The sequence below is a fragment of the Haliotis asinina genome, chromosome 6, assembly GCF_037392515.1.
Source record: "Haliotis asinina isolate JCU_RB_2024 chromosome 6, JCU_Hal_asi_v2, whole genome shotgun sequence".
Lineage (NCBI taxonomy): Eukaryota > Metazoa > Mollusca > Gastropoda > Lepetellida > Haliotidae > Haliotis > Haliotis asinina.
Window position 1 is genome coordinate 66477281 of NC_090285.1, and position 72089 is coordinate 66549369.

At 40.0% G+C, this 72089-nt stretch overlaps 5 protein-coding genes across 5 annotated transcripts in view; all 5 read right to left on the reverse strand.

Annotated features, from left to right (window-relative positions):
- Positions 1-1393: 1393 nt before the first annotated feature.
- Positions 1394-16627, reverse strand: LOC137287039 (uncharacterized). The gene is made up of 12 exons (XM_067819149.1): positions 16218-16627; positions 15897-16056; positions 7789-7959; positions 7114-7205; positions 6659-6885; positions 6000-6253; positions 4982-5204; positions 3789-3884; positions 3383-3588; positions 2502-2702; positions 2006-2180; positions 1394-1529 (listed from the first exon to the last, which is right to left on the reverse strand). The coding sequence occupies exons 1-12, from the start codon at positions 16526-16528 to the stop codon at positions 1414-1416; spliced, it is 2232 nt and encodes a 743-aa protein (XP_067675250.1). The 5' UTR covers positions 16529-16627; the 3' UTR covers positions 1394-1413.
- A 16376-nt stretch (positions 16628-33003) lies between these two features.
- Positions 33004-42038, reverse strand: LOC137287041 (uncharacterized). Its single transcript, XM_067819151.1, has 12 exons — positions 41650-42038; positions 40952-41111; positions 39497-39667; positions 37569-37660; positions 37100-37326; positions 36101-36354; positions 35755-35977; positions 35379-35474; positions 34992-35197; positions 33944-34144; positions 33464-33638; positions 33004-33142 (listed from the first exon to the last, which is right to left on the reverse strand). Exons 1-12 carry the CDS (start codon positions 41937-41939, stop codon positions 33027-33029), a joined length of 2211 nt encoding a protein of 736 aa, XP_067675252.1. The 5' UTR covers positions 41940-42038; the 3' UTR covers positions 33004-33026.
- A 1923-nt stretch (positions 42039-43961) lies between these two features.
- On the reverse strand, positions 43962-54414 carry LOC137286956 (uncharacterized). Its single transcript, XM_067819005.1, has 12 exons — positions 54070-54414; positions 53377-53536; positions 51895-52065; positions 50294-50385; positions 49827-50053; positions 48804-49057; positions 48458-48680; positions 48264-48359; positions 47876-48081; positions 44797-44997; positions 44395-44569; positions 43962-44101 (listed from the first exon to the last, which is right to left on the reverse strand). The coding sequence occupies exons 1-12, from the start codon at positions 54357-54359 to the stop codon at positions 43986-43988; spliced, it is 2211 nt and encodes a 736-aa protein (XP_067675106.1). The 5' UTR covers positions 54360-54414; the 3' UTR covers positions 43962-43985.
- Positions 54415-56356: 1942 nt separating this feature from the next.
- Positions 56357-65288, reverse strand: LOC137287044 (uncharacterized). Its single transcript, XM_067819154.1, has 12 exons — positions 64996-65288; positions 64280-64439; positions 61082-61252; positions 60753-60844; positions 60342-60568; positions 59319-59572; positions 58963-59185; positions 58491-58586; positions 58105-58310; positions 57173-57373; positions 56771-56945; positions 56357-56472 (listed from the first exon to the last, which is right to left on the reverse strand). Exons 1-12 carry the CDS (start codon positions 65286-65288, stop codon positions 56357-56359), a joined length of 2214 nt encoding a protein of 737 aa, XP_067675255.1.
- A 2098-nt stretch (positions 65289-67386) lies between these two features.
- The window catches only part of LOC137286905 (uncharacterized), a 13321-nt gene continuing 8618 nt past the window's right edge, over positions 67387-72089 (reverse strand). The window contains exons 6-12 of the mRNA XM_067818927.1: positions 71444-71697; positions 71089-71311; positions 70101-70196; positions 69735-69946; positions 68937-69137; positions 68590-68764; positions 67387-67860 (exon numbers count right to left, since the gene is read on the reverse strand). Coding sequence (XP_067675028.1) covers positions 67745-67860; positions 68590-68764; positions 68937-69137; positions 69735-69946; positions 70101-70196; positions 71089-71311; positions 71444-71697 — 1277 coding nt within the window. The 3' untranslated portion in view covers positions 67387-67744. The remainder of the gene's footprint in view (positions 67861-68589; positions 68765-68936; positions 69138-69734; positions 69947-70100; positions 70197-71088; positions 71312-71443; positions 71698-72089) is intronic.

Here is a 72089-nt window from a genome sequence, read left to right on the forward strand (position 1 = left end):
ACCAGAAGATTCTACGTTGATGGTGATGGTCGTATGTGCTTTGTATACAAAGGCTGGTTGTGTTGACGACACAGACACACGGATTAACTGGAGTAACTTCAAACTGCCTTGTCAACGCTTGACCTACACATAACCGCTCCATGACTGCTCACCGTGTTACTTTCAGCATAACTGTTTCTCACTCTCAAACCAAGACTTCGGTGAGTTGAGTGACCCATTACTTTAGACTTGACTCAGTTGCATTGTACATGAAACCTCTCTTGTGATTTTTTGTATCATGGTCTTTTTTGTTGAATAAAAAATATTGAAAATATCAGAGTTGTCAGTGTTATATTTTGCTGGTTCTGTGGGGATGCCTTACACCTTTTGTCACGGCAAATTATTCACCGTAACAATAGCTCAAAATGGGGGTTGGAGAGGAGGGACGATTCAAAAGCCATCACACATGGCACAGAATCATATCGATACCTAGGATCTGGCTCTTGCTGAGACTTGGATGAGCCTCGGGTGTATGTGCACGTGGTTTTCTCTGTTGTTGGACACACACACTTTGTTCGGGAGATCGAATCCCACATTTACAGTTATGTAACGTGCATGGTCCCCCCAAAAAGCGACCGGTAGCAATGAAGCAGGATCATCTTCCAAGTCTATGTTCCCCAGAGACCCCAGAAATGAGGGAGATCTCTTTTTTCTTGTAAATGTATTTCTTCCACTCTCCATTCATCACTGCCAAGAAATACATCTTACTCTAGATTGAGCAATTATGTATACAGTAAGCAAAACGTTTCATTGTTTCACGAATGTCCAAGATGATTAGACGTCAGCACGTGCCAAATATACTCCTTCACTGTTCTTAAGACAAACGAAATTCAAATTGAGTAGGCTGCTTAAACAGATCTTACGCCATTGTTTTTACAACGGCGAAACATGGGAGGGACGATGCTGTGTTCTTGTGCCCAGACAACATGCTGCTCTGATGTTAACTATCATGCTTAACATTATACTTTACCGACTATGTTACAATACTGAACGCCAGTTCAACAGGATGTACCAAATGGTCGGTACACTCCATAACATCATGGTCATATATAGCTCATATTCCAATGCTGATGTTATTGGTGACCCGAACGACTTGCTATATGTCACTTCATCCGTCGAACGTAGCCACATTGATAGCCAATAAATCGAGTGTATTTGAAGTAATTTAATAATTGTAGCATGACCTTTTTACTAATATCCACCATGCTGGACTGCAGATCCACACGCTGTGGTTGTTGTCGTTTTATTCCCTCACGGGGCAATGGTGATTTTATTGGTCAGTTAATCTGCCTCTTGAACATCCAAGTCAGTTGTAGAATTTAGCCAGCGAAATTGTGTGTACAAAGAAAAAGAAAGCATAGTTCTTGTATTTTATTAATATCGACCAAGCACCTTTTTCCCTACGACTTTGAACTGGCCAGCAAGGACATTGGATTCTACAGCTGGACTCACGTTAGGCTGCTGACCTCCTGCCCATAATGAAATGACACCTGAAAAACAATTACATTGATTCTGTACGTGACAATAAGTTCATAATTACTGACGACATAATTTAACAACACCAAGAACTGTTGATAACCTAAGGACATTTCTGACGACTTCATATCTACGATTAAACAACATGTATTCCTTTTTATTGTTAATAAAGAAGTTGACACAGCTAATTCCTTGAAACACTTATGAGTGTCGCTGTTATATTGACGTTTCTCTTAGGAGGAGGCAACTACAGGCATTAAAGAGGGTAGTCTGATATTTGACAATGGGTGAAGTAGTCTTCTTTGGCAAAGTTATGGGGTTTCAAAGGTTCATCTACTGCTCCTCGTGATATAAAAGGATCAGATAATATCAGGATAAAGAGATCTGTTCACTATAGCTGTGTGTTTATAACATCAACCACTGGAGTTCCGTCCCAGTCTCGATACACTCGGCCATCACCAAGTGTTCTGTACCTGCACATTCAACATACCTGGTTCAACAACCCATCCATCCTGTTCAGTCCACACTGCCATGGTTTCAGCCGAAATAGTAAAGTCCCAACGTGTTTGTTCACCCCGTGGTACAAACACTCTATCGAAGGCCACCAGCTGACGCTGTGGAACTGTGACAGTGGCATTAGACCAGGATATATACACCTGGATAACCTAAAAATAAGAAACGATGCGTCATTCTGATATTCGTCATTAACATCCTTCCCGCACTGTGTGCAATAGATCGAAGGACCGTCAACTAGTCTTTACATTCTATCGTTATTATCCCATGTTTGCCTGAAGGGATTTGGTCCCTCCATGCGCTTGATTCATGACATGATAACCCATGTACGTAGACTGGAGCTCATGAAATCAGTCACTGGATTGTTTGGTCCATATTCGATTATTCATAAATATGCATCTAAACAATACAATGTGTAATACACTCCGACATCTAACAATATAATTACAATGCATATTTTCAGTGTTACAAACCTCTTCGGCATCGAAGGATCCTCGATTGGTAAGAGACACAGAACCAGTCAAGTCGGTCCCGGCTGTCACCTGATCGGGATACTCCAAGATGTCGTAGAAGAAACTGGTGTAGGACAGGCCGTAGCCGAAGGGGAAGAGAACTGGATACGTGGCGTACCGGTATGTGCGTTCAACCATTGAGTAGTTTGTCATGTCAGGTACCTTGTGAGAGGATGTAAGTGAACAGTCAAAACATACGCGCCAAGGGTAACACTGTTGAGAAGGTATCAAACCTCCTTGAAGGTCAACATTCCAGATACTTTCCTGGTAGATCCATATACTACACTTCTCAGATGAGCCTGGTACGCTGTGGTGTGCATGAAATACTGTTTTAAGTAGCGTTAAACCAAACCCACTACCTGATGTTCCATGGCCAAGGAACGATTCTTTTATGGATAATGTCCTTGTTAAATTCTGAACCGTTGCATCATAGAAGGAAACTATTTCGACTTCCTCAAGGACAAACAAACAATTCCAAGACACAAGGGTGATAGTAAAGGTCATATTTGCAACAAATATGTATATACATAAGAATTCATAACATTCTGCATTATTTATGGTATAACTGATTGTGGCACGATAGCAACATGACACCTATACATTAAGGCACGAAAATGCTCTATCGGTACTGTTATTCAGAGTTTTCTGTATAAACATCAAAGTTATATTATTTGAACCAAATCACCGAGCGGATGTAGATGCTGAACAAACTTTCTCCATCGTGGCGTTTTACATCCATCAGGATGTAAACTAATCCAATGACTTTTGAGAAAAACTCGAGTGATTCTCAAAATTGGTAAGCAATAACCAGGAAAGGTGTGGAGTCAAAAACATATACACACCGTATCTATATACCTTGGCCACGTAACCGGAAGTCTGGCACCAGGAACGGAGTTGGGTCCTTCAGCTAAAAGTACTCTTCGCAATGCCTCGCCTGTTGCTTGCGCTGGGAAAAATAGTTCCATGATGGCATGAACTTGTGGACTCTCAACAGCCCATGTAACGTTGAGTGGCCCAGCATTGAAGAGAAGAAGGATGACCTTCGCACCTTCAGAAAGAAAAGACGAAGCATGAAGATTCATTGGAAATGATAGTGGTAGTTGGTGTTACAGATGCTGTTGGAATAATTGTTCTTGCAGGACTTGTAGACAACAATACCATGGTAATGGTAATAGGTGACTGATAAATGACCATTCACGACATGCAGAAGAAATCCAAGAGTTGAGTATACACTGTATCCCCACGTACCCTGTCCGTATGTGACAGCATCCTGCAGCAGCTGCAGCTGTTGTCCAGGCAGATCCAGGTTGGGCTTATCGTTGGCTTCAGACTCTATTTCCGTACCTGCAAAAAGGTGATCCCAACGTCAACACCATCGTGTTCACGTACAAAACATCATTGGATTCCGTTTAGCTCTTTTTCCTCATTTGATCTTAAGGCCATGTTCTAATTATTTTGAAAAAATGTAATACTTAAGGGCCATAGGACCACTAGACCCTCAACATCCCCTCCATCAGTCACACACTGTTGAGAAGCACAAGACATAGAAAACTATTTATGTAACTAGGTAGAGAGAAGAAACTGCAAAGTCCCCAAAACATTTAGTAAAGAGACTGACATTGCCTCTGCTTTTCAATGGTCCATTTAAAAAATACGCATATATATTTTGCCCTTTATACCGCATGAATGAATATGCTTCTCACGGTAGTCAAATGAGTGAGTGAGCTTAGTTTTACGCCGCACTCACCAATATTCCAGCTATCTGGCAGCGGTCTGTAAATAATCGAGTCTGAACCAGACAATCCATCCATTGATCAACAGCATGAGCATCGAGCTGCGCAAATGGGAACCGATGAGATGTGTCAACCAAGTCAGCAAACCTGACCACCCGATTCCTTTAGTCGCCTCTTACGACAAGCATAGTCGCCTTTTATCGCATGGGTTGCTGAAGGCCTATTCTAACTCAGACCTTCATGGGTCCATGACAGTCATATATTTATTTATTATCCCAAAACTGTTCCACAGGAGATGTTGCTTTTGTGCGAGATATCGTAATGACACTAGATGTTGTACACTGTCTAGACAATGCTATGATGTCATAAACTTGATAACGTCACGATGCTATGACATCACTACACCACAAGATAGTAGTACCTGTTTACAGATGTACACTTTTAACTGACAACTAATGAAGTGTGATCTTGATGAAAATAGAACCCCATGCTCGTGTCTTCTGGTATCAAACACAAACGCTCGTTGATAGGAGTAAAATACATTTGCAAGTTTATCAACTCGTATATGTATGTGTAAAGGCCATGTTCATGTGTTATATTCTCATGCAAAGACTTTCGTTTAAAACCTTGTGTGCAGTAACATCAAAGATTAATGCCCCAAACAAGTTACTTTTAGAATAATATCCAACTAAAATAGATTAGACTCACCTGTCCCAAGACACACAAACACAAGATCACTGCCATTTGCCGCTGTTTGGACTTCTTGACGGGCATACTGCGTGCATTTGGTGTCCGTGCAGCCAGCTCCATACCTCGCTGTAGTCCAGACAGACTGTACGCCTTGTAGAGGGGTGGTGGTGTATTTAGGGTCCATATTAGCAGTGTAATCTCCAAACAGTGCTTCAGGATTGTTGGCCATTGGTCCCACAACCTGTTTTGCAACAATTCACATTATTCATGTTAGTGATGGAGCGAGTTAAAATTTAACGTCATACCGGCAATATTTCGTGACGAGAACAAATTTGACAGTGAAATGGAATATGAGTATAATATAAAAACCTGTCCTCAAAGGGGAGTAAAACAACTAGAATATCACAATTACAACTAAAACACATATGGAAGGTTTCAGCTAATAACACTATTTGGACAATACAATATAAAAACTGGCTATAGATCGCCAACAACTAAAGACAGATCACCAATCTTGGGACAAGGCTAGCTATTCTCGAAACGTTCGTAGCGCTACGAACATCTTAAGCCCATTCTTAACACATTGGCTACGATCAAAGTTAGGAATTCTTAGGGCCACGAACGCTTCGAAAATACGGACACAGGGGACTTACAGTACTTTTGCTACTTGCTTTGACCTTAACTGGATTTCTATCAACTCTTCACCCACTGGTGATTGTGTTCAAATTTAGCCCACAATGCTACATCTAAAACAGCTGGTAAATTTAAATTTACTTTTTGGGATGTTTCGGGACTTACGCCCCTGGCAGGAGGACAATAATTTTACGATATTTCTACTCCCGTTGAGGGTACAGCCATTAAAAATGTCAGTTACTAAACTACCAATAATAAAATACTTTGCTATTTACAAATCAATGAACAAATTTAAATGTTAAATTTGTTTGATCCCAACCCGTATCAGTATTTCTGGGAATGACGCAGAATTACATCCACCCTGTGGAAATATATGATACCCTTTTGAATTACATACACTTACCGCCACATCTCTGTAGTCCGATGGTTTTATGGGAAGGACGTTGTTTTCGTTTTTCAACAATACAAACGTCTTCAACGCTGCTTCCACCGACAGGTTTCTGTGAGCCTCACCCTGAACTATTGACATGTTTAGTTTGGTGTATTGATTCATTTCAGGTGGATCAAACTCTCCTAGTCTCATTCTGACGCTGAACAAAGCCTTCACCCTTGTCTTGACCACGTCCTCAGTTAGCTTGCCTTTTTTAACGGCTTCAACTGTAAGGAAACACAAGACCTTACCTTATCTCGTACATTTCACATAGTCCTCTAAAGTCGTCGGACATTTCCCGACTATGGTAGGATATACCAAAATATGCCATACGAAAGCTTAGAATATGTAAATATGACGAAACAAGAAAGACATTTTGAATGATATGTTTTCCTTTATGCCGGCATGGTAATTCATCAGTGATGCGATGCGATAAAAAGGAAAAGTACAGTTTCTTTCCCCAGCCAACATGTGAACAATGCGAGTTACAGATTCATGAGTCATAAATACTTTAACTATGTAATTTGGCATGGAAGACTGTCAAACAGGCTTCAGATCTCACCATCCCACAGCCAGGTTTACAATGAAAGCATCACTGCAAAGGAACTCTAACACGAATAATATATTCGTACCAAGCGACATAAACACAGACTGAGATATGTTTGGTGAGTATTCAAGGTTGCACCCAGCATTCACAGCCGCTGCAACAGTGTCGACGCTGTTGTTGAGGTAGTGGTGATGGTAGATGATGGTCTCAATGGCACCTTCGTCGCTGATCACATAACCCTTGAAACCCCATTCCGTTCTCAGAATATCCGTCAAAAGCTTCTTGTTGGCACATGCTGGAACGCCGTTGATTCTTGGAGATAAGGTATACACATCAGAGGGAATTACAAAGACGCACCGCTGTTACCAATATCAAGATACTATTTGTCCTCCATGAATCTGGGTCATTTCTTGTTGGTTTTGTTGCTAAGAAGAGTCTCTCACTCTATCGATTTGGTACGTTCGTTCTGTAGCTGCCCATTTTGGCATGACTAATAATCATGGAGTAATGATTCCCTAATAAAACAGACTATGACACTACCTATTGCCGCTGCACATAAGGCTGTAGGTCCCGGCCTTGACACAGGCGTGGAACGCTGGGAGAAAGGTCGTGCGCCAGTCTCTTTCAGACACCTGTCAAACAAATGCGTGTGGTGCTAATTTTTTTTCCAATATTTAAGTGAAATCGGGATGGGACCATCAACATTATGCTTCAAATATTGTACCTATGTGGATATAAGGGTCTTTGGGATGATGCCCAAACCTTAACTTCAAAGTTGCCCGATCGCCCTCAATGTACGGGAAAAACCTATAGTCCATGCAAGTGGTCTAGATAGATGTATTTGAGTTATTTAAGATGTTTAATCTTACATATGAAGCATAAGCTCAGAAACATTCACTAAAGCAGTTTTACACTTACATTATATTGTCTTTTGCGATTGGCAGAAACAGTATGGACATGGTTTCGTAATCGATATTTTATGCGTGGTCACAGCTGGAATCGTGAACTCAGGGACATCATATATGAAGTTCAACTTCTGTGCGCAACACGTTCTCTTGAGAAGTTGGAACTCGTAAAATATATATATTCACACTCAATATATTTGACGATGAACAGTCGTCTAGTGAATAAGCCAGATTTGTTCTCACTGTGATGAGCTGTTTACACGCTTTTCATATGACACAAAGTGACCTCCAGTGTTTCACGCCAAGTTACCTCTGCATCAAACGAGTAGCGGGAAACAGGTATGTTTTCAGGACCTCCAAGGACATCAAAGTGTTTGCAACCAGCGTTTGCTCTGACATAGCGGGGGTCGTTTCCTTGGAGACCCTTCACGAAGTGTGTAGCAAAGACTCCACTCAGAAATGGATCCTCTCCATATGTTTCCTGCAGAAAAAGAACAATTGGAACTGTATGAATAGAAGCTCACACATATATAGCTTGTTGCCTTTTGCATGAGAACATTGTTGCCACTGTTTACTGTACACAATGCTAGTCATTTCTTCCTATCTCTGTGACTGTAGATAAAGAATATATTCGTAGCCTTCAAACAAGGTTTTCCTCTGAAAAAGGACAAGGTCAGTGGTCATTAGTGTGTAGACCTACTATTTATCTTGATTGTTATTACAGCTGCTTTAAATGTAATTATGTATGGAAGTATTTAATCAAATACAACATTAACATATGCATGTCTTTCCATATTTCTATTGTGCACTAGTTCTCGTTTAATCATAGGATTTTGGAAAGAATTAAATCTGGTAACTGATTTGTAAATAGATAAATATTTTACAATTGGAAGTTTAAATTAATAACTCAATTTGTTAGTGGCTGTACCCTCAAAGGGGGTTGAAGTACTGTAAAATTATTGTCCTCCTGAGAGGGTACGTAAGTCCAGAAATATTTGATGTAAATTTAACTTAGTAGTATTTTTATTATTTTAATGTATGGCTAATTCTCCGCATAAAAGCCAATAGCTGAAGGGATGGTGTAAAGCCAGCTAGGGTCCATGTGGGTAGCAAAAGTAATGTAAGTCCCCATGGCCCCTAGTGTGGTGATCTACCTTTAGTTGTTGGCGATCTATAGCCCATTTTTTTCATTGTATTGTCCTCTATAGTTGAACTGTTTCAGATCTAATTACTAGTTTTACATTCCCTGTGATATTCTGGTTGGTTTTACTGTCCTTCGTTGACAGATTTTTATAAAGTACCATTCATTAATATGAAGTTTTGTAATTAATCGCTCTCGTCACGATATAGCTGGAATATTGCCGATGTGACGATAAATCTTAACTCACTCAATCACTCACTCTATTGTGTCTTATTGTAATAGAAATCCAGGGGAATGAAAATCTGACGTGCGGGTCATTGGTTAAAACGTCAATATGATATTGTCCCACACAATCTGGCCATGACCATTTCGCATAATCGACAAGGCCATTTGATACTTTGGCTTATAAATCAGAAAGCAAGAAATGTATTTATTGTATCCAAAGTAAGAATCGGTATTAGAAGATCCTATTATTGTACAATATTAAATACTTCCCCTGAAACCTGTTTTGAAATCAGTAGTCCATCAAAACGTGTGATCGACTTGTTTGTAACCATAAGCCAACTTATATACATAATGCAGAACTCAGAATATAAAGATTAATTCTATTTCTTTAGAAATAATTAACTGGTAGCTAATGTGGTCAAACAGAACCAGCTAGTGTCCATGTTGGAAGCATATGTACTGTAAGTCCCCACGGTGCCAAGCATGAAGTTTTAGATGGTCATGCTAGTTGTATATCTATATTTGTGGTCTTCTAGTTGATGATCTCCTGTCCTTCGCTGACAGGGTTTAAGGAAGTAACGTTATGTCTTAAGAATCTATTAGTTGTTTTAGTCACGATATGGGTGAAACACTGCTGATGTGACGTCATATCTTAACTTCGCTCACTCACTCACTTACTGACTATGGTCAAAAGGATCCTAATGAGTTAAACTGAAAAAATGCATCCATTGTAAATTAGCACATTGGAGCATTACAAACATGAAAATTATTCATTAAAAGGGACAGAGAATGGGAATTCTGGATGACAAAATGCGATATCGTAGGAGAGGAGCTTTTTCACACCTGGTCTGACAATCCCAAATAAATAAAATGAAAGATGCTGTAATTCTATATCATATCTTCGTACATATTTATCTTATCAACTTAAATCACCGTCTGAGATTAAAACTGGCAATGCACAGTCACAGCCAATGCACTACCAACGATGACACACATGGCGTGCAACCAACGACTGACGATGTCTTGCTGGGCAGTAGGGATATTACCGCATTCGTACCTCCTATACTGTAACATAGGAAGCAGTAATGCTACGAGCAAAGTTACGAGACCTTAGGCTTACGAGAGTTTTGTGAAAGGGGGCCCTGGCCTCCGATGTGACAGTACAGAGGGACGTGATGGGAGTGTTATTGGGAAATACTTATTTACTTTCAATAAGGTAGGAAATGCATGCACCTCAATTAACAGACAAGAATAAATCAGATTGAAAGAAACAAATGTTTGATATAAGGAGCAGATAAAAATCATCATAAAAAGAATCTAAAGCAGAAATGTAAGCTAACTGGAATCTAGTTTTTCATGTATAATAAGGACAGATGGGTTTCTTTTTATCGCTTTAAGAGATAATGGCCGATTCTCAATATTTATGCACGTGACCTTTAACAGGTTCCAAAACAAGGTTATACTAGCTGCTGATCACTATTGTGTACCACAGGGTACATCCGATGCACGGAACGAGGGCTCACTGTCATTTCACACGTTTCCAAAACCCGAAGATGTCCGAAAGAGTTGGAATATTGCTATTCGACTGGACGGATCCTTCGTTAGGCTAGGCTATAATTCTCATTCAGGTTTTTCGAAATTTTATCCTGAGTTAATTATGGCGCCAAATGCAAACACATAATATTATCGGAGCTGCAGTTGTTTGTCGGCGCATAAGACAGAAACAAATATCAGGTCACGTCATTCTGCCTACACGATAAAATTAGACAAATCAATTTTTTTAATTATAATAATTGTGTATTACATGTTTACCCGTATGATTGCATCGATAGCATGACTTACAATTAAAAACATATGGTAATTAACCCCGCGTGGTCCTGTGTTAGAAATGGTGGCAGATGGACCCAAGAACAATGACTAAATAAAGTAGTGTGTGTATGTACAACTTTTCATTGTAACCATTCTAAAACTTGGATTTCCGAATTTTTTTAATGGCAATCGCCTTACTTTCATTTTACTTGTATTTATATAACAAGCATTTTCGGCCTGAGGACTATATGTACACACCAGTAAGGAGGATCCTCATGGAAGGATCTGTGCCATCCATATTTCCAAGTGAAATAGATACAGAAATGACTTCCAGCAGAGTAGTACAGAACCCAAGAAAGAAAAATGTTACGAGTGTGTATTTTCTGTAAATTGTATTATTATTGGGTGACAACGTTTAGTGTTTTTAGTGATAATTATTATGGATCACATTTCGTATCATAAATGTTCAGCACTTTTAGTATTTTAGCAGCAGACTTTCCGGAAGTGCTTTAGAGTTACCTCCCCATGACCTTGTGTTTTGATTAACTTTTGACTTCCTGGAGACTGCTAGAAGATTCCACGTTGATGGCGATTGCCGTAAGTGCTCGAACTTTCATAAATTATTGACTGCATATATAAAGGCTAGTTGCCGTGTTGTCGGCACTGAAACACACACAGACTGCTGGAGTATATATCTGCCTCTCTGGCAACGCTTGATCTACATAACCGCTGCGTTACATTCTACATAACTGTTTCTCACTCTTGCACCAAGACTTCGGTGAGTTGACCTTATATTGTGATCCATTACTTTAGATTTGGCTCAGTAGTATTGTACATGAAACCTCTATTGTGTAGCTTTTTATCTTGCTGTTTTTGCTGAGTACAAATATATTGAAAATCTGCTCTGTGTTGTATTTTGCTGGTTCTGAGGGGATTTATTACACCTTTTGTCATGACAAATTATTAACCGTAACAAAATCAAGAGTCATCAGAAGATGACATATCCCCCCGGCCCCCACATGTTTGAAAGGACAAATAATCTGAGAGTTACTCATTGTTTTTTAAGACTAAGTTTGAATTGTTTCCATGGAATTCATGAAAATTATAAATGCCATATATCTGTAACCAGCAAAGTCACAATTTCAATTTCTCACATATCTGCCAAGATGTGTTGAAAGATATGAAATGGTTTTCGAGCTCTGGGAACAAGGCCACCCCTCCATTTTGAGACTAAGTCCATGGAAACCAAGAAAATAATACATCACAAAAACCTATAAAAACCAAGAGGCACCACTTTGGGGTCTGCCACACATATCTAGAAAGTTATTCTAGCAGATACTAAGAAGGTTTTGAGTTCTGCTCTGGAAATGAAACACACCTCTCACTTTTGAGATAGGTCCAAAACTTTTCCATGTAATCCGAGAAAATAATAAATCACAAGATCCTGTACATTGCATCTACCACGTTTTGCAGAAAATTATTAAACGGCTTTTGAGTTCTGCTCCGGAAACGAAACCCCTCACTTTTGAGACTATGTCCGAAACGTTTCCATGGAAACCGAGAAAATAATAAATCACAAAAACCTGTACATAGCAAAAGGTACCACTTTGGGTTCTGACTTTTATATCTACCACGTTTTGCAGAAAAATATTGAATGGTTTTTGAGTTCTGCTCCGGAAACGAAGCCCACTCCACCATAAGACTAACACCAAAATGTTCCATGGAAAAACAAAAAAGATATAAATGCCCAAAATCGGTAAATAGCGAAAGGCACAACCACAGGCTGAGATTACTATATCTATCAAGTTTGGTCTAACAATATCGAACGGTTTCTGAGTTATGCTCCGGAAACAAAATGATTACGGACGGACGGACAGACACATATATCTACTATAGGCGGTACAAATACATAAATAATTTACTGACATGAGAACATATATACAGTACAGTCAAAATACTTCTAGGGTTATGAGAGACAGTGTGAAAAAACAAGACACACAATTTTAAGAGGTCTGCACCTGGGAGCAGTTGACGGCAACGCAACGATTCGGCATGCCAGAAATCAGCAAACTGACGAGCTTCTTACACGCTTTATATACTACTAACTGAAAGAGCTTCCTTGCATGCCGTCATTGCGGTTCGCTTCATTGCTCTGGCGAGTTATCCAACCTGGCAACTTTTAATCGCTTGGTATTAATTTAACCACGCGGTTTTTTTTGTGTTTTTTTTTGGTTTTTTTAAAGAATTAATTTGGTGTTTCGCTTAAGACTAACCTCAAGTCTTTCATATGTAAAGGTTAAGAGGACAAAATAGAAAAGTTTATTCCTTCTTTAAAAGCAAGGTGACCATTATCCTTCCGGCTGAGGTACTGCGGATCATGGAGGTCATTGATCAGAAGGTCTGGGCACCTCGCCGCGAGTAGGCCAAAAGGAGGGTTGGAACTTGGGTCTACCACCTTTCGGTCTAGAGAAACAGTCATCCATGCGTTTTGGGACTTATTACAATCCCACAGGGATGTATATTCACACTGCCTCCTTTACCTGAAAAATATCAGCATACCATTTTAAATACCGGTATATGCTTACACTTTTTTACATTTATGGATACTGAAACCGCAAAAGAAACGCAAGTTTCTATTTTCGAAACGTGTTTCAAATGAATTTTGTTTCGAACAAAAATGCATGAATTTCATTCCAGTTTGATCCTTTATTAAAACCACCACAGTAGACTAAACTGACTGTTACAACTCTAGGAAAACATGCCATGTCTAGCTTAACAGCAACGAGGAATCGCCACTGGAATGTTGCAGACCGGATCCACACCAAGTGCAGTGGTCAGGCACTTTAGATGTCACGTGACAACAATCTCAAGACTATCATCTAACCGGTAATGTTCAAGACCGACCACGTGCAGGATGCCCCAGGGTGACAACGCCAGCGCAAGATCGTCACTTCCGGGTTACTCGTCTGCGTAACCGACAACAACGAACAACACAGAAAGCTGCAACCATTCGAGACCCACAGCGTCACATCTCTGCAGACACTGTTCGTCTTCGTCTGAGGGCAGCAGGGACCAGATCTCTCCATCCCTACGTCGGACCGATTCTGAAGCAACGTCACCACCAACACCAGCATTGTCAACAATGGCAACAGATGTTGTTTTGTGATGAGTCCAGATTCAAGTTGTTCCACGCCGATGGCCAATTGCATGTATGGAGACGATGTAATGAACGTTACACCAACTGTCATGGAGGCTGATCGCTGTGGAGTTGGACGTCTCATTGAACACGTTAACATGTGTTTGCTCAACGTGTGACTGCTGTAGTCTACAGAGATCGGGTCCTCCAACAACACGTTGTACCGTTATTCCAGGCCTATCCTCAGCTCCAGACTTTCCAGCAGGACAATGTTCGTCCTCACACTGTACGGGTCTCTGTGGACTTCCCCAGAGGGAAAAACATTTTTTGTACTGCCCTGGTCCTCTCTATCCTGTTGATGACTAATGGTACTTCCCTTAAGAACGAATCAAAAATTAGTTCTCACAAAAGGTGGTGCAGGTTCATCAGTCTGTGGGAGTGTAGTTAATAACGATAGATCTGCATGATTTAACTTCAGAGATGAAAACATGGTTCAAATGGTCAGGCCTACCATACAAACGGTGAACAAATCATCAAACCTCATTTACACAAGACAGAACAAAAATCACCAAAATGGGAAAATAAACTTCCCAAACTGCATCAAAATCTCCTAAACCGAAACAAACGCTTTGTTATGGAACAAATCGTTTGAAATGGAAACAAAACTCGAGTATCAGCTACAAGAGTGCCCGAGCGTACAAAACCGGCAGCCAAACCACCCCGAAACGGCATAAACATAGTCAAAGATGGCGAGTAAAGGAGACGAACAGCCTTTCGACAAAAATGTTTTTCGTCAATGTAACGAAAATTTGATATCGGGATGTGGCACCTCAACCCCCTATTGAAGCAGGCTTCAGACCTTTGTTCATGCTTCTAATTGTCAGACTTACGATATGTCGAATAAAAACATATTTTCTATCAATAGGAATGACAGAATCAGATATCCAGTTTAATATACACAGACATAAATTAAACAGTATTCATAGAAATAGCCTCATAACATACCTTTTAAAATGACAACAGCACTGGTTCCGACCTGTAGCACTGTTGCTGCTAGCACTGACCACAGGGCTACTCTGTAAGGTCACATGCATTTAGCAGTATATGTACTTGTATGAAAGGAATGTACTAGGCTATCACAATTAATAAACATTTATGAGATATTTTACAAAATGTGTGTTCCTAATAATATATACATATTCAGATATTAGACTGATGGTATTTTTTCAAGACAACATCATGAACCCAACTTACAGTTAAATGATGTGGTGATTCATTTGTCTTCATGGAACGGTAAGAACCAGCTCATATTACACAAGATATGTCATTACATGATGGTGCTAAAAAAGATTACAAGTGAAAAACTTACAAGACAAGGAAATAGAATTACATGGAATAATTTAATCTGAATTTTATATAATGGTATCTGGCGAATACCCCCTTGGTTGCTGACATGATGGAATCTAGGTCACAGTGACCTGTGAACATGGTAAATGCCTGTCATTGATCTAATCAAAAGCAGTTCCAAAAGAGCTTCTCAGTTGCACATTATAATGATAAATGTGTGCCCCCTAATTTTCATAAGGATGGAGTCAATATGACAACATGTGAAGGGAATCTAAAAGCCTACGTCAATCATAAATCAGCAATGACTGAGCATTGCCAGCTAGTATGATCGTTACCACTTACAACTGGACATTAATGAATGAAACTCACTTCGCAAATTGAAAATGAGCCCTTCGCTGTAATACTTGTTCAGCTGGGAGGTCCCGGCACTTCTGCTATTCATCTGTACGTAAGTCTCGACAAAAACGTAGAGACGGGAGAGCTGTCAGATTTCTTCCGGAATTTCGTCGCCATCACGATTCGGAGATTACGCGGGTATAACCTCGTTTTGATAGCGGTCACATGCATAAAATGTAAGAGTAGCCTATTCAACAGCTTTAGCCTACACGAAGTAAATATGTCTGTGATAAATGTGAGAGTCCAAATATTTAAGGTTTCCTTTTTGCAAAATATCCTATCCTAATCTTAAAGGCGGTAGAAGGCAAGTGGAAGAAATTTACGACATGAGAGACCAAATTCCTACGTATCTGGGTTCTCTCACCTGATTCCTACCCCACCTGGGGTCTCTCGCGATATTGATTACCGGACTGGTACAGCTGATACCCTTGTGAGTGCCGTATATCCCTTGTGAAGTGTAGTTGTTATTCTTGGCTCTCACCTCCTCACCCGTAGCCTGGGCCACCCGGAATATCAGATCTGAGCTGAGGGAAAAGCGAAAACCTTTTCATATTTAAAGATGTAAAAATGACTTCCCAGCTTGGAGAAGAAGTACTGTGAGGATAAAACATAAAGGTATACTCTATGTGCAGTCATTTCTAACCGTACATACTGTAAGCACAGTATGTCCTAATGAAGGTCTTACCTAAATGACGCCCCAAGTCCTAATGCCTGGGGGAAGGATGTAGCCTCGCCCGCCCATACATCTCCCCGGAGACACTCGGTGACCCATGAGTAGGGTTTGATTCCAAGCCGGGGTATAGCAGGTGCGGGACCACCGAAAATTCCTCCACCCCTACGGGCCATCTGTAGTTGGATCTCGTCCAGTGTAAGACGACCCACAAGATCGTTGACTCTGTCCTCCCAGGTTAGAGATACATTTCTAAAGGGGTAGTCCCCAACCACTAAGGGGACGAGAGCGAGAAGAAGGAGAGGCATTGTGTGTGGACGACACATCGAAAGTGAATGTATGACAGCAAATTAGATATCTGTTGTAGGAACGACGTGACACAATTTAAATTTGACTGCATACGTGTCAGACCAAGGCATGATTACATAGAAGGTTATAAGATAAGATAGCAGAACAGAACAGGTATATTTTCTTAATTGTTTTTGTCAATAAAGCTAAAACTGAGAAATAGACTCAAACACAAAGTAACTAAACACTATCAAGTATTTGATGCCTAAACATTCACCAACATCCTGCACGTGGAGCTTGCGGACGAAATGCTTATTTAACGCACCTTTGAAGTCTTCGAGAACACTCAGTGAAAAGAAGGTAAGCGTCAGAACCGACCTACCGGTGACTCTGATGAAACAATGAGGTAAACGCGCCAACTGTGCATATGGACTGAGAAAAACGGAAAAGATCCAGACTCGCATTATAGAGAGTGATATAAGTCCCAAAGATCGCCGGGAGACCTGTGGATCGTGGTGGAGGAGATTCTTAACTAGGAAATCACGGAGATGAGCCTCAACCGGGAATGGAGATTCTGTAATTGTGTCTACGCACATAGCCTGTTGACAGCATGGGATCTGGGAGCGATACAGGAAAAAAACTCAGTAGATCTAGTCAAAAAGAGCATCCAGAGCGAAGGGACGGAAAATGTCGCGATAGTCTTCGCAAGTGTGCACCATTTTCGTGCAGTTTTGAGATTTTGTGCGACTCAGCGAGCAAACAGAACGCAACTGAAGGAACGCAACGCAACGTTTCAACGCAACTGAGGAAAGTGTTCCATTTTTTCAAAAGGAATTACAAGTAAGCACACTATTACTACTTCGTTCATATGGAAATGAACGGCTTATGAATTCAAAGGATGGACTCAGTATCTGTCGACATAAAGGTTTCACTGACATTTTAGGGACGTTCCCCAGGCCCCCCTCAGTAATTGAAGGAACTGCATCTGAAATGTAAACAAGCGCAGCTCACTCGCGAGACAACTGCAGTGATATCGGCAGTTTGGCCCCTATCGGAAGCTATGTCGGTAATACTTGAAACACACTCGGCCTCCTAAAGGTGCATTATGAATCTTGACGTTTTTCAGGCAGGTCGATAAATCACTGTAGACCATTTTTCCGATAATTTTCTTGCATCTGTGCAGGGTCATATCACACACTACTGGCTGAAAATTGTAAACCTGAAATTTTCATGTTATACTCCAGTCACCTAACAAGAGGGGATAACTGAGCGAACATCTTTGCTTTGAATGAAATCCATGTGGTGATGCATTCTCAAAACATTCATTATTGTTGTATCAACATTGATTCAATCCTATATATCTCCCAGTTTCGACAATCGTACATTGAAAGTACTTTTTTTAAGAGTATACTTTTTATTGTGGAATGAGAGGGAGTACCCATATGTTTGTATGAACAACGCATGAGTATGGAAAATCGACATAATTATTGCCCGCACAAACCAAACTGTTTATTGACATTGCACAGATGTTTTCAAAAGAATTATGGCATTGCTTCTCATGGATATTATATGGCTGTGTAGATGCTTACGTGAACCAAATCTATTTATCTCTCAAATAAGAGTGAGTGAGTTTAGTTTTACGACGCACTCACCAATATTCCAGCTATATGCGGGCGGTCTGTGAATAATCGAGTCTGGACCAGATAATCCAGTGACCAACAACATGAGTATCGATCTGCCCAACTGGGAACCGATGACATTTGTCAACCAAGTCAGCGAGCCTGACCACCCGATCCCGTTAGTCGCCTCTTACGACAAGCATAGTCGCCTTTTATGGCAAGCATGGGTTGCTGCAGGCCTATTCTACCCCGGGACCTTCACGGGTCCTCAAATAAGGAATGCAAAGAAACACCACAGTAGTGACATTTTGAGTTGGCAAATAATTCATGAGTATGAATGATCACATTGCTATCGACATGGACACCTCACTGAGATTTTATAGATGTTTGAAAAGAATTAAGTGTATGTGAACCAAATATTCATAATATCAATAGGGGATAAAGGGAATAGGGAATGAAACCTCATTGCCTTCTGTGTTTGTATGGAAACTCTTGATTATATATGATCGACTTTTAATACATTGACATTGTAATAGATGTTTGTAAAGAACCATGCTTTGTCTACCAAATCTTTACACATTTCTCAGTTACGATATGCAAGGAGCACGTCCCTGGTGCCATTTTTGTTTGTATGTAAAACTCATGATTATGAATGATGGACGTAATATTTGAAAGGAATGATGTTTATGTGATCCATATATCTACATATTTCTTTAATATGAAATGCAAGTGAGCACCCTCGTATGTGTAAGTAACTTAGGAGTGTGATTATGTTGTCGACATTTTCATTTCACAGGCATTTTATGGAGGTTCTGAAGCATTCGAGTTTATGTGAACCAAATGAGTAATTCAAACATTTAATCACCTTTAGTTTCTACAAAATGTACACTATTAAACCTCATTGTAACGCCAAAAATTAAATCGAATTCATAAAGATGTATCGCTTCTCCGTAGTAGTTCCTGAAATTTTCAAACGGGCCTTGGGGTGAAAACAATCACTATAATATATATCTAATCCGTACTTTGTTTCCTTACCCAGATCCCTGCTTTATACAACTGATATCTGAATATAGGTATTATATCCGTTTTCAAGGAACGGATACTTTTCAACCTAATACCTAATACATAAGTGGGGAGCAAGCCTCCGGACGTAGGTAATTTGTTATGATATCAAAACTGTACGTGGGTACACACTTTTTATTTAGTTCATTATCTTTTTTGCATTTTGGTTTTGTTTGTACCACACATATTTTCAAATGCTTTGCTGTCACAAAAGAAATGTAAAAATATTAGTCTAGAAAATGTTGTGAAACAAAATTCTAAAAACACTGGACAATGAATCATGATGTAAACAAAGAAAAGTTGAAAGTGTTATCTCTTAACTGCTGAGGTCTAAGCAATGCGTGTAACAGAAAAAAAAGGTATCCCATTTATGAGGCCAAATAGGGCTAACTTAATTTGTCCCCAGGATGTTTACTTTTCTGGTGAGCAGGAACAATTAATTAACCAACAATGGTGATACCATGAATGTTATTTCAGTCATTTTAAGAGGAATGCAAGACGAACGTTCTATCCCCCGCAACGCGTTTTGCGAGGGTATTAAATTTCGCTCCGTCCGTGTATACGTGCGTGCATTTGTCCACCCGTGCACATTATCTTTTCCGTAGCAGAACTCCAGAACTCACTATTTCTTCACCAAAGTCGACATACATTGGTCTGGTGGTGTAATAGTGCCTTCTGATAGCGCTGTAATTTTGAATAAGATAATTATTTTGCGTTACAATATCAAGAAGTTAGACTTTGATTTTGTGCTCGTTTCCAGAACAACACATAAATACAAAACCGTTCCCTATTTCTTCACGGAAACTGGCACATAGATAGATCTGGTGTTGTGCGAGAGCCATATACTAGTTTTGGAATTCTGTGTAAAGTACTTTTGTGTTTCTTTGGCAACAATTTCGACTTTGACCGAATTTGGTGTCTTCACCAAACTTGGCACATGGATAGTTCTGGTGCATTTTGGTAGTTTATGAATTCTGAATAAAATACTTTTTTTGTATTTCCATGGCAACAATGTTTGACTTTGACTGAAATTGGTGGCAGTACTCTTTTCCGGTAGTGGTCCTTTCTGCAGCAGAACTTCAAAAACTTTCAATGTTGTCCTTACACTTGGCCATATACACACCAAAACATTGGACATACTTATAACAGTTAGACACACTTATAACAATAAGACATACTCACGAAGATTAGTTTGCCATTGCGTGGGATATTGATGACTTTTTGAATTCAGAAACATTCATCAACAAATTCATAAAGAAAATGGAAACTGTATATTACTGAGAGTAAATGTAAATGATAGTCTGTATACAATAATCAACATATATGGACCAAATCAAGATTTTATCGAAACTGTCAGATACTCTAGAATCAGAAGACAGAAATAGATATATAATATGCGGAGATTGGAATATAATATTACACAGTAACTTTGATACTTATGATTACAAGCTTGTAAATGATCCAAAAACTAGAAAAGAATACCTCAACACTATGAATGTACTTGACTTGAAAGATCCATGCAGAGAATCAAACCCATATAACACACGTTTCACCTGGAGACAAACAAGCCCACTTAAACAGTCTAGACTTCAGACTTGACCTTTTTCTAGTTTCACATAATCTTATGCAATGTGTCGTGCAATCAGATATATTCCCAAGTGTCTGATCACTCAGTAACTTCAGTAACGATTTTTTTAGATATAACAAGAGAAACGGGCTTCTGGGAGTTCAACAATTCATTACTTTATGATGAATAATATGTGGAACGTGTAAAACGTACCGTAAAATACTTTACAGCAGTATGAGGTAAACAACGAAGAAGTGGAAAATATAGAAATATAGTTTCAATGATGAATTATCATGGGAAATGTTATTGCTTGAAATAAGAGGTATAACCATATATCATTCATCTGCTGAAAAAACCCACCAAATTATAAATAGGGAAAAAACTTTTGAAACAAATAAAGAGATTTAGAAATTGAATTAGATACTGGTCTAGAGGACAAAAATTCAGAAATAACGAAATGAATAAATGAAGTAAAACATGATTTGGAGGATATCACAAGTCAAAAGTAAGAAAGTGAAAAATAATATAAGTGCAGGCCCCGATGTATAGTGAAGTGAACTTCTTAAATTCTTTGGGAACGATTTAAATAAGTAGATTTAAATTCGTTGAATTATGCAATAAACATGTCTGTCTCTCTGTGTATCGCCAAAACAAGGACTTAATACATGTTTGCCAAAGGGAAATAAAAGAAAAAATATCTGAAAATATCTGATGCTATATTGGGAAATCACTAGACAATATACTCGTATATGACATTATGGACTATACAGACTCATATCAAATTACCGGTCTGTTGCTACTTTTTGATTCCAAAGAGGCCTTAGACTCATTTGATAGAAATTTTATGCAAAATGTTTTGAAGCTTTTTAATTTGGGACCAAGCTTACAAAAATGCGTACACGCCTTTTCATGATATTGAATCTAGCGTAATACTGAATGGATTTGGAAGTGACTATTCAAAGATAAACATGGGTTGTCGTCATGGAGACCCGATATCACCGTATATGTACTTTCCATGTGTTAGCTTTATTAATAATAATAAATAAAAAATCAAGGGAATAAAGGTTGGTAATGTCCAAAGTCTTCTTGCCCAGTTTGCTGATGACACTACAATAACCTTTGATGGATCAGAATCAAGACTCTATGCAGTTTTAAACACATTATCATTCTTCGCAAGATTTTCAGGTGTAAAGGTCAACACAGGGAACAGGTGTAAAGGTTTCCAAAGAAAACACGGATCTGATATGACTCGGACGCAAGAAAAGATCTAGGTTCAAGGTGTGCAAAGAATGGAATTTGGACCGGACTTCAAATTTCAGACTGTTAGGAATAGATGTTGATGGGTTAGATGATATGATAGACCTTAACTACAAAGGCAAATTTGGTAATTCTATACGGAAACGAATCTCTTGTCCTTGAGATACATGGCACCGATGGGCAGAAATACTATCTTGAAACCCTTGCTTTTACCAAAACTAAATCATTTATTTACATCAATCCCTAACCCACATGACCATATAATACAAAAACATATGCATGTTTTATTTTTGTGAGGGAAAGGAAAAAAGGAAAAAAAACCCAAGGATAGTGTAGCTATCATAAGAATTACCACAAATGCCCAAAAATTAATGTGGATCAAAAGGCTGATCACTGAAAATTTTATATGTGTGTCTGTCACCAACGCATGCATACCATATAGCTTTAAACCACGTTATGCTGATGCAGAATATGTAGGTAACCATATTATGCCAAGTATTTCAAACTTATTTTGGAGAGACGTATTATAGACATGGTGGCAGTACCTTAAGAAATTCTTTTCGGAAGTAAAGGAAATCTCACATATTCTTTGCCAGTCTCTATGGTTCAACAATAGCATACAGATAGAGGGGAAATGTGTCTGTCACGAATATAAGACAAAAAGGGGCAAAGAATTTTGTAATACTTTATTACCACAGTGACAAACCAACCCTGCTGACTAAATTAAATGGGACGATACTCTGAACTCCTCCAGTGACATTTTAGAAGCTTGGAAGTACGAAATTGACAAACTTTATGGATAACAACTTTTTTAATACGAGAGTGTGACGTTTCGGTACAGATTCTTGTACCGTTGCCTCGGTCTGGCTGGCTATATTATGTTGATGTCCACGTAATATTTATTGAGAATCTTTCCCAATAATAATTTGCTTGGTTATTGTGAGAAAGGCTTGTCGTGCCTGTTGCCTCTCTTGTTCTATGAACTTTTTTCTCGTCTTCACTGCAGACGGTGCTTTTACGAGACTTGGTTCATTCTGTGGTATTCATCTAGTTCAAGAGCACAACGCTCTATGCACGTCCCAGTCTTCTTCAATTTGCTGTTTGATTTCACATAACTGTCACAAAAGAAACCGGTCTATGGTGTCCAGTGTTTTCGCCACGTCGTCCACAAGCGGGTCCCATTCTGTGCGTATATACTCTCTTATGATATTGAATTGGTCTTCCGTCAATCGTTGGCGAATATACTTTAAGCTAATAAAATGAAAATGTTCGGAAAAAACATGTAATGTAATGACGGGTCTAATTTATTTGAATAACCTTGACTCCATCGAGGTTGGTGGTGGGGATTGTTCCTGGATGTACATAAATACGACAATGTTGATTTCAATGGCGTGTACGCCACCGTAAGTCTAACCCACTCTCGTATGGGGGAGAAACCTTCGGTATCGTATGTACCAAGAGTCTGGGTCTTTGTTATTTTACAGTCATTTTCAGGAGTTCGCTGCTTATGGCATCATCCATGAATGAGGTGTCCATCAATGCCGTCGGCATCATCAAACAGAGGCTGGTGCACGTTGTAATATTTTGCACAATGTTTGGCGTGAAAACAGTGCTGTGCTTTATCTATATTCCTCCAGAAAACTCGACTTTCTATAAAACTGTAGATGAGGTAAATGGGATTGAGATTCTGAGGAGCCAACTGGAGTCTATTAAGGCTGAATATGGTGACAATACTCAGATAGCTGTAATAGGTGATCTAAATGCTAGAGTTGGACATGAGCAGGAGTTTATAATAGATGATGACATTACTTATATAGATGCTGAGTATGAAACTGACTGGTTTGATATTAGAAGGGTATCGAAGGACAATGTGGTGAACTCTTTTGGTAGGTCACTCCTCTCCCCGTGCCGGGTTATGGGTCTTCACATGCTCAACGGTAGATCAGGAGGAGACAAGTGTGGTAACTTCACTTTTATTTCACACACTGGCAAGAGTGTGACTGGCTATTGCAGAGTCTGATCACCTGCCACTAACATGTACTCTCGCCATAGCCTCACAGGTGTCTTCATACAGCACTGGTCAACAACTTAGATCATGGAACAGACTCACCTGGAAACCTCACTTGAGCCAGTCCTACATTGACTCCATTGGTAGTGAATTAAGTAAAGTGCATGAGGCATTTGTGAATAATCTCGAAAATAATGACACTGATGCTGCTGTTAATAATTTGTGCAGTGTTATCTGTGAGTGCGCTATTACATGTGGTATGAAACCAGGCACAAGGGGCGAGAGAAAGTCACTTAGACAGCCCCCATGGTGGGATCAGGAATGTGAGATTCTCAAAAGTGAGAAAAATAAGTGTTTAGACAAGTTTAGAATATCTGGTTCTGACATTGATTTAGATAATTATACACTTTCTAGAAACATGTTTAAGAATGCATGCAAAGGAAAGAAGGATAGATATAACAATGTGGACAAAGCGGAGGTGATGGAAGTGTTTAGTAAGGGAGGTGTGACTACACAGGACTTGTGGAAATACATTAAACGTTATAACAGACAAGGAAAGTCGGGCAGTGAATCAGTCACACCTGATGAGTGGTATGAACATTTTTCAGCTTTACTCAACAGCAATAATTTTGAAACTGACACAGACTTTAGTGATTATGTACATAAATTTGTCAGTGATTATGAGCATGATGAGGAGCACTCAGACTTTAGTGCTAATACTGAAAGTGTTCGAGAGTTAGACAAAACTGTGACTGTTGAGGAAATCTGTTCAGTGATTTATAATCTGCCAAATGGAAAGGCCCCGGGTCCCGATGGAATTTTGAATGAACATTTGAAAGGTGTTTGTCATGTACTTATGCCATATATCCACATGTTGTTTAATAAGATACTAGATGTCGGCGTGTACCCATCACAATGGGCAGAAGCAATAATATTCCCTATCCATAAGAAGGGAGAAAAAGCAGAACCGAATAATTATAGGGGAATCTCCTTGTTGTCGGTTATAGGAAAAGCCTTTACCAAAATATTGAATAACAGACTTGTTAACTGGTGTGAGAATGAAGCGAAGCTGTACGAGGAACAAGCTGGCTACAGACATGGTTATAGCACTGTTGACAATATATTTATTCTGCAATCACTCATTCAGAAATATTTGTCTAAGTCAAGAGGACGCTGCTATTGTTTATTCATAGACTTTTCAAAGGCTTTCGATAGCGTTCAGCATCACCTCATGAAATATGTTTTATTACAGCGAGGTGTGAAAGGTAAATTTTTCACAGTTATCTCATCTATGTACAGCCAGCTTAAGTCATGTGTGGTCGTTAATAAGTTTTCACTGTCTGAGTACTTTGATTGCACGGTGGGCACCAGACAGGGGTGTATGATCAGTCCCCTTTTATTCACTCTTTTTATGAATGAGCTAGTAGATACTTATAGACTTGATGACTGCAAGGGTATATTTGTAAATGAGCAGGCAGATAACATCTCTTTGTTAATGTTTGCAGATGACATTGCCAGTGTTGGAGACTCCGTTAGAAGACTGCAGCATCAAATAGACACCCTAAGTAGATTTTGTAGTCAATATGGGATGAAGGTAAACTTGCATAAGACCAAGGTTACTGTGTTTAGAAGGGGTGGTGTAGTGACAACAAAGGAACAGTGGTGCTATAATGGTTCGCCATTAGAAACAGTGTCAGCTTATAAGTATCTTGGTGTGTTTTTTACCCCTAAACTCTCATGGGGCTTAGCAAGGAATACCCTAGCACTACAAGGAGAAAAGGCACTTTACGTCTTGTTCGGCTTTTTTAAAAAGGGCAAGGATTAACATTAAAGAATCTCTGTTTTTATTTGACAGGATGGTTTCTCCAATCTTGTGCTATGCCTCAAGTGTCTGGGGTTTTGAAAGCGTAAAGGCGATAGAAAATGTTCAATGTAAGTTTCTCAGGAAACTTCTCTATGTTAACTCTAACACCCCAGCAGCAGCCTTGTATGGGGAGCTGGGAAGGTATCCATTACATGTCACCACTATGTTCAACTCCATTAAATACTGGCTTAAGATCTTGTATATGCCCAGCAACAGATGTCCCAAGGCTTGTTACTTGATGTTGCATCAGTTGGATGTGGCTGGAAGACCCACATGGGCCTCAAGAATTAAACATCTATTGAATATGTTAGGTTTTGGAGTTGTATGGTTGGAGCAAGGTGTTGGAGATTCCTATCTTTTCCTTAGAAATGTCAAAGAAAGGCTGCAGGATTGTTGGAGGCAAACATGGGCACTGTCTGTGAGTGAAACCAGTAAACTCAGAAATTACTCCCTCATTAAATCGCTGTTAGAGCCTGAAAGGTATTTGTATGATATTAAAAGTAGAAGTTTACGAATTGCTCTTAGCAGATTTAGATGTGGTAACCACAAACTAGCAGTTGAGACAGGGCGATGGGGAGGAATTTTGAGAGAAGAGAGAGTTTGTAAATATTGTTATGATAATCTGAATGTTATGGTCGTTGAGGACGAAGTTCACTTTACAACTTCTTGTCACTTGTATAATAATTTGAGAAATAAGTTTTTGCCAAGCATTAGCACAAGTAGCCTTTGCAATGTTGACAAATTTGTAAAAGTAATGAAAGATAGCTCTGTGTGTGAACATTTATCCTTGTACATCATGAAATGTCTCCTGAAAAGACAAGCCTATCTCAGTGTGTAAAGACAAAATTATTTAAAGGGAATTTATGAGCGCTTCATTTACTATCATCAGATCTCAATGATCACTGTAAACTGTACTGCCAATATGGTTTGATCTGTATTACTTGATGCTATAACCATATACTAGGAGCACTCCACTCGCTTTCATTGTATATATTATTGTTAATGTTTGACTTGAATGTTTAATGATGGATATGTATTTTTGGAAAAAATGCTTAATGTGTTGAGGATGAAGCTCACCTTATAATTCTATGTTACTTACATAAATAAATAAGTTTTTGCCAAGCATTAGCATAAGTAGTAATCTTCACAAATTTTGTGAAAGTAATGAGAGACAGCTCTGTGTGTGAACATTTATTTATGTATATTATGAAATGTCTCCTGAAAAGACAAGCTTATTGCAGTGTGTGAAGACAAAATTATTTAAAGGGAGTTTATGGACGCTTCATTCACTATCATCACAATTTCTATGATCACTGTATACTGCACTGCCAATATGGTTTGATCTGTATTACTTGATGGCGTAACCATATACTATGAGCACTTCACTCGCTATCATTGTACATATTATTGATAATGTGGATCAAAAAGCTGATCACTGAAAATTTTATATGTGTGTCTGTCACCAACGCATGCATACCATATAGCTTTAAACCACGCTATGCTGATGCAGAATATGTAGGTAACCATATTATGCCAAGTATTTTGGAGAGACGTATTATAGACATGGTGGCAGTACCTTAAGAAATTCTTTTCGGAAGTAAAGGAAATCTCACATATTCTTTGCCAGTCTCTATGGTTCAACAATAGCATACAGATAGAGGGGAAATGTGTCTGTCACGTATATAAGACAAAAAGGGGCAAAGACTTTTGTAATACTTTATTGCCACAGTGACAAGCCAACCCTGCTGACTAAATTAAATGGGATGATACTCTGAACTCCTATCAGTGACATTTTAGAAGCTTGGAAGTACGAAATTGACAAACTTTATGGATAACAACTTTTTTAATACGAGAGTGTGACTTTTCGGTACAGATTCTTGTACCGTTGCCTCGGTCTGGCTGGCTATATTATGTTGATGTCCACGTAAAATTTATTGAGAATCTTTCCCAATAATAATTTGCTTGGTTATTGTGAGAAAGGCTTGTCGTGCCTGTTGCCTCTCTTGTTCTATGAACTTTTTTCTCGTCTTCACTGCAGACGGTGCTTTTACGAGACTTGGTTCATTCTGTGGTATTCATCTAGTTCAAGAGCACAACGCTCTATGCACGTCCCAGTCTTCTTCAATTTGCTGTTTGATTTCACATAACTGTCACAAAAGAAACCGGTCTATGGTGTCCAGTGTTTTCGCCACGTCGTCCACAAGCGGGTCCCATTCTGTGCGTATATACTCTCTTATGATATTGAATTGGTCTTCCGTCAATCGTTGGCGAATATACTTTAAGCTAATAAAATGAAAATGTTCGGAAAAAACATGTAATGTAATGACGGGTCTAATTTATTTGAATAACCTTGACTCCATCGAGGTTGGTGGGGATTGTTCCTGGATGTACATAAATACGACAATGTTGATTTCAATGGCGTGTACGCCACCGTAAGTCTAACCCACTCTCGTATGGGGGAGTCTCTAAGAAAACCTTCGGTATCGTATGTACCAAGAGTCTGGGTCTTTGTTATTTTACAGTCATTTTCAGGAGTTCGCTGCTTATGGCATCATCCATGAATGAGGTGTCCATCAATGCCGTCGGCATCATCAAACAGAGGCTGGTGCACGTTGTAATATTTTTCACAATCAAAAGCAAAAGCTGCTCGTGCGACGTCACCATTCCTGGCATGGTTCAGCTGGCATTCAACATTGCTTTGACTTTCGATAACGAGAAGCACAAATTCATGGGGAATATTTTGTGCCATTGTCAAGAAAACCACCATTAACAGCAGGAATGAGGTGCTTAGCATCGACGACAGCGACATGTTTTATTGTTACACGAAGAGATTGTTACGTACTGGAGAACGGAGAAAGAATGCATGGATAACATGTGCCAGGGCACTGATGGTACCAAAGCAATACCAGATCAGCTCAGTGCTCGTATTTTGCGTGCCGCTCATCTTCGAGCTGCTCTAAGGACGTTTTACCAGGTTGTGCTGGGTGACAGGCTGGAATAAAAACTCACTCAATCGAATAATTCAATGCTCACGCACACAGACGTACATCTATTCATTGAGAAACTTTATTACAGCCCGCAGGGTACTGGAAATGTGCAGATGCCATCCCAAAGCCCGTCAAAGCAACTCGAGTCTCGGAAGAGAAAGCCAAAGCCAAAAAAAAGAACAAACCATCTTGCAAATCTACCTACCGACGCTTTGGTACATCCCGAGAAGAAATTCAACATTTCGATGCCAAATCGCATTCACCAAGCCAAACTGTTATGTCTCCTGCACGACAGGGTGAGATGCAAAACCTACAAGTGTGCCCTGACCAGCCTATTAAATACGCGGGAGAAGGCAGAAAACGTGCTACTGATCCAGTACGGTCCATCAAAACATACGTTTTGTTTACCTGGTTGACATCAAAGATGGTGAACCGAACTTGTACTACTTGAAGACGGGCCGCTGAGGGCGTTCGTCAGAGAAGAGTTGATGATCGCCCCTCACCACATAGTCCCTTACACATCGCCCACTGTGTGATACTAGTTTTCGTCATGATTTTATCAATCTTGCAGGCTTAATGTAGTCAGCCAGTTGTACATCGGGCCCAGAGACACTGCAACTCACCCGCCAACAGTGCTCCCGCTCAGAGGAAAGTTGGACATTTTAACCCTTTCCAGATCGACCCCATGCTGACTTTAAAATCAATATTTCAAAGACCAATTTTAAGCAAATTTGCATGCACCACTAGTAGTATACGCATAAGTGGAACTGGATTAGGGCCTGAGCCAAGTCCACTATTGTGAATACCACTAAAGCGCTACAAACATCTCCTGTCAAACCAGCCTGTTGGTGCTCATCCATCTAAACAACCAGCATCCCCTCATCAAATTTACGATGGAGACTGAGCAGAACAACCAACTACCCTTCCTAGATGTCCTTGTATCCCGAACCGCCTCTAGCCATCTCCAGACCACTGTGTGCAGAAGACCCACCCATACGGATCAGTACATCAAGTGCAGCTCTGATCATTCTCCCAAAGGTAAGACTGGCATCATATCTACTCCAAAATAGAAGAGTAAAGAATATATGCTCAACAAGTCTGCATAATTCAACAACTATCCAGCCCAAATAGTCCACAGAACCATTGCTGTCACCTGCCTCCAAAGGACCTAAACCTGAGTCAACCCCCATCAAGATCACTATTCCGTACATTTGTAAACCATCACACCAAATCAGCCAACTCCAAAAACAACAATCTGGCATCGATACCACGTTTTCTTCATCCTCCAACCTAAGCAACCTTCTCCTTGCTAACGGAACAAAAACCCAACCCAAAACGTGTGATTTACAAAATAAACTGTGGTTGTAGACAGAGTTATATAGGAGAAACATCCCGGCCCATTAACACCCGTGTGAAAGAACACCAGACCTCCGTCACCAAGTTCGACAGCAGATCTCTGACCACATCCAATCTAACCCCAGTCACCACATTAACTGACTGACATCACCATTCTAGCCAACATCCAAAAGGAACGCAAACTCACCGGAGCCATTCAGATCAAACGCCAAAAGCCTACCATCAACCAAGATCAAGGATATTACACACCATCAGCTTTTGATGCACTCCTCCACCAAGTCCAATCAGTTGTGTACACATCTCTGCCTTGTTACCCCCTCCCTTTGTACATCTCTGACTTCTACTTCTTTCCCCATTGAATATCCACCGGCTTCATCACCTCAGTGCATACCCTATTGTGTTAATTACCTTGTTATCTTGCTTTCTTTGTTATTCTCAGTATATATACCACCACTGTAGGTTACATTCCTGCTTGACAACGGTTCAAGAAAGAAGTTGTTATGCATAAAGTTTGCAAATTTTGGATACTCTGAAGCTATTTATTTAATGACATATAGATCCACAGACAATGTATGGCTAATACGGTTTCATTTTAAAATTATTCATAATATTTTTTAATGACTAAACACAAATTACGTTTAATGAAAATGGTTGATTCTCTCTATGAATCCGTTGCTGAAACAATAATACATTTATTGTGTCAATGTCCATATACACATATGGAAGGAAGTATCCGGGTTTCTTGACATATTATCTGAAGGGAATATTACGCTTTCAATAATCCAATAAATGTGATCCTCCTTATTGTTAAGGATACATTATAGGAAATAAGTTTAAGCAATATGAAGCCAAATTTTCAATATAATATTACCAGTGAGAAATCCTAAAGTATCATAAGGCCACAAAATATCCCGGCTTTTAAAATCCAAGACTATCGTAATTATAAACCTTCTCGTCCTCCCTCTATATACTCTTCAAACATCATGGATCCCAATGTATCTTGCTAACAATACTAATGTACATATAAACATATATATGCACTTGGAAATGTATATAACCCGACGTTTCAATAATACAATGTGGAGTATGTCCTGTTATATATCAGCTATTTAATAAATGACCCATGACCTTTGTAAATGTGTAGACGTTTATAGTATAAAATGCATCATGTCATGTAAACTTTCCTTCTTTAGAACTCCGCAGGACTCGCCATGAGAAAGTGTAATACGTGTATTCTGTGCAATTTAGTGTGTAACATACACACACGATTTGAATATAATGATATGCTATATGTGAAAGTGTCAACATGAATTGAAATATGTACAACGTGCAGATCGGGAATACAAATACTATTAAAAAGTTATTTTTAAGTGGGCAAACAGTTCACCCAGTTATCAAACATAAATTACACATCTTTCATTCTGTGTTGATTGTTTGGTCGGTAAGGAGGAATACCACTTTATGGACATCAGCGTGATACTACAATCTAGCTCTGTTCAGGCAACAAGAAGTTCCCATACATAAAGATGTGTACTTCGTTACAGTCAGTATTGGTCATAATAAAGATAACTCTTAAAGGTTCAATTGCAAAACACTTTTATGTCTCTGTGCTTTAGGCGAGAAACTCCTGGAGTAACGAATACTTCTCCTTTAACTCTCAAACATATTTTCTGGTTTTGTTTTTACATTAGCAGGCAACATTTCATCCAAATTACTTCTCCACCGAAAATCTGGCTTTCCAAACTCCTTTGTCGTGTGATTACACAGTTGTCCTTTGTAATGGCATTTAATGACATCACATCACAGCATCATTCTTCTATAGCATACAGTTGTCAGACATGATTAACTTTATCACAGAATGAGAATATTAGTTTTTTCCAAACCACCAGATTTCAAACCACTAGATTGTAGTGTGTTTGTTGAGTTGAATCCCGTTCGCGGTGTGTGGGTTCGACCTTTTAATTAGTCCTTTCGAATCCCAGATGTATATTATGAATGTTTATCATATCTCAGTCCTCCGTGTCTGTTGTTACGAGAGTGTATTTTCAGTAAATTGTATTATTAACTAAGTAATAATTATTATTGGGTCACAACGTTTATTGTTTTGAATGAAAATTATTATGGGTCAGATTTCGTATCATAACGGTTCAGTACGTTTCGTATTTTGGTTGAAGGCCTTTAGGGAAATGCTCTAGAGTTCCGGGTGGATGGCGTAGAGAATTCTACGTTGATGGCGATGGTCGTGTGAGCTCCAACATTCCGGAATCAATGAATGAATATATATAGGGCTGGTTGCCGTGTTCTCGATACGGATACACACAGATTTACTTGAGTATATCTGCATCTCCATCAACGCTTGAGCTAACTAACCGCTGCCTGACCGCTCGCTGTGTTATATTCTGCATAACTGTTTCTCACTCACACGTCAAGACTTCGGTGAGTTGACATTATATTTGTGAACCATTACTTTAGATTTAACTCAGTTGTATTGTACATGAAATATCTCTTGTGAATCGTTTGTATCTTGCTTTCTGTTGATCCAAAATTATTGGAAATATCAGACTTCTCAGTGTTATATTTTGTTGGTTCTGAGAGGATTTCTTATACATTGTCACGGCAATCTTAATGGCAATCTTAACCGTAACACTGTCCTCAAGGGTAACGGTGGAAAAGATATGAGATGTTCGTTGAATTAGAAGGTTTAAGATGACATTTTTTATATTGGCAATTTTCATCCAGTGTCCACTAAAATTAATCAGAAAAAAACTGTATACATAGAAAATAACAAGTGTAGAAAGCTAGCATTACTTTTTTTATTAATATCGACCAAGAACCCTTTTCCCAACGACTTTAAACTGGCCTGCAAGGACATTGGACTTCACAGCTGGACTCATGTTGGGCTGCTGACCTCCTGCCCATAATGAAATACCACCTGAAAAAGCCAACAGAAAAATCACACGTAGTTGTCATACACTAACAAGCCCATTATTACCAATCATGTTTACTTATTACTGGCATTAAAGAGGGTAGTCTGATATTTTGCAATGGATGCAAAAGTCCTCTTTCACAGTTTTGGTCATTGCTTTCCAAGACCCATTTACTGCGTCTCAGGACATACATTAGTTAATACAGGACTAAAAGATAACATTCACTCTGACTGTATTTATAACATTAACCAACGGATTCCCCTACCAAGTCTCGATACGTTCTACTATCCAAAAACAATGATTTGGTATCTGCGTAATCAGCCTACCTGGTTCAACAACCCATCCATCTTGATCAGTCCACACAGCCATGGTTTCAGCTGAAATGGTAAAGTCCCATTTTGTTTGTACACCCCTTGGTGCAAACACTCTCCCAAAGGCCACCAGCTGACGCTGTGGTACTGTCACCGTGGCGTTAGACCAGGATATGTACACCTGGATAACCTGAAATGAAGAAATGATCGGTCATTTTTCTGTGGAACAAATATCATTCTGATACTTGTGATTCACAGGGAGCTTTGGCGTATTCTAATTTCCAAAGCGTTAGCTCGTTATGGTGATGACCCGGGTTCGGTTTCCCAATTTCTGGTGTACCTTCCTATTGCTTCAACATTGCCCAAATCATACTCGCTCACTCACTCACTCGTGATTGACATTGTTCCTACACCGTGTTTAATAGATGCAAGACGTGTTAATCTTTTAATTATCTAACAATTACATAGCCCATTTACAATGGTACAAGTACATACCTCATCGGCATCGAAGGATCCTTGATTTGTAAGAGACACAGAACCATTCAAGTCGGCCCCTGCTGTCACCTCACTGTTGTACTCCAAAATGTTGTAGAAGAAGCTGGTGTAAGACAGACCATAGCCAAAGGGGAAGAGAACTGGATACGTGGCGTAGCGGTAAGTGCGTTGAACCATGGAGTAGTTGGTCATGTCAGGCACCTTGTGAAAGAATAAAGATAGAGAGTCAGTATATGAACGCCAAGTGTGACACTGCTGGTGAAGATAGTCAAGTATCCATGACCATAATTCTTTGCAGGTCAATATTCCAGATATTGCCTTGGTAGATTCACATACAACAAAGCCACGACATGAGTGTTCCATGTCATTGGAAGCGTATGGTTAACATCTTATTGCCCATACAAAATACCTAATCGCCGGATCATGACATACTTCGGGGTGGAGTTTTGCCTGCAAGAATCTGTAAGTTGATATGACATATCCTTAGAGAAAAGATAACTGAAAACTCTATTACGCATACACTGGGGATCTAAGATAATCTGTGCAGGTGGACACGTAAGTGCTATACACTTTTAAGAAATTGTTCCCACTTTTCGTTCACGCCTTCATACCTGTTTAGAATCGGCATATCCATGTACGTATGTGCCTGCAACCTTTATACGCAAGAAAGATTTTGATGATGAGACTGATAGCGATACAAATAACAAAACCTTCAACATCATTCTTGGTACAACATACCCTAGACTGATTATGACACAATAGTACAATGGCACTATCACTCAAATACCGTCATTCATTCGGGCACGAAAAAACTCTATTAGCAATGATGTTTAAACGTTTTATAATTAAACACGAAATCTACATTATTTGAACACAATCAGACAATCGCGGGACGGACGTAGATGCTGAACGGACCACTGTGACCTTTCACCTTGTCCTTTCACATGTCTACCATAATGTCACATCAATAAACCACACAGACTCGTTCGATGCTCAAAGTTAGTACGCAATAACCATGAAAGGTGTGAAATCAAATACATATACTCACCGTGTCTATATACCTTGGCCACGTGATCGGAAGTCTGCCAGCCGGAACTGAGTTGGGTCCTTCAGCTAAAAGAACTCTTCGCAAAGCCTCGCCTGTTGCTTGTGCTGGGAGAAATAGTTCCATGATGGCGTTAACCTGTGGACTCTCTACAGACCATGTGACGTTGAGTGGCCCAGAATTGAAGAGAAGAAGGATGACCTTCGCACCTTCAGAAAGAAAAGACGAAGGATGAATATTTATTGGACATGATAGTAGTAGCCGTTGCTGCTGTTACATTGATTGTTCTTGTGTTTCTAAAGAACGCCTTCTATAGACGTGACTTATAAATGAGCAGTCAAGAGTGGCTGAAAGAATCCCATGGTGATTATTAAATGTGCCTTCACGTACCCTGACCGGCGTTGACAGCATCCTGCAGCAGCTGCAGCTGTTGTCCAGGAAGGTCCAGGTTGGCCCTGTCGTTGTTTTCAGACTCTATCTCAGTACCTGACAGAAACGTAGTCTCAACATCAACATGATCAGCGATGGACAATGCACACACTATTCATAGGATTCCCCTTTATCTGAAGTCCATTTTGACAAAATATAAAACTAAGAACACCACACCCCGGCATCCCCTGCTTCAAACGCATAGTGTTCATTTGAATCGGATGACATAGTGATTGAACATTTTGGAATAAGCAGTCTATTTCTTTCATCAATAAATAACAAACGACGCCACAATGAAATCATAGAATAATATCCAATTAAAATAGATTACACTCACCTGTCCCAAGACACACAAATACCAGATTACTGCCTTTTGCTGCTGTTTGGACTTCCTGCCGGTCATACTGCGTACATTTGGTGTCCGTGCAGCCAGCTCCATACTTAACTGTAGCCCAGATAGACTGTACACCTTGTAGAGGGGTGGTGGTGTATTTAGGATCCATGTCAGCCGCATAGTTTCCGAACAGTGCTTGAGCATTGTTGGCCATTGGTCCCACAATCTGTTTGAAAAGAAATCACTTTATTCATGTTGTGGTTATGTGAATACACATCCCTTGCCGATATTACAGGTAAACAACGCACTATTACATTCAACCCTGTAAGGGAATATGACACACACGTACCGCCACATCCTTGTAGTCCGATGGTTTTAAGGGAAGGGCGTTGTTTTCATTTTTCAGCAATACAAACGTCTTCAATGCTGCTTCCACGGACAAGTTCCTGTGAGCCTCACCCTGAACTATTGAAAGGTTTAGTCTGGTGTATTGATTCATTTCCGGTGGATCAAACTCTCCCAGCCTCATTCTCACATTGAACAACGTCTTCACACTTGTCCTGACCTCGTCTTCAGTGAGCTTGCCTTGTTTAACAGCATCAACTGTCACAAAAAACACACAATAATGTCATGGAAGCGTAGCTTATTTCGCAGGTTTTATGGTTCTGCATTTTAATAGTTAAACTTTAGGCTGAGTAAGCGAGGTGGAATTGCATGTAGTGAATGAGTGAGTTTTGTTTTACGCCACCCTCAGCAATATTCCAGCTATATGGCGGCGGACTGTAAATAATCGAGTGTGGACCAGACAACCCAGCGATCAACAGCATGAGCATCGATCTGCGCAGTTGGGAATCGATGAAATGTGTCAACCAAGTCAGCGAGCCTGACCACCCGATCCCGTTAGTTTAAGTACATTTGCCGGCTGCGACTTGCATTGGGGCAAGCAACAAGCACATAGAATAAAAGAAATTTCTGACATTGGTTCTTCCTCTCTTTTTACAACCCCAAAAGTCGAACATTACGAGACTTGTGGTAAATATGAGCACTAAATTCAGGTTGATTCTTTTTGCTTATATATATATGTATCTTAAACAGTTAAAAACTTTGCGGGATTCCGTTGTGGTAATTCTTCAGTGCTACGATGCGGAAAGGTACAATTATGTTTCCAAGTCGACTGCCGGACGTTTCAGTGCTATGATGTATAAAATACTTCTCTACATCAACTATGCACTTCGGGCATGGATGACGATCATGCCAAGTGGTGTTTTCGATTTCTTAGTGCCGCAGTAAGCTTAGCGAAAAAGCGTCTCTCCACCGTATACTCTAAAATAAATCGATATATTCGTACCAAGCGACATGAACACCGGATTAATAAAGTATGCTGACAGTTCAAGGTTGCACCCAGCTTTCACAGATGCTGCAACGGTGTCAACGCTGTTGTTGAAGTAGTGGTGTTGAGAGATGATGTTCTCAATGGCACCTGCATCACTTATTATATACCCCTTGAAACCCCATTCAGTTCTCAGAATATCCGTCAAAAGCTTCTTGTTGGCACATGCTGGAACCCCGTTGATTCTTGAATATAAGGGATACACATAAGCGGAAAATACATGGAAACGCCACTGTTACCAAAAGCAAGAAATAGTTTGTCTGCAATGTGTCTAAAGCGTTTTCGTTCGTTTTCTCGCTAACAAGATTCATTCACACTATCACTTTGTTCTTTGTGTTCCACACTTGTGGCATGATTTATCATCTAGGTGTTATGATTTCGTTTACACAAATCTCCAGAAGACGTAGATTATACGTTAGCACACAACCTATTGTAGCTGCACATGAGGTTGTAGGTACCAGCCTTGACACAGGTGCGGAACGCTGGGAGAAAGGTAGTGCGCCAGTCTCTTTCAGACACCTGTAAAACAATTAAGTGTGGTGCTACTATTGCTTTTACCAATAGATATGTATTAACTTATTAAGGCCGGGAGCCGCATATATGGGACAAATTAATAAACTCCTCACAGCGAGTAACGCGTTCATAGGGCAGGTAATTGGCAGTTTCCCACATTGAGAGCCACTTGAACAGCAAAAAACGTCACTCTCTTTTTGAAATTGGTAATCAGATGTAAATAACATAATAACTGTCTGAACGATTTGAAAATTGACACGTTTGATCATCAATACTTAAAGACAATAACAAGTCAAAATGACGACAGGTGGAGAGACAGTGCGATTCGAAAGTCAGTAACGTTTATGGCTTCCTTGGGCGTTGACAACAGGGTTGCATAATCTGTACATGGAGTGGATGAGACGGCTGATGAAGGCCGCAGAAACTTGCACCCAGACTCGGTGATACACCTGAGAGAATGTTCAGCTGCAGTTGTCGGCCTTGGTCGCACATCATTGACCCTCCTCTGAATCTCTTCCCACAAGTGTTCTGTCGCGTTTAAGTCTGGACTGAAGTCAGGCCATTGGAGAGTCTGTATATAGTGTTGACGGATAAAGTTGCTATAACAGTATGGGCGTTGTACTGCTGGTTTCCATGACGACCAAAAGGGTCTCACCGCTTGATCAAAGTAGAAGGCAGATGTTACACCATCCACCAGGACCAGTATTCTAGAAAGCCATACTTTATGATTAAGAGCTCTTAGTAGACTAGCACCGAACACCATTATGCTCGGACCTCCCCATCAGTCTTTTTCCAGGACACAATCGTCGCCACACCCCCACTCTGACATTAGCCGTCGAGACCCAATACCGGCTTTCCTCGGTGAAGACTATCGTTCGTCGCTCCCAACCACAGGTCCTCGTGTCATTGCGACGATTTAACATTTTTAAAAATATACATCTATAGACATTCTGAGATGACCCCCGACTTGAAACGCTTCACAGTACAATATATCTAGGCAAGACACTTCGGCTTGCCCCACCAACCTGCTTTACCGATCGCTACGCTACCATGTAATCTATTAAAATACATCTAAGCATAATCATGAGTGATTGGTCTATCGACCACTACCCATGGCACCTACAAGTGTATTGTTATAAGTCGATTGAAAGCCGATTTTGACCCTCAACTAAACGATCTTGACATAAATGGCGGACGACAGCAAACGTCGACCAATGAGAAGTCTTGCTTTGACCACACCTCTTTATGCGCAAATAATTATACACCCAAGCTCGAACAGATTATACATAGACTAACTTACTAATTTATAGCTTACTATATGATGTGAGAGAGAATTTGTGTGTATATTTCATCTCTTGCATACAAACAATACATGCATATATTGATGAAAAATATATGTACAATCCACCAAAGGTCTACAAGAGAAACTGGCAGCTAAAACGCTGAAATACATTATATGCATTCACACCTGCTTTGTTTCAACATATATCTTTACGACACAATCAAACAATCAGGACTTGTTTGTACGACTGGACAGTTTCCTCTCATCCCAAAAACTGCTAGGGAAATGAAGTGTAATTAGCACTAAGTTCCAGGTGTTGAGTGGTGAAACAGTGAAATCAAACCTAAATAATCACACACACCCCTCCCCCCCCCTCCCCCCCCCCCCCAACCTTTTCAATATGCCAGATTGATTTCATGACTGGGTGTCACCATGATGTATTGTTTGCAAATGGTTTGTAGGCCGTTAAAGATTACAGGTCAAAATGAATTTATGTGGCTTCACAAAGCCGTAAAGGTTACTGTAACAGTACATGACGACACCATCGGATCTCAAGTTACCTTTGCATCAAACGAGACGCGTGAAACAGGTATATTATCAGGGCCGCCATGGACATTGAAGTGTTTACAGCCAGCGTTGGCTCTGACGTAACGGGGATCATTTCCCTGGAGCCCCTTCACGAAGTTTGCAGCAAGGGTCCCTGACAGAAATGGATCCTCTCCATATGTTTCCTGTAAAGACAATCGTGACTGTAGGAATGTAAGCTCAGACATATTAACTTTGTTGCCTTTTGCAGTAGAGCAATTTCCAATCTGTTCACCCTGCGAAGTCACCCCAGCCTATGTGTGTTATTGTAGAATGAGGACAGGTCGATGGTCTTTGGTTTCTATTTACATTTCTTTTTAGTGCCGTTACTTTTCACATAATCGTCATTTGAAACTTTTCGCTTATATATCAGGAAACATGAAAACCTTATAATGCACCCAAAGTAACATTGGTAACCAAGGTAATGCTACTGGAAACATTTTCACAGTGTTGCTTTCATTTCAATCGTCCAATCTGTTTGTAAGAATAAACCAATTTGTACATGAGAAATATCAATTGATTCTATTTCTTTAGAAAGAATGCGCTTATTAAATACTAACTAGTATGGTTAAAAGATCTTAATGCATGAAACTTTAACATAGGTATCCCTTGTAAATCAATACACTTGAGCAATGCGAGCATGAGAGTTATCCGTTCATTATAGGGGACACAGAATGAAAATTATGAATTATCAATTAAACATAGTAGTAGAATAGTCTCCTCACACCTGGTCTGACAACCAAAAATGTATTTAGAACTCAAGTGTCAATGCTCTTTGTCAGCCATTGTGCAACCAATGGTCCAAACATGGCTGTATTAATATTATAGTGTAATTCATTGGTATCAAGTAAAACTGACAGTCCCAAAACGAACCAGACACAAAATATATTTCATATGCTTCCACTTTTTCAAATATTCAACCATTGTACACCTGCCCTCTGATTCAACAGTGCAAAAGGGAGTTTTATTGGGAACTTTCTTTCATATTTATTTAGTTTCATTAAAGTACGAAATGCCTGTACCTCTATCAACAGACAAGAATAAATCAGATTGAAAGAAAAGAACTGTTTCACATAAGAAGCCGAAATAACGTAAGTTGAATGACACTTTCTTAAAGCAATAATCATCATAAAGAGAATCCAAAACCACGTGTGTAAGCTAACTGGAATCTAGTTTTTTATGTATAATAAGAACAATTTTATTATCGCTTTATTCAGCAACCTTAGCTTACACGGAATAAATAGGTCTGTGAAATGTGATGAAAGACTGAGTCAAACTATTTAAGGTTTCATAACAAAATACCAGCAAGCTGAACATGTACAAGCTGCGTGGATATGTGCGCTATGTAAATAATCTATCCTAATCCTAAGGCAGGTGAAAGAGATTAACGACAAGAGAGACCAAATCCCTACTTATCTGGGATCTCTCACCTCATTCCTGCCCCACCTGGGGTCTCTCGCGATATTGATCACCGGACTGGTACAGCTGATACCCTTGTGGTCGCCATATATACCGTATTTTGTGTAGTTGTTATACTTGGCTCTCACTTCTTCACCCGTAGCCTGGGCCACCCGGAATATCAGATCTGAACTGCGGGAGAAGCGAAACCCTTTGCATATTTAAAGATGTAAATATGACTCCCTAGCTTGAATGAGAACTACTGTCAGGATAAAACATAAAATATGCTCCATGTTGGGGTTAAAAAATCCCATCGCCAGACTTCCGAGACAAGTCAGTTTTCAAACAATGGTATCTTACTTGTCAGTGGGTTATCATTTCCACTTACAATTTCAAACTGCAAGTAAACTTGAAGTTAATTTCATATCTCCATTTTAGCCATTTAATTTATCAATGAAAATGAAAGAGAGTTATCTTTCTTTGCTACTTGTCACTTTTCGATGAATAGTTCAGTAAACGTTAACATCAAATCCCATGATGATTTATTCTTTCATAATTACATCATCATGATTTTGTCATAAAATCCAGGCAAATGCAAAATTAGTCAAGAGACGTTACTTTCTTGACTTGAGACAAGCGGCGTCAAAAACGAACCCCTGCCACATATGGTCATTTTCAGACGTTCATATTGTACGTTCCGGCTTCACTATCTCTCTCATTAACGTCTTACCTAAAGGAGGCCCCAAGTCCTAATACCTGGGGAAAGGATGTAGCCTCTCCCGCCCGTACATCACCCCGAGCACACCCAGTTTCCCAGGAGTAGGGTTTGATTCCCAGCCGGGGTATAGCAGGGGCGGGACCATATTTAAGTACGATTCCCCCACGAGCCATCTGTAGCTGGATTTCATCCAGGGTGAGACGACCCACGAGATCGTTGACTCTGTCCTCCCAGGGTAGAGATATATTTCTAAAGGGATAGTCCCCAACCACGAGGGGGACGAGAGCGAGAAGGAGAAGCATTGTGTGTGGACGACACAGAGAAAGCGACTGTATGACAGCAAATTAGTGATGTGTTACAGAGAAAATGTGCCTCATTTTATATTTGACTGCATACGTGTCAAACCAAGGTATGATTACACTGAAGGTTATAAGATAAGATAGTAGAACAGACAGGTATATTTTCTGATTTGTGACCTTGAGTTGTTGTTTGCTTTGTCAAAAAGCTGAAACTGAGAAATAGACGCAAACGCAAAATAACTGAAAACTCTCAAGTATTTGATGCCTAAACATTACATATTTTTATTAAGAATCCGCTACGTAACAAAAAGGTGCAGTTATTTCTTCAAAACCTTCTCCCATTTTAAAGACACTACTGTGAAAACACAAGGCTGAACCGCCGAGAACTGGTGTTACCATGTTCTTTGCTATCTGATCTTGTTCTAGTTGTTAAGATTTGACGGTAATTTATTTAACTGAACAAACATATCTTAGAATCACAAATGTCACCCAGTTATCAAACGTAACTACACATCTTTATTCTGTATTGATTGTTTGGTCACAACTCCTGAAGTCAGTGGGTCAGTAAGGAAGAATACCACTTTATGGACATCAGCGTGATAACAATGTAGGGATATACAACGTATCTCTGTTTAGTTAACAAGAAGTTCCCATACATAAAGATGTGTACTTCATTATAGTCAGTATTGGTGATAATAAAGATAACTCTTAAAGGCAAACAAGAAGTCTCGATTGCAAAATACTTTCATGCCTCTGTGTTTTAGGAGAGAACCTCCTTGAGAAACTAAGACTCCTCGTTTAACTATCAAACATATTTTCTGGTATTGTTTTTGCATTAACAGGCAACATTTCATCCAACTTGCTTCCCTTCCGGAAACCTGGCTTCTCAAACTCCTTTGTCTTGTTATTACACAGTTGTCCTTTGCAATGGCATTTAAGGACAGTTTAGATAACGGTATCATTCTTCTATAGCATACAGTTGTCAGTCATGATTAATATTGTCACAGAATGAGAATGTCTGGGTTTATTTTCCAAAGGACGAGGGCAAGGCTTTGGCAAATGTGGGCACTTGTCGCTACCAACTGACAGTGTTAAAACCGAACGCATTATGCGGGTATAAGAGTGTGTTATGAAAGTATGGTGAACACTGTAAATGGTGACATGTTGGAAATACATCCCTAACTGTAAGGAGACAAAATACGCACGCACGCACGCACGCACATACGTATCGGATTACATTAGCAGTGTGCTGGTATTGTTTCTCGTCGGTAGGTATGCAATTTAACGTATTCTATTTTGTATTATGAATTACTTTCAGATGTAATGCGTTCAACCGTCTACTATTTATATTACATATTATTAATTGTATTACATGGTCATACGTCATCCAAGCTCTTGTCGCACGTCAATCAGACTACCTCGTTGACAAACCTTACACGCCAGACAAAGTTAGGAAATAACCAGTGCCGATAATCTGCCTTTGGGGACTCAGAATTACTGGTTCCCTGAAAATCTGGGATGACACCAGGTGTTCGCGATGAGGGTAACCATGCACAGTCCACACATGTTACAGGCCACTTTCGTATTGAATGGTAAACTGGATGCGGTACCATCGTCTTTAAAAATACCTGCAAAACGTTCATTGGCATCGTGTAATCAAACGGTGATTACATCAAGTGTCAGCGATTCCTGCATAACCAATCAACACAGTCGACGTCACCAATGAATACACAATGCCATTTACAAAGATTTCACCCTGTAACACATGTTAAATTCGGGACTACACTTTCTGGGTAAAGTCTAAAGTGTAATATATCTGTTGAATTGAATCCCATCTGGTGTGTGTGGTGCTACTAGATGTATCAGTGGGTTCGACCTTTCAATTAGGTTCCTGAATGTATTACTATGAATGTTGATTTGCTATATCTCAGTCCTCCATGCCTGTCCTCAAGGATCATGGAGGCAATGATATGAGAGTAAAACTGATTCTGAAAAAAAACAGGTATACCTAGTCAAAAGTAAGTGTAAAAGGCTAGCATTACTTTTTTATTAATATCGACCAAGCACCCTTTTCCCAATGACTTTAAACTGGCCTGCAAGGACATTGGACTCAACAGCTGGACTGATGTTGGGCTGCTGACCTCCTGCCCATAATGAAATGACACCTGAAAAAAAAGCCAACAATGCAATAATAGAGATTTGCCATATACTAACAAGCCCGTTACTACCGCAAATGCCATTACAGGGGGTAGTCTGACACTAAATAATGGAAGAAGAAATCTTCTCTAACAACTTTGGTCATACTAATCACTCATTGCTTTCCAAGACCCATCTACTGCGTCTCATGAGCTGATACAGGACTAAAGGATAATATTCACACTGACTGTATTTATAACATTAACCGATACATTCTGCCATAAAAAACCTCACTGTTTTGGCATCTGCATAATCAGCCTACCTGGTTCAACAACCCATCCATCTTGTTCAGTCCACACTGCCATGGTTTCAGCCGAAATAGTAAAGTCCCAACGTGGTTCCTCACCCCGTGGTACGAACACTCTCCCGAAGGCCACCAACTGACGCTGTGGAACTGTGACAGTGGCATTAGACCAGGATATATACACCTGGATAACCTGAAATGAAGAAACGATCGGTCATTTTTCAGTCGAAATTCAGTCTGAGTTCATGGGTAATATGTGTGAAGACAATTTCTGGTGTATCTTGATATTGTTTTAACATTGCTCACTCTCATACTCGTCATTGACATTGTTCTTATACCGTGTTTAATAGATGCAAGACGTGTTAATGTTATAATTATCTAACACTTACATGGCCCATTTACAATGGTACACGTGCATACCTCATCGGCATCGAAGGATCCTTGATTGATAACAGACACAGAACCATTCAAGTCGGCCCCTGCTGTCACCTCACTGTTGTACTCCAAAATGTTGTAGAAGAAACTAGTGTAGGACAGACCGTAGCCGAAGGGGAAGAGAACTGGATACGTGGCGTAGCGGTATGTACGTTGAACCATGGAATAGTTGGTCATGTCAGGCACCTTGTGAAAGAATAAAGATGGAGAGTCAGTATATGAACGCCAAGTGTGACACTGCTGGTGAAGATATTCAAGTATCCATGACCATAATTCTTTGCAGGTCAATATTCCAGATATTTCCTTGGTAGATACACATGTGTATGTATGTGTGTGTGTGTGTGTGTATATATATATATATAACCATTCCGAAACAGATATATATATATATATATATATATATATATATACTTCTCGCATAAGACAGACACGCTGTGCTTGGAATACTGTTTCAGTTGGTGTTAAAACAAACCCATGACATAAGTGTTCCATGGCATTGGAAGCGTATGGTTAGCATCGTATTGCCCATACGAAATACCTAATCGCCGGATCATGACATACTTCAATGCCAGCCAAACTGGTTCAAGGCGCTACCTTTCCAACAAATAGAGCTGGTGCCTTACGTTTAAAAAATAACGCAGGAAGGTGGCAAAAGAAATTGTCCTGCATGTAAAGTTGATTTAGATGATGAATACTACTTTATGTGGAAATGTCAAGCTAATAAAGAACTTCGGGGTGGAGTTTTGCCTGCAAAAATCTGCAAGCTGATATGACATATCCTTAGAGAAAAGATAACTGAAACCTCTATTACGCATACACTGGGGATCTAGGATAGTCTGTGCAGGTGGACAGGTAAGTGCTATACACTTTTAAGAAATTGTTCCCACTTTTCGTTCACGCCTTCATACCTGTTTAGAATATGTATGTCCATGTGTGTATGTGCCTGCAACCTTTATACGTAATAAAGATTTTGATGACGAGACTGATAGCAATACTAATAACAAAACCTTCAACATCATTCTTGGTACAACATACCCTAGACTGAATATGACACAATAGTACCATGGCACTATTATTCAAATAGCGTCATTCTGTAACAATCGGGTAATCCCTCTACTCTGATTAAAAAAAATAAAGCCATATTTATCAACAAGTATATAAGACCCAGTTACACGTATTTTGATTTACCTATGGCTGGTGTTCAGCGAGCAGAGTTTGTTATATCACAGAGAGGAGCCCGACAAGTGTTGCATGCTAGATTTTGGTACAAGTTCAACAAGTCTGGAAATGTGTCTGACTACTGAAAATGTGTTGTTCCTAGATGTAGAAGCAACATGTCAACAACTGGAGAGTTCATCAGAGCAGTTACTGGCGAGTACAATCACGGGCCCGACAATCCAGCCACAGTTAGACTCATGAACACACTGCGAAAAAGATCCAGAGATGAGTCAACACCAATGCCCCAAATGTACAATGAAGAGCACCGTCAACAGCCTGTTGCTGCTGCTACTGTTGCACAACCTCTGTCCAGTGTAAAGTCAGCATTGTATAGACACTGAAGGAAGACAACTCCTGCATTGCCTGAACATCGTAGAGATGTCAACCTTGACGGAAGATGGACTACTACATCTGATGGTCGTCGTTTTCTCGCTGTTGAAGACGGAGATGGTGACAAACTGCTGGTGTTTTCTACAGAAGAAGCACTCTCAACGTTACAGCAGGCTGATGTTCTCTTTATGGATGGAACTTCCTATTCGTGGCCAAGACTTTGGCATCAGTTGTACGTGATTCACTCTCTCACTGGCAATACTATGATTCCCTTAGCTTTCTGTCTCATGCCTGATCGTCAACGTGGTACCTACTGTAGACCTTTTCATGCGCTGAAGGATGCTGTTCAACAAACAACTGGCAGACCTCTTCTAACTCTGACTATCCAGGTAGACTTTGAGTACCCTGTTCATAAGGCTCTCTCTGATGAATTCCCTAACACGTCTGTTAGACGGTGATACTTCCATTACACACAGTGCTTGTGGCGCAAAATTCAGGACCCAGGGCTTGTGACAATGTACAAAGAGAATGATGACTTATATGAGCTATTTAGATCTGCGTTAACCCTTCCCTTTTTACCTCCTGAACTTGTCCAAGACACCTGGCTTGAGGCCATGAACCAAGCACCAGACATCCGGGGATGTGAAGCATTCCAGGACTACGTTGTGAGTGTCTGGGTTGATGACGATGCACGTTTCCCCATCCCTGTGTGGAACCATTCCGAAACAGATGGTCCACGGTCAAATAATCACCTCGAGGGTTTTCACCACTCGCTCAACCAGAGCATCAGACACAGTCACCCTTTTAATTCATTCAATTCATCGAGGCGATCAAGAGAATCGAGGCCACGAATAGAAGAAGAATTGCCCAGCTGGAGTATGGAGCACCTGCACCACCAAGGAAAAGAATGTACAGAGATTTAGATGCTCGCATCCGTCGCTTGCAGGATCAGCTCCAGAGACAACAGAAGTCGCCCATTGAATTTGTTCAGGCAGCAGGCTATGTTGCAAAACAGTTTTTTGTAAATACGAATTGTAAACTGAAGAAGAAGAACTGTTGACGCCAGAAGTTTCATTGAGATGTCAATTATTATTCTTAATTCACTTACTATAAGGTGTACATCATGTATAGCTACATATAATTACCTATGTAATTAACTGAATGCATATTTATGAAGCCGGTACAGCTATAGTTGTTTACGGTGCTGTTGGAACGTATGTGTAAGAGTATGTTGATGAGAAACTTGGAGTAGTCACAATGGGAAGATATCGATGGAACAGTCTACCATTGTTGGGGGGGGGGGGGGGGAGGAAGAGAACTAGCACTGGACTGGAACAAGTTGTATATTGGACGGGTAGTCAAACTGAGAGTAGTCATAATGGGAATGAACCCTTAACCTTGTCCTTTCACATGTCTGCCATGATGTCACCTCATTAAACCACACAAAGACTCGTTCGATGCTCAAAGTTGGTAAGCAATAACCATGAAAGGTGTGAAATCAAATACATATACTCACCGTGTCTATATACCTTGGCCACGTGATCGGAAGTCTGCCAGCCGGAACTGAGTTGGGTCCTTCAGCTAAAAGAACTCTTCGCAAAGCCTCGCCTGTTGCTTGTGCTGGGAGAAATAGTTCCATGATGGCGTTAACCTGTGGACTCTCTACAGACCATGTGACGTTGAGTGGCCCAGAATTGAAGAGAAGAAGGATGACCTTCGCACCTTCAGAAAGAAAAGACGAAGGATGAATATTTATTGGACATGATAGTAGTAGCCGTTGCTGCTGTTACATTGATTGTTCTTGTGTTTCTAAAGAACGCCTTCTATAGATGTGACTTGTCAAATGAGCAGTCAAGAGTGGCTGAAAGAATTCCATGGTGATTATTAAATGTGCCCCCACGTACCCTGACCGGCGTTGACAGCATCCTGCAGCAGCTGCAGCTGTTGTCCAGGAAGGTCCAGGTTGGCCCTGTCGTTGCCTTCAGACTCTACCTCCGTTCCTGACAGAAAAGTAGTCTCAACATCAACATTAATAAATAACAAACGACGCTACAATGAAATCATAGAATAATATCCAATTAAAATAGATTAGACTCACCTGTCCCAAGACACACAAATACCAGATTACTGCCTTTAGCCGCTGTTTGGACTTCCTGACGATCATACCGAGTGCAATTGGTGTCCGTGCAGCCAGCTCCATACTTAACTGTAGCCCAGATAGACTGTACACCTTGTAGAGGGGTGGTGGTGTATTTAGGATCCATTTCAGGCGCGTAGTTTCCGAACAGTGCTTGAGCATTGTTGGCCATTGGTCCCACAATCTGTTTGAAAAGAAATCACTTTATTCATGTTGTGGTTATCTGAATACACATCCCTTGCCGATATTACAGGTAAACAGAGCAGTATTACATTCAACCCTGTAAGGGAATATGACACACACGTACCGCCACATCCTTGTAGTCCGATGGTTTTAAGGGAAGGGCGTTGTTTTCATTTTTCAGCAATACAAACGTCTTCAATGCTGCTTCCACGGACAAGTTCCTGTGAGCCTCACCCTGAACTATTGAAAGGTTTAGTTTGGTGTATTGATTCATTTCCGGTGGGTCAAACTCTCCCAGCCTCATTCTCACATTGAACAACGTCTTCACACTTGTCCTGACCTCGTCTTCAGTGAGCTTGCCTTGTTTAACAGCATCAACTGTCACGAAAAACATACAATAATGTCGTGGAAGTGTAGCTTATTTCGCAGGTTTTATGGTTCTGCATTTTAATAGTTAAAGTTTAGGCTGAGTAAGTGAGGTGGATTTTTTTTTAATGTTACGTTCAGTATTGTTGCATGTAGTGAATGAGTGAGTTTAGTTTTACGCCGCATTCAGCAATATTCCAGCTATATGGCGGCGGTCTGTAAATAATCGAGTGTGGACCAGACAATCCAGCGATCAACAGCATGAGCATCGATCTGCGCAGTTGGGAATCGATGACATGTGTCAACCAAGTCAGCGAGCCTGACCACCCGATCCCGTTAGTTTAAGTACATTTGCCGGATGCGACTTGCATTGGGGCAAGCGCCAAGCACATACAATAAAAGAAAATTCTGACATTGGTTCTTCCTCTCTTTTTACAACCCCAAAAGTCGAACATTACGAGACTTGTGGTAAATATGAGCACTAAATTCAGGTTGATTCGTTTTGCTTATATATATGTATCTTTAACAGCCAACTTTTCCGTGATTCCGTTATGGTAATTCTTCAGTGCTACGATGCGGAAAGGTACAATTATGTTTCCAAGTCGACTGCCGGACGTTTCAGTGCTATGATGTATAAAATACTTCTCTACATTAACTATGCACTTCGGGCATGGATGACGATCATGCCAAGTGGTGTTTTCGATTTCTTAGTGCCGCAGTAAGCTTAGCAAAAATGCGTCTCTCCACCGTAAACTCTAGAAATCAATCGATATATTCGTACCAAGCGACATGAACACCGGATTAGTAAAGTATCCTGACAGTTCAAGGTTGCACCCAGCTTTCACAGACGCTGCAACGGTGTCAACGCTGTTGTTGAAGTAGTGGTGTTGAGAGATGATGTTCTCAATGGCACCTGCATCACTTATTATATACCCCTTGAAACCCCATTCCGTTCTCAGAATATCCGTCAAAAGCTTCTTGTTGGCACATGCTGGAACTCCGTTGATTCTTGAATATAAGGGATACACATAAGCGGAAAATACATGGAATCGTCAGTTACCAAAAGCAAGAAATAGTTTGTCTGCAATGTGTCTAAAGAGTTTTTGTTCGTTTTCTTGCTAAAAAGATTCATTCACACTATCACTTTGTTTTTTGTGTACCACACTTGTGGCATGATTTATCATCTAGGTGTTATGATTTCGTTTACACAAATCTCCAGAAGACGTAGATTATACATTTGCGCACTACCTATTGTAGCTGCACATGAGGTTGTAGGTACCAGCCTTGACACAGGTGCGGAACGCTGGGAGAAAGGTAGTGCGCCAGTCTCTTTCAGACACCTATAAAACAATTAAGTGTGGTGCTACTATTGCTTTTACCAATAGACATGTATTAACTTATTAAGGCCGGGAGCCGCATATATGGGACAAATTAATAAACTCCTCACAGGGAGTGACGCGTTCATGGGGCAGGTAAGTGGCAGTTTCTCACAGCGAGAGCCACTTGAACAGCAAAAAACGTCACTCCCTTTTTTGAAATTGGTAATCAGATGTTAATAACATAATAATTGTCTGAAAGGTTTCAAAATTGACACGTTTGATCATCAATACTTAAAGACAAAATTCAGACAATAACAAGTCAAAATGACGACAGGTGGAGCGACAGTGCGATTCGAAAGTCAGTAACGTTTATGGCTTCCTTGGGCGTTGACAACAGCGTTGCATCATCTGTACATGGAGTGGATGAGACGGTTGATGAAGGCCGCAGGAACTTGCACCCAGACTCGGTGATACACCTGAGAGAGTTCAGCTGCAGTTGTCGGCCTTGGTCGCACATCATTGAGCCTCCTCTGAATCTCTTCCCACAAGTGTTCTGTCGCGTTTAGTCTGGACTGAAGTCAGGCCATTGAAGAGTTTGTATATGGTGTTGACGGATAAAGTTGCTATAACAGTATGGGCGTTGTCCTGCTGGTTTCCATGACGACCAAAATGTGGCACGACGAAGGGTCTCACCGCTTGATCAAAGTAGAAGACAGATCCACCAGGATCAATATTCTAGAAAGGCCTACTTTGTGATTGAGAGCTCTAGCAACCAACACCATTATGCTCGGACCTCCCCCTTCAGTCTTTTTCCAGGACGCCAATCGTCGCCACACTCTCACTCTGACATCAGCCGTCGAGACCCAACACCGGCTTTCCTCGGTGAAGACTATCGTTTGCCACTCCCGGCCACAGGCCCATTGCGACGATTTAAGATTTTTTTAAATATATATGTATTCGGGAGATCATTATGAGATCGACCGCCACCCATGGCACCTACATGTTTATTGTTATAAGTCGATTGAAAGCCGATTTTGACCCTCAACTAAACGATCTTGACACAAATGTCGGACGATAGCAAACGTCGACCAATAAGAGGTCTTGCTTTGACCACACCTCTTTATGCGCAAATAATTATACACCCAAGCTCGAACAGAATATACATAGACTAACTTACTAATTTATAGCTTACTGTATGATGTGAGAGAGAATTTGTATGTATGTTTCATCTCTTGCATACAAACAATACATGCATATGTTGATGAAAAATATATGTACAAGCCGCCAATACATTATATGCATTCACACCTGCTCTGTTTCAACATATATCTTTACGACACAATCCCCCCCCTCCCTCCAACCTTTTGAATATACCAGATTGATTTCATGACTGGGTGTCACCATGATGTATTGTTTGCAAATGGTTTGTAGGCCGTTAAAGATTACATGTCAAAATAAATTTATATGGCTTCACAAAGCCGTAGAGGTTACAGTAACAGTACATGACGACACCATCTGATCTCAAGTTACCTTTGCATCAAACGAGAAGCGAGAAACAGGTATATTATCAGGGCCTCCATGGACATTGAAGTGTTTACAGCCAGCGTTGGCTCTGACGTAACGGGGATCATTTCCCTGGAGCCCCTTCACGAAGTTTGCAGCAAGGGTCCCTGACAGAAATGGATCCTCTCCATATGTTTCCTGTAAAAACAATCGTGACTGTATGAATGTAGGCTCAGACATATTAACTTTGTTGCCTTTTGCAGTAGAGCAATTTCCAATCTGTTCACCATGCGTAGTCATCCCAGCCTATTTGTGTTATTGTAGGATAAGGACAAGGTCGATGGTCCTTGGTTTCTATTTACATTTCTTTTTAGTGCCGTTACTTTTCACATAATCGTCATTTGAAACTTTTCGCTTATATATCAGGAAACATGAAAACCTTATAATGCACCCAAAGTAACATTGGTAACCAAGGTAATGCTACTGGAAACATTTTCACAGTGTTGCTTTCATTTCAGTTGTCCTTCAAAAGTATTTTCTTACATGTTTGTAAGAATAAACCAATTTGTACATGAGAAATGTCAATTGATTCTATTTCTTTAGAAAGAATGCGCTTATTAAATACTAACTAGTATGGTTAAAAGATCTTAATACATGAAACTTTAACATAGGTATCACTTGTAAATCAATACAGCTGAGCAATGCGAGCATGAGAGTTATCCGTTCATTATAGGGGACACAGAATGAAAATTATGAATTACCAATTAAACATAGTAGTAGAATAGTCTCCTCACACCTGGACTGACAACCAAAAATGTATTTAGAACTCAAGTGTCAATGCTCTTTGTCAGCCATTGTGCAGCCAATGGTCCAAACTTGGTTGTATTAATATTATAGTGTAATTCATTGGTATCAAGTAAAACTGACAGTCCCAGAACGAACCAGACACCAAATATATTTCATATGCTTCCACTTTTTCAAATATTCAACCATTGTACACCTGCCCTCTGATTCAACAGTGCAAAAGGGAGTTTTATTGGGAACTTTCTTTCATATCTGTTTAGTTTCATTAAGGTACGAAATGCCTGTACCTCTATCAACAGACAAGAATAAATCAGATTGAAAGAAAAGAAATGTTTCACAGAGGAAGCCGAAAGAACGTAAGTTGAATGACACTTTCTTAAAGCAAAAATCATCATAAAGAGAATCCAAAAACACGTGTGTAAGCTAACTGGAATCTAGTTTTTCATGTATAATAAGAACAATTTTTTATTATCGCTTTAAGTGATTATTCAGCAGCCTTAGCTTACACGGAATAAACAGGTCTGTGAAATGTGATGAAAGACTGAGTCAAACTATTTAAGGTTTCATAACAAAATACCAGCAAGCTGAACATGTACAAGCTGCGTGGATATGTGCGCTATGTAAATAATCTATCCTAATCCTATGGCAGGTGAAAGAGATTAACGACAAGAGAGACCAAATCCCTACTTATCTGGGATCTCTCACCTCATTCCTGCCCCACCTGGGGTCTCTCGCGATATTGATCACCGGACTGGTACAGCTGATACCCTTGTGGTCGCCATATATCCCGTATTTTGTGTAGTTGTTATACTTGGCTCTCACTTCTTCACCCGTAGCCTGAGCCACCCGGAATATCAGATCTGAACTGCGGGAGAAGCGAAACCCTTTGCATATTTAAAGATGTAAATATGACTCCCTAGCTTGAAGGAGAAGTACTGTGAGGATAAAACATAAAATATGCTCCATGTTGGGGTTCAAAAGTCCCATCGCCAGACTTCCGAGACAAGTCAGTTTTCAAATAATGGTATCTTACTTGTCTGTGGGCTATCATTCCCACTTACAATTTCAAGATGAAAGTAAAGTTGGAGTTAATTTCATATCTCCTCAATTTTAGCCATTTAATTTCGCAATGAAAATGAAGGAGAGTTATCTTTCTTTGCTATTTGTCACTTTTCGATAAAATAGCTCAGTAAACGTTAACATCAAATCCCATGATGATTTATTCTTTCATAATTACATCATCATGATTATGTCATAAATTCCAGGCAAATGGAAAATTGGACATGTTACTTTCTTGACTTGTGACAAAGCGGCATCAAAAACGACAGTCAGTACAGTCATTTCCAGCCGTTCATATTGTACGTTCCGGCTTCACTATCTCTCTCATTAAAGTCTTACCTAAATGAGGCCCCAAGTCCTAATACCTGGGGGTAGGATGTAGCCTCTCCCGCCCATATATCACCCCGCGCACAGCCAGTTTCCCAGGAGTAGGGTTTGATTCCCAGCCGGGGTATAGCAGGGGCGGGACCATATTTAAGTACGATTCCCCCACGAGCCATCTGTAGCTGGATTTCATCCAGGGTGAGACGACCCACGAGATCGTTGACTCTGTCCTCCCAGGGTAGAGATATATTTCTAAAGGGATAGTCCCCAACCACGAGGGGGACGAGAGAGAGAAGGAGAAGCATTGTGGGTGGACGACACAGAGAAAGCGACTGTATGACAGCAAATTAGTGATGTGTTACAGGAAAAACGTGCCTCATTTTATATATGACTGCATACGTGTCAAACCAAGGTATGATTACACTGAAGGTTATAAGATAAGATAGCGGAACAGACAGGTATATTTATCTGATTTGAGAATATGAGTTTTTTTTGTTGTCAAAAAAAACTAAAACTGAGAAATAGACGCAAACGCAAAATATCTGAAAACTCTGAAGTATTTGATGCCTAAACATTACATACTTTTTATGAAGATTCCCCTACGTAACAAAAAGGTGCAGTTATTTCTTCAAAACCTTCTCCCATTCTAAAGACATTACTGTGAAAACACAAGGCTGGACCGCCGAGAACTGGTGTTATCATGTTCTTTGCTATCTGATCTTGTTCTGGTTGTAATGATTAAACGGTAATTTTTTAACTGAACAAACATATCTTAGAATCACAAATGTCACCCGGTTATCAAACGTAACTTACACATCAGTATTCTGTATTGATTGTTTGGTCACAACTCCTGAAGTCAGTGGGTCAGTAAGGAAGAATACCACTGTACGGACATCAGCGTGATAACGACGTAGGGATATACAACGTATCTCTGTTTAGTTAACAAAAAGTTCCCATACATAAAGATGTGTACTTCATTATAGTCAGTAATGGTGATAATAAAGATAAATCTTAAAGACAAACAAGAAGTCTCGATTGCAAACACTTTCATGCCTCTGTGTTTTAGGAGAGAAACGCCTTGAGAAACTAACACTCCTCGTTCAACTATCGAACATATTTTCTGGTATTGTTTTTGCATTAACAGGCAACATTTCATCCAACTTTATTCCATTCCTGAAATCTGGTTTCCCAAACTCCTTTGTTTTGTGATTACACAGTTGTCCTTTGCAATGGCATTTAAATACAGTTTGGATAACGGTATCATTCTTCTATAGCATACAGTTGTCAGACATGATTAATATTGTCACAGAATGAGAATGTCTGGGTTTATTTTCCAAAGGACGAGGGCAAGGCTTTGGCAAATGTGGGCACTTGTCGCTACCAACTGGCAGTGTTAAAACCGAACGCATTATGCGGGTATAAAGAGTGTGTTATGAAAGTATGGTGAAAATACATCCCTAACTGTAAGGAGGCAAAACACGCACGCACGCACGAACGAACGCACGCACATATTCACATACGTTTCGGACTACATTAGCAGTGTGCTGGTATTGTTTCTCGTTGGTATGTATGCAATTTAACGTATTCTATTTTGTATTATGAATTACTTTCAGATGTAATGCGTTCAACCGTCTACTATTTATATTACATATTATTAATTGTATTACATGGTCATACGTCACCCAAGCTCCTGTCGCACGTGAACCAGACTACCTCGTTGACAAACCGTTGACAAACCACGCCTGACAAAGTTAGGAAATAATCAGTCCCGATAATCCCGAATTACTGGTTCCCTGAAAATCTGTGATGACAACAGGTGTTCGCGATGAGGGTAATCATGCATTGAATGGTCCACTGGATGCGGTACCATTGTCTTTACAAATACCTGCTAAACGTTCATTGGCATCGTATAATCAAACGGTGATTACATCAAGTGTCAACGAATCCTGCATAACCAATCAACACAGTCGACGTCACCAATGAATACACAATACCATTTACAAAGATTTCACCTGTAACACATGTTAAATTCGGGACTACACTTTCTGGGTAAAGTCTAAAGTGTAATATATCTGTTCAATTGAATCCCATCTGGTGTGTGTGGTGCTACTAGATGTATCAGTGGGTTCGAACTTTCAATTAGGTTCCTGAATGTATTACTATGAATGTTGATTTGCTATATCTCAGTCCTCCATGCCTGTCCTCAAGGATCATGGGGGCAATGATATGAGAGTAAAACTGACTCTGAAAAAACAGGTATACCTCGTGAAAAGTAAGTGTAAATGGCTAGCATTACTTTTTATTAATATCGACCAAGCACCCTTTTCCCAATGACCTTAAACTGGCCTGCAAGGACATTGGACTCAACAGCTGGACTGATGTTGGGCTGCTGACCTCCTGCCCATAATGAAATGACACCTGAAAAAGCCAACAATGCAATAATAGAGATTTGCCATACACTAACAAGCCCATTACTACCGCAAATGCCATTACGGGGGTAGTCTGACACTTAATAATGGAAGAAGAAATCTTCTCTAACAACTTTGGTCATACTAATCACTCATTGCTTTCCAAGACCCATCAACTGCGTCTCATGACATACGTGAGCTGATACAGGACTAAAGGATAATATTCACACTGACTGTATTTATAACATTAAGCGATACACTCTGCCATAAAAAAAAACATTGTTATGGCATCTGCATAATCAGCCTACCTGGTTCAACAACCCATCCATCTTGTTCAGTCCACACTGCCATGGTTTCAGCCGAAATAGTAAAGTCCCAACGTGTTTCCTCACCCCGTGGTACGAACACTCTCCCGAAGGCCACCAACTGACGCTGTGGAACTGTGAAAGTGGCATTAGACCAGGATATATACACCTGGATAACCTGAAATGAAGAAACGATCGGTCATTTTTCAGTCGAAAATCAATCTGAGTTCATGGGTAATGCGTGTGAAGACAATTTCTGGTGTATCTTGATATTGTTTTAACATTGCTCACTCTCATACTCGTTATTGACATTGTTCTTATACCGTGTTTAATAGATGCAAGACGTGTTAATGTTTTAATTATCTAACACTTACATGGCCCATTTACAACGGTATACGTACATACCTCATCGGCATCGAAGGATCCTTGATTGATAACAGACACAGAACCATTCAAGTCGGCACCGGCTGTCACCTCACTGTTGTATTCCAAAATGTTGTAGAAGAAACTAGTGTAGGACAGACCGTAGCCGAAGGGGAAGAGAACTGGATACGTGGCGTAGCGGTATGTACGTTGAACCATGGAATAGTTGGTCATGTCAGGCACCTTGTGAAAGAATAAAGACAGAGAGTCAGTACATGAACGCCAAGTGTGACACTGCTGATGAAGATAGTCAAGTATCCATGACCATAATTCTTTGCAGGTCAATATTCCAGATACTTCCTTGGTAGATCCACATAGTGCACTTCTCGGATGAGACTGACACGCTGTGATGTGCCTAAACCAAAAATCGACATTAGTGTTCCATGGCACTGGAAGCGTATGGTTAACATCTTACTGCCCATGTTAAATACCTAAACGTCGCATCACGATTACTGCAGTGCCAAACAAACTGATTCCTCTATAGTAATGATGATATTTTCAACAAAAAGAACTGGTTTATTACATGTTAGAAATAACGTAGGAAGGTGGCAAAATGCTGATGTTTCCCAAATAAATTGTCTTGCATGTAAAGTTGAGTTCACTTTATGTGAAAATGTCAAGCTCATTAAGTATTACAGGGTATATTTTTGCTTAAGTATCTGCAAGCTGATGAGATATATCCTTACCAGCAATATCCTTAGAAAAAAGAAATCTGAAGACATAAACACTCCTGCGCGTTTATCTATTATGCATGCAAAATAAGAGAAAGGTTAGAATTGTAGCTACAGGCAGCAACATTCTAAAAACTTGCAGTATTTCTATACATACATATGTTACTGATGGGTTGTAAGATAATCTTTAAGGTAAGGTAAGCAATAACCATGACAGGTGTGGAGTCAAATACATATACTCACCGTGTCTATATACCTTGGCCATGTGACCGGAAGTCTGCCACCAGGTACTGAGTTGGGTCCTTCAGCTAAAAGAACTCTTCGCAAAGCCTCGCCTGTTGCTTGTGCTGGGAGAAATAGTTCCATGATGGCATTAACCTGTGGACTTTCAACAGCCCATGTGACGTTGAGTGGCCCAGCATTGAAGAGAAGAAGGATGACCTTCGCACCTTCAGAAAGAAAAGACGCAGGATGAATATTTATTTGAAATGACAGCGGCAGTTGTAGTTGCTGTTACATTAATCGTTCTTGTGGGCCTACAGAACCTACAGAACGCCTTCTTATGTGACTTATAAATGAGCAGTAAAGAGTGGCTGAAGAAATCCCACAGTGATTATACCCCCACATACCCTGACCGGCATTGACAGCATCCTGCAGCAGCTGCAGCTGTTGTCCAGGGAGGTCCAGATTGGCTTTGTCGTTGCCTTCAGCCTCTATCTCAGTTCCTGACAGAAACTTAGTATCAACATCAACATCAACATCAACATCACGGGATAAAATACAAACTATCAAAAGATTCCATTTAGCTGCTTTCCCCTTTCATCTGAAGTCCATATCCAAATGCATTTTGAGAAAATATACAACATAAGCTGAGAACACCACATTCCGTCATCCCCTTCTTCAACCGCATAGTGGTGAGAAGCGCCTGAAGGGATCATTGAAAATGTGCTGTGTAAAACAAAGAACCTGACCTTCTTTTGAATGTGACGACATGATGATAATGTTGGAATAAGCACTCCATTTCTCTCATCAATAGAATGATACAAACGACGCCACAATGAAATCGCAGAATAATGTCCAATTAAAACAGATTAGGCTCACCTGTCCCAAGACACACAAACACAATATCACTGCCTTTTGCCGCTGTTTGGACTTCCTGCCGGTCATACTGCGTACATTTAGTGTCCGAGCACCCAGCTCCATACTTAACTGTAGCCCAGATAGACTGTAAACCTTGTAGAGGGGTGGTGGTGTATTTAGGATCCATGTCAGGTGCATAGTCTCCAAACAGTGCTTGCGGATTGTTGGCCATTGGTCCCACAACCTGTTTGGCAACAATTCCCATTATTCATGTAAAATTTGTTTGATCCTAATTCCGTATCACTATTGCACGTGAATGGCACAGGTTTTCAACCAACCCTAAAACATATGGGAACGTTTCTGTTCTATAGACCTACCGCAATATCTCTGTAGTCCGATGGTTTTATGGGAAGAACGCTGTTTTCATTTTTCAGCAATACAAACGTCTTCAATGCTGCTTCCACGGACAGGTTCCTGTGAGCTTCACCCTGAACTATTGAAACGTTTAGTTTGGTGTATTGATTCATTTCCGGTGGATCAAACTCCCCCAGCCTCATTCTCACATTGAACAACGACTTCACCCTTGTCCTGACCTCGTCTTCGGTGAGCTTGCCTTGTTTAACAGCATCAACTGTCAAACAAAACATACAATAATGTCGTGGAAGTGTAGCTTATTTCGTAGTTTCATGATTCCACATTTTGATAGTTTACCTTTAGGCTGCTGAGTTAGTAAGGTGGAAGTTTTTAATGTGACGTTTAAGATTATTGCATGTAAAAAGTTCTTTGTTACATAATGAAAGTTACAAGTCTGTTCCGCCCATCATGACTTCATGCAGTGGATTGATAAGGATGACATGCTGTACTGTATAGCGTCTCTTATTCCATGGCTTTTCCCTATGGTTCGAGTGCCAGGCAGGACTAATGGGATGTTCGCTGTATCATGGAGGCATTCACATTTTGCCGTAAGTGCCAGTGGCAACTTGCAATGGGGCAAGGAACTCTTTTTTATACAACACCTAAAAGTCGAACATTACCAGACTTCTGACAAATGCCAATGAACAAGCACAGAGTACTAAATTTGAGCATTTAGTTGATCCGTTTGGGTTAAATATGTGTATCAGAAGAGAAAGATATAAACTTTGTAGGACATCTTTGCCTTGATGCTATTATGGTAATTCTTCAGTGCTACGATGGGAAAAGGTACAATTATGTTTCCAAGTCGACTGACACACAAAAGGGTGTTGTGATGTATAAAATACTTCACCGCATTAACTATATATCGGGCATAAAAGACAGTCGAGCCAAATGGTGTTTTCGATTTCATTGTGCCGCAGTAAAGTTAACACAGAAATAAACATTTCCCCATAGTAAACTCTAAAAGTCAATTGATATACTCGTACCAAGCGACATGAAAACGGACTGTGCCAGGTTTCCTGACAGTTCAAGGTTGCACCCAGCTTTCACACACGCTGCAACAGTGTCGACGGTGTTGTTGAGGTAATGGTGTTGAGAGATGATGTTCTCAATGGCACCTTCATCACTTATTACATAACCCTTGAAACCCCATTCCGTTCTCAGAATATCCGTCAAAAGCTTCTTGTTGGCACATGCTGGAACTCCGTTGATTCTTGAAAATGAGGGATAGACATTAGAGGAAAAACATTTTTGTTTGCTTTCTCGCTAACACGATTCATTCACACTATCACTTTGTTTTTTGAGTACCACACTTGTGGCATGATTTATCATCTAGGTGTTATGATTTCGTCTACAAATATCTCCAGAAAACGCAGATTATACATTTGTACCAATACCTATTGTAGCTGCACATGAGATTGTAAGTACCGGCCTTGACACAGGTGCGGAACGCTGGGAGAAAAGTAGTGCGCCAGTCTCTTTCAGACACCTGTAAAACATCAAATATATGAGTGTAATATTGTACCTGCGTTGAGAATCAAACCTAAATAATCAGCGCCTCTTTGGAATATGTTAGATTGATTGTGTGATTGGGAGTCGCGGCGATGTGTACCATAATTTTTACATGCCGATAAAAGTGACGGGTCACCATGAATCCAAAATGAATCCACAAAGACCGTTGAAGTTACTGTAACAGTACATGACGACACCATTTATCTCAAGTTACCTTTGCATCAAACGAGAAGCGTGAAACAGGTATATCCTCAGGGCCGCCATGGACATTGAAGTGTTTACAGCCAGCGTTGGCTCTAATGTAGCGGGGGTCGTTTCCCTGGAGCCCCTTCACGAAGTTTGCAGCAAACTCTCCTGTCAGAAATGGATCCTCTCCATATGTTTCCTGTGAAAAACGAATTGAGAATTTATGAATATCAGACATATATAGTGTTGTTGCCTTTTGAAGGACAGCATTCTCCAATCTGTTTAACATGCATAGTCACCCAATCCTATTTGTGTGGTGTAGGGCAGGGGCTTTTTGGTGGCCTCCTAAATTATCCTTGAGAAAGGAAAAGGTCGTGGTATTTGATTTATATACTATCCGTATACCTTTCATTTTAGTGCGCTACGTTTTAGAAAATTAAGTATGTATGCGGAGATTTAATCAAATTAGCGATCTGTGCGTGGCATGTGTATAACTGTCTGGTAGATCTCCATCGTATACATTTGCCTTTTCCATTTTCGATTTGTTTTCAGTGGTTAGGATGCAAATCTGCCATGTGGGTTATAAATAAAACAACAATAAGATATTCCTTTTGAAGCAATCATCCTCACTTTCTGATCGTGATCAATTCGCATAATCACCAAGGTCATTTGACACTTATGGCTTATAAATCAGAAAATATGAAACCTTATAATCCACCCAAAGTAACATTGGTAACATAGAAGATTGGTAGATGTTATTAGAAACATTTTCACAGAGAGCTGCTTCCAGATCAGTAGTCCGTCATTTTGCATGTTTGTAAGAATAAACCAATCTGTACATCAGAAATATCAACTGATTGTATTTATTCAGTGCACAAATTAAATACTAACTGGTATGTTTAAGTCATCATAATGGATGAAACTTTAACATAGGTATCCCATGTAAATCAATACAGTTGAGCAATGCCAGCATGGAAGTTATCCGTTCATTATAGGGGACACAGAATGAAAATTATTGATTACCAATTCATCATAGTAGTAGAATAGCCTCCTCACATCTGGTCTGACATCCAAAAATGATTCATTTGAAATATGATGTAATTCTATGTAATATATTTATATATCTTCCAAACTCCTCGGTGCAGCATGTAATAACAGGTTTTTAATGCACCCATGAATTGAGAACTTAAGTGTCAATGTGCTTTGACAATGGTCGAAACATGGCTGTGCAGCCAACAAATGACGGTGGTAATATTATAGTGTAATTCAATGATATCAAGTAAAACTGGATGCTGACACTCACTAAGAGTATCAAACACAAACTGGATTCCTTATGTTTACACTGGTCCATGTATCAAACAGTTGTGAAATTCGCCTTTGATACGACAGTACAAATGGAAGTGTTTTAAGGAAATAGGTGATAACGGATCCTGCATCCAGCGAAAGACCATCCTTGACTCCTTCTGCAGATAAAGATGTGTAAGTTTCGTACTTCCTTCTTAATCAGTTATGGTAGGTTTTGTGCATTATTTCTTTCATACATCTTTAGTGTGGATGAAGTGTCATCTACCGATACCTATATCAACTTACAAGGAGGTGACCGAAACGCTGTTTTTTATGTCAGAGGCAAGGAAAATGTGGAATAAAACCAGGATCCCAAAAAGGAAAATTAATATAAGCTGGATATGACTCATTGGAATATAGGGACATGTGTACAAAAGGATAGTTAATTAGAGGATACAAAACACACATGAACTCTACTTGGAATCTATTTTTTATGTATAATGAGGATCGTTGTGTTTGTTACTTAAAGAGATGGTTCAGAGGCATTAATGCACACACAGTTAAAGGTCTTTGATGATGGATAGAGCCAAATCAGATCAGATATCTTTTTTACTTAAATAATGGAACTATAATGGTCTTTGGAACGGAGTAATCGCCTATAGGGAAAACAACGTCTTTAAGAACTTTAAATAAAGTCAATACGGTGTCTCTGTAACACATCTAATATGTGTTCAATGTAATATTATTTCAATTTAACGTGCATTGTTTCTAGAAACTTGCATACATATATGATGCTCCACCGATACTTTAAAACACGTTTGTAAGTATAGACATCAAATATGTATGTGCAGTATTCTCTTCCTGCAACATCATTTGAAGTAACACTCCTCGTTTACAGAAAGTAACATGGTGAGTTTCATAACATATAGCAACATCCCCAACACTGCGTTTGACTTCTGTGCCAATGGATTTAAAGTAATATCTAAATATGATGGGTTTTAGAATATACAGTGATTTTAAAAATACTATGTATTACTTTGTTGGCTTGACATGTGAAGAGGCAAGATATTTGTATTATGGAACATGTTCAACTTTGGAACCCCTTTAGTGTCATTTTTGTGTTAGAATATTCATGGTCACAGATTTAATTTAATGTGTACATATAATACAATACAAATGTCCTGCGCATGTCAGTCCCTTTATAGTACAAGCATCTACGGGTATTTCCTCAGATCGTTCCACTAGAGGCGGTAACAAAACAGACTGACACAACATAACTATACCCAGATTAAGACGTAAAGCGCCAGCCTATTTCAAAACTAAGATGTGATACTGTGGAAATGTCAGGTTAAACTAATTGGGAACACCCATCCATACTTTGAGAAGGTTCATCTAGTAACTGATTTAGGGACATCATTTTCATTTGTATTTAATATTAATATTGTTCAAGATGTGATGGTACAGCTTTTTAAAAGAAAATAACTATTCCCAGTTTGCTTATACACACTGTTATACTTAGGTTTCTCTTGTAACAAATGATAACCATGTGACCATAAAATAGTCATTTCTGACTTTCACTTTTCAAAAGGAGGTAACTTCAAGAAAACAAAATGCGTTGCTTCCAAAAGCGCACACATCCTGTTTAAAGGAATTTCAATAATGGTTTTGATTTTATACTGGAAATTATGGTTAACGGTTAACGTTTTGTTCCATGTATAGTTTGAGAGCGTCCGTACACTCCGATCTTTTAGTAAATAAATGGGTACAACTGCGTCTATAGACGACCTGTACACCATAACCAACCTAGTACCCTGGAGATAATATTGAAATAGATCAGTAGGACAAGAACCAAGGATATTTAAAGGTATAGAGCAAGTTAGCGAAATTCAAAAAGATTAAGGACAAGAGAGACCTAATTTCTAATGTATCTGTGGTCTCTCACCTGATTCCTTCCCCACCTGGGGTCTCTCACGATGTTGATGACCGGACTGAAACAGCTGATACCCTTGTGAGTGCCGTATATCCCATGTGAAGTGAAGTTGTTATACTTGGCTCTCACTTCTTCGCCCGTTGCCTGGGCCACCCGGAATATCAGATCTGTGCTGCAGGAGAAGGGAAGATTTTTAGAAAACAAAATCAAGCACGTCAACAATCGAGCCTGACCATCAGATCCATTAAGCCGTCTCTTACGCCCAAACGGTATCCTCATGGTAAGGGGGTGGATTAAACCAAATTTCCAAATATGAATTCTAAAGAAACAATATAAATGTTGGTGTGTTATTCAGTATGGTACCAATTTGTAGTTTGTCTTCTTGTGCTTTTCGTGTAAAATATATGAAAAGAGCATTTTGTCATTGGTAATAGGCTGTTAAGCTCAAAAGCATAATTTCAAAATAGACATATTAGGTTCTATGTCTTGAGACATATAGCATGGAGGTGTGTCATAACCAGTACTACCTGCATTAAAAGCGACAAATTCATTTCCAGAAACACAATCCAGAAACACAATCGATTGATAATCAAGTTCACGTAAAGGTGATCTGCTGGTTGCTGTGCCAAGACGACTGTGCGGATACACATAAATACATACCCCATGAATAGTCAGATCGTATATATTGTATAGATAGGCACATCACTGGTCACTCATGAAGGTCTCACCTAAATGAGGCTGCAAGTCCTAAAGCCTGGGGGAAGGATGTAGCCTCTCCCGCCGATACATCACCTCGGAGACACTCAGTGTCCCAGGAGTAGGGTTTGATTCCAAGTCGGGATATAGCAGGGGCGGGACCCGCTTTACTTCCTGACCCCCCACGGGCCATCTGTAGCTGGATCTCGTCCAGGGTGAGACGACCTACCAGATCGTCGACTCTGTCCTCCCAGGGTAGAGAGGTATTTCTAAAGGGGTAGTCCCCTACCACGAGGGGGACAAGGGAGAGAAGAAAGAGTAGCATTGTCTATGGACAACACATGGGACTGTATGACTGTATGTGTTACAGGAACAACGTGACTCCCTTTATATTTGGCAGCATACATGCCACACCAAGGAATGTTTACCCTGAAGGCTATGAGATAAGATAGTGGGACCGGTCATTTTTTCGGAGTTGTGAACATGGGCTGTTCGATAAAATAATTAAAACTGGGAAACACACTCAAACATGTAAATAGAAACGGTTTGATATTTAAACGTTACATTTTCCTTTGGAAATGAGTATATACATTTACTGTTATTGCCTTACTTATTGACTTGCCGTCAATGTGTCAAAAACGGACATTTCTGAATGCTACGAGGCCAAAATCATCACCTGATTACACAATATCAACCTGTTGCCTTCATTATCAGATGCAGTCCAGTCCAGTAAGACACGTCAGTGATTCAGAACTCTCATTCAAGCAAAAGCCATTTTAATCTCGTTGATGAAGTGCATGTTTTCCTAACATTTACGATTAATACTTTAATAATATTGACAAACGCACCTGAAAACTATTAATTCATGGCATGTATTACATGTATTTGGTACGCGCGCTCTCACTTGATGATCGCGATGATACCAGAGATGTTGATTGGGGTTCATGTCTGGAGAGCATGCTTGCCAAAGCAATACGTTAACGATAACGCTGTGCAAGTATACGGGAACAATTGTGGCTGTGTGAGGCCTTGCGTTGTCGTACTGCAAAATGACTTGAATGTTGTCGGATAAATGGAACAAACAGTCTCAACTCTTGGTCTTCCCGAACTTGGTCAATATTGTATCTGGATTGATTGGTGGTTAATCAGTTTGCTTATGGTGGCCAACATCTGCCATACCGATCGTATTTTCTCGTTAGGATTGCAAAAGTCATGGCTTGTTCCTGATGGTTTTTCGGTTACCGCATGCTTGCTCTATCCAACATCGGTATTTATGCCACTGTCATGCATGTGCACTGGGACCAATATCCCACAATTACGTTTTGAAATATGCATGATTCGTGCCAAGCTTTCGGCCATCTGCTTCGTTATCGGGACTGTGTTGCATTTTGCAAAAATCCTTTGCAAAGATTCGAACCTGTAGCAGTGTTTTTATTCTTCCCGTACAATTATCGTGTAAACATGTTCTATCTGTAGGACCTTGGTATGGGATGCTACAGAAGATGGTTGACTGAACTGCTTTGGAACGGGATCTTTTTCCTGGCTATCAATTGTTTCGAATGGTTTTTGCACCAGATGTTTAGTGTATCTGTATAGGGCGATGAAGGTATGCTTAAGATGATGAATTTCTGGGCTGTCAAAATTGCAGATGGCTATGGATGGCCGATTGAAGGAGGAAATGAGAGCGTGTTTAAACTGAGGATGGTGGTTTGACAGGTAGTGAATTTACAACATTGAGTAAACATGTTCTATTTATATACATTAACATTTAATGGTCTCATCATTAAGAATTTGTTTTGAAATGTCGTATAAAGAATAGAAATGTGGTTGATATCCAGAAAATGTGTCATGTATTCATCGTCATTGTCCGATTCCGATTGCCAGAAACGTGTTTACACCATCGACTGCCTGGCTGTGAGAGTGTGGGTTCAAATCCCGTACGAGACTAGTTTTATGTACGTTAAAGTGTCTATATAATGTGATCTCCCTCGTCGCTACGTATTTGGTAGAAGATAGCTGAAATTAACCTCTATTATGAGTCATGAAATATGAATATAATGTAGGCCCTGGGAAAATACTGCACAGAAATCACTGCGCCACTCAGAAGTACCAGAATCATTTATTCGTCGGTTTGAATCCCAAATTCATTTATGATTTCGAAGAGTGGTTTCTCTTAGCTCTGTCTTCAAAATCTCCTTATCTCTCTTCATGTGTCCGTGTGGAAAGGACTTAAGATGTTCTTTAGAACAGAATGATTTGAGATCTTATTCTCTTTTTTTTTGTATCGCCAGTTTTCTTAAAATTCCTGAATGGATGAGATTGCATTCATTCATAATAACCTGCGTTTACTGCATACGTGTTCAGTCTCACAAGGGGGCGTGGTACGACCAAGTGACTTTACGATGTCATGTCAACAAAATGCATTTAGGTCATTTTTTATTAATATGTCTATGAACCGTTACGATCTGAGACACGCTGAACATACAAAACGAATGCAAAATATTGAAGGGAAGATGCCGCTTTTGTTGTCGTGGCAAGACATATCCAGCCCTGACATAAACCATCATAAACATTTCTAACACAATACTTTTACAATATACAATACCATTTAACAGAATTTACAACATTGTGCAATACACACAGTGCAGATTCAAGTGTTCTTGTTTTTCAATGCAACACTGTTGTCATTGGTCACTCGATCGATATACTGTACGTAAGTTCAAACGTAGAATTTAGACAGACAAATCTGATTTAAAGTAAGTGAAAACAACAGGTCATTCATCAATATCGACCAAGGACCTTTTTCCCCGTGACTGTAAACTGCCCAGCAAGGACATTGGACTCAACAGCTGGACTGGTGTTGGGCTGCTGACCTCCTGCCCATAATGAAATGACACCTGAAAAAAAACCGTTGTTGATTTAACATATACTTATAAGCTCTTGTTACTGTGGCACATTTTGCTATCACAAACGGATTGTTTCACAAGCACCGTCACTTACAAACATACCAAGAGCTGTTGATCACCTATGGACCTGTAATGGCTTCATACCATAATACTAACAATGGTTAAAGACAACGTCCCTTCATATTATCACTACATAACACACACATAGTTCCAATTTGCTTCTTTTCTTCTTGATGGAATCAGTAGTGTAACACATAATAAACCCGTCAAACTTATGAATATCGTTATTTTAAAGTTTCAGGCGAAGGTAACTACAGGAATTAAGAGGGTAGTCTGATATCTCACAACAGGTGAAGTAATCGTCTCTGATATCTGAGGTCATGATGATGACTAATTGCTTCCCCAGGCCCGAGACACTCTGCCATCATCAGAGAAAAATTAAAAACTCACTAATACAGATTTCCCATACACTGACAAGCCCATTATTACCCACAATGGCATTAAAGAGGGTAGTCTGATATTTTAAGACCTTTGGTCATAATAATCCCTCATTGCTCTTCAAGACCCATCTACTGCGCCACATGGCATACGTGAGCTGATACAGGACTAAAGGATAATATTCACCCTTAGTGTATTTATAACATTTACCGTCGGATTTCCCTACCAAGCCTCGATACGATTTGTCATCAAAATATGTTTGTACCTGCACAATCAACCTACCTGGTTCAACAACCCATCCATCTTGTTCAGTCCACACTGCCATGGTTTCAGCTGAAATAGTAAAGTCCCATTTTGTTTGTACACCCCTTGGTACAAACACTCTGCTGAAGGCCACCAACTGAAGCTGTGGAACTGTCACCGTGGCGTTAGACCAGGATATATACACTTGGATGACCTGAAATGAAGAAACGATTCCCGCGCTGTGTATATCAAAGAACCGTCTTTACAAATGTTTTTTATCAGCTCATGCTTTTGTATGAGAAGACTAAAGGAATCGAATGAAGACCAGTTAATTGTTTAATTATCTACCAATTACCTGGTACCTTTACAATGGTACATATGCATACCTCATCGGCATGGAAGGATCCTCGATTGATAACAGACACAGAACCAGTCAAGTCGGCACCAGCTGTCACCTCCGTGTTATACTCCAGCATGTCGTAGAAGAAGCTGGTGTAGGACAGGCCGTAGCCGAAGGGGAAGAGAACTGGATACGTGGCGTACCGGTATGTGCGTTCAACCATTGAGTAGTTGGTCATGTCAGGCACCTTGAGAAAGAATTATCTGTTACATGCGTGACACTGCTACAGAAGTTTTTCTAGTATGTTTAGCCATCATCCCTTGAATCATAGTAATCTAGATCAATCTGCCTTATTTGATATGGTCAGAACACAGTTAATATCAGAATCCGCAGTCCATGATCACTTAGGCGAACAAAATCGAATTATCTAATCGCAGATTATTTCTGATTATGGTTCTGTTTTTGTTTGCAGGTGTTTATAGTTCACTTCGGATTTCCATTTCAGAACAAGCTGACACATTGTCATATATATCACAATGCCGGTCAAACAGTTCAAGACATTACCACGATATCAATGAAATTAATAAAAGTGTGTATGGTAGGACACCTTCATCAGTTATAGGACAACCTGCGGCAAACTGATTATAAAACGATAGTACCGTGGCAATGACACTGTTATGTAAAACTAGACATTTGGGCATGGCAATCTTCTATCAGTACTGATATTCACAGGTTTTCTACATAAATACAGAGGACTTAACATACTTAAACATACTGAAACCTACATTAGCACAAATCAACATAAGCAATCTCCAGTAATAGTATTAAGGGAAATAGGTATTACCGTGTCTATATACCTTGGCCACGTGACCGGAAGTCTGCCAGCCGGAACTGAGTTGGGTCCTTCAGCTAAGAGAACTCTTCGTAATGCCTCGCCTGTTGCTTGCGCTGAGAGAAATAGTTCCATGATGGCATTAACCTTTGGACTCTCAACAGCCCATGTGACGTTGAGTGGCCCAGCATTGAAGAGAAGGAGGATGACCTTTGCACCAAATTCTGGAAAGGAAAGGCGAAGGATTAATATTTATTGGAAGTGGCAGTGGTAATTGGTGTTGGTGTCACTTCAAGTGTTTTGTAGGTCTTGTGGGTCTTTACATGTGAGTGATAAATGACTAGTCAAGTGTTGCACAGTGGTGCAATGTCCACGTACCCTGACCGAAGGTGACGGCATCCTGCAGCAGCTGCAGCTGTTGTCCAGGGAGATCCAGGTTGGCCTTGTCGTTGCCTTCAGCCTCTATCTCAGTACCTGACAGAAACGTATTCTCAACATCGATATCACGGCACTGCATAATGTACACGACATCACAGAACACATACTCACCAGTTTCCTTTGATCGGAGGCCCATATCTCAATGTAATGATGACACAATATAAAACGTTATCGGCCGACACCCACAAGGCCCCAACATACGTCGACTTTTCAGATGCACGAGGCAAACAATGTTGAACTTGCAGGGATCACCATAAAACACATATTGCGTGGAAAGCGGGCCATTTTAATGTGTCCAGCAAATATATTACTAAATCCCTGTCTCAAAGTTTCACTTATATTCAATATGGAAAAGGCGGACATCCCCTTGGAAACCAGCTTCACATCTGATCTGTTCCGTGAAGCATATGAATTATATGAGCAGTTTCTGATTTTATATCATGCCAGCATTTCATGCTTAAAGTGCAATCAGACATGCTGTCATGCAAAGTCCCTGTTCTGTCTCGTATGGTATTCCCGTCTTGTTTCGGGTGGAAAGTCGTTTTGCTTATCCGCACCAATGTCGGCCAGAATACGGTAATCTTTTCACGAACACACGGTATCACCACGTTTGGTGTTCTGCAACACTTGTTCATCATGAAGCCGTATAATGGAGATTTCCTCCGTCGCATGGTAGGAGTACTAATGTAATGTTTACCTTTTATTTACTTTTGTGTGTGCTGATGATTACCGCTGGACAATGGAAACAATGGAAAGGGGTATAATGGGTTTTCAAGTCTCATAGGTCTGCTTGGTCAGGCTCAGTTGGGTTGAGATTGTGAATTCACATTTTGGTTGCTACTTCCTAACGCAATAAATAATATTCAACTAGTCCTGCTTCCAGTAACATCACAGAATAATGCCCAAGTAGCATAAATTGTACACTCACCTGTCCCAAGACACACAAACACAAGATCACTTCCTTTTGCCGCTGTTTGGACTTCCTGACGAGCATACTGAGTGCATTTGCTGTCCGAGCAGCCAGCTCCATACCTGACTGTTGTCCAAATAGACTGTACACCTTGTAGAGGGGTGGTGGTATATTTAGGATCCATGTCAGGTGCATAGTCTCCAAACAGTGCTTGAGAATTGTTGGCCATTGGTCCCACAACCTGATTGGCAATAGTTTACATTATTTATGTTAAATGTGGTTGATCCTTACCCCATATCAAAATTACATGAAAATCAAGCAGAATTACACACGCCCTGTGAACATATATAGTATTTTAATTACATGCACCTACCGCCACATCTCTGTAGTCCGATGGTTTTATGGGAAGGACGCTGTTTTCGTTTTTCAGCAATACAAACGTCTTCAATGCTGCCTCCACGGACAAGTTTCTGTGAATCTCACTCTGAACTATTGAAACGTTGAGTTTGGTGTACTGATTCATTTCCGGTGGGTCAAACTCTCCTAGCCTCATTCTGACGTTGAACAGAGCCTTCACACTGGTCCTAACTTCGTCTTCGGTGAGCTTGCCTTGTTTAACAGCATCGACTGAAAGGAGACAGAAAAAAACTGTTTGAAGAGTAGCTATCTCGTATTTTTCAGAGTACTTTATTTAGTGTTGTATTCAAGTACTATCACAACAGTTATAATTCTAGAACATTCAGGTTTTGATATGGATGGTATTCTCACACAGTTTACAATATTCGGGTCCGTTTCCTTTATTTTGAAGGCCAAGAAGGAAAACCTGTTTCGTCTAATTTTTAAACCCTTACTATGCCTGGATTGTCTAACCAGGCATGAGTGATTTCTCCATGGGTCAGTGTGAGCTGTGGAGTCACCGACCCGTGAAATATGTTTGGAAGAGGCTTTTGGAGATCTTGAGGGTCTCAAGATGCTTACTAATGAGGTTAAGGTAACTGAAGGTGTTTATCAATTAAGAT

Excerpts from the sequence above, each read along its gene's own strand:
- LOC137287039 (XM_067819149.1), bottom strand. The coding sequence starts at position 16,528 with ATGTGTCGTCCACACACAATGCCTCTCCTTCTTCTCGCTCTCGTCCCC. Across the intron at positions 5,205-5,999 it reads CGGACTACAGAGATGTGGCG|GTTGTGGGACCAATGGCCAA; the intron begins GTAAGTGTATGT and ends GTTGCAAAACAG. Across the intron at positions 2,181-2,501 it reads GATCCTTCGATGCCGAAGAG|GTTATCCAGGTGTATATATC; the intron begins GTTTGTAACACT and ends TCTTATTTTTAG.
- LOC137286956 (XM_067819005.1), bottom strand. The coding sequence starts at position 54,359 with ATGCTTCTCCTTCTCTCTCTCGTCCCCCTCGTGGTTGGGGACTATCCC. Across the intron at positions 44,998-47,875 it reads GGCCAAGGTATATAGACACG|GTGCCTGACATGACCAACTA; the intron begins GTGAGTATATGT and ends TTCTTTCACAAG. Across the intron at positions 44,570-44,796 it reads GATCCTTCGATGCCGATGAG|GTTATCCAGGTGTATATATC; the intron begins GTATGCACGTGT and ends TCTTCATTTCAG.
- LOC137287044 (XM_067819154.1), bottom strand. The coding sequence starts at position 65,288 with ATGCTACTCTTTCTTCTCTCCCTTGTCCCCCTCGTGGTAGGGGACTAC. Across the intron at positions 59,186-59,318 it reads CGGACTACAGAGATATTGCG|GTTGTGGGACCAATGGCCAA; the intron begins GTAGGTCTATAG and ends GTTGCCAAACAG. Across the intron at positions 57,374-58,104 it reads GGCCAAGGTATATAGACACG|GTGCCTGACATGACCAACTA; the intron begins GTGAGTATATGT and ends TTCTTTCACAAG.
- LOC137287041 (XM_067819151.1), bottom strand. The coding sequence starts at position 41,939 with ATGCTTCTCCTTCTCGCTCTCGTCCCCCTCGTGGTTGGGGACTATCCC. Across the intron at positions 41,112-41,649 it reads GGACTTGGGGCCTCCTTTAG|TTCAGATCTGATATTCCGGG; the intron begins GTAAGACGTTAA and ends CTTCTCCCGCAG. Across the intron at positions 36,355-37,099 it reads TCCGGTGTTCATGTCGCTTG|TTGATGCTGTTAAACAAGGC; the intron begins GTACGAATATAT and ends TTTTTGTGACAG.